The 72089-nt window shown below is 37.2% G+C and overlaps 1 protein-coding gene across 2 annotated transcripts; it reads left to right on the forward strand.

Annotated features, from left to right (window-relative positions):
- The first annotated feature begins 29202 nt into the window (after positions 1 to 29202).
- Positions 29203 to 32931, forward strand: LOC145073362 (Eukaryotic translation initiation factor eIF2A family protein). 2 transcript variants are annotated; one of them, XM_079019908.1, is made up of 12 exons: positions 29203 to 29327; positions 29588 to 29649; positions 29798 to 30152; positions 30242 to 30428; positions 30536 to 30770; positions 30862 to 30930; positions 31221 to 31322; positions 31405 to 31445; positions 31566 to 31699; positions 32163 to 32424; positions 32512 to 32540; positions 32626 to 32931. In XM_079019908.1, exons 2-12 carry the CDS (start codon positions 29610 to 29612, stop codon positions 32720 to 32722), a joined length of 1551 nt encoding a protein of 516 aa, XP_078876034.1. In that variant the 5' UTR covers positions 29203 to 29327; positions 29588 to 29609; the 3' UTR covers positions 32723 to 32931. The 2 variants fall into 2 exon arrangements, with proteins under 2 accessions (XP_078876034.1, XP_078876035.1); XM_079019909.1 differs by having other exon boundaries at positions 29208 to 29327; positions 29592 to 29649.
- The last annotated feature ends 39158 nt before the right edge of the window (positions 32932 to 72089 follow it).

Raw genomic sequence — 72089 nt, forward strand, 5'->3', positions numbered from 1 at the left:
CCATAAGAATTCGTCCACCTCTTGATTTAAGACAATCCATGGCCCAAATTGCAATTATCTTATAATTACAATTCCAGTCCCTTAAGTTTAATTAATCTCTTTTAGTCACAAAACTAATTACCAATTAATTATTGACTAATATTAATTAAACAATATGATTTCTCCTTTAATATATTATTCCCATAATATATTAATAAATCATATTTAATCATTTCTCTCCATAATTCATCCTATCAAGTTGCTTTGGTGAAGGCAACCCAAAATGACCATGCACCATCGGGTCAAGTACATACCAAAATAATTATGGACTTAGACACTAATCCAATAGGATTGACCTGCGGTTTTTTTCCAACATTTAGTTTACAGTTTGTAGATGAATTTAGACTATAATTTTCTTTATTTTGGTATTATTTTCAGTGAGTTACAATCCTTCAAAGTTGAGTTATCAAAGCTGAAATATTTCAGCTTTTAACTATTATTTTAGACTATAATTCTGAATTCTATGCATCTTTGACAAATAAATCATATGAAACGGATCTTGGTGAACTTGATTTATATGTTAGTTGTTTTATTTGGAAAATTAATTTTACAAGTTATAATATGATAACATAAAGGTAGATTAGTTATGCATGAAACGGAAACGTAATCATTTTTACAAGTTGTATTGTATCAAACCCAACAACATATTCGTTTTAACGAGTTCTATCAAACCCAAAAACTTATTTTAACGACTTATACTCTATGCAATTAAAGTTGTACCGGTCCAAATGGGTCCAAGAACCAGAAAACCCGGACCCGGACACGGACACGGACACGACTCATCCGGTCCGGTCCACGGTCCAGAATATTCTCCATAACTGGTCCGGTCCAAGAGTCGGTCCGGTCCGGTTCGGTCCAAACGCTCACCCCTATTTGTCGCCACTAAAAAACGTCATTAATGTGTTTGTCGTTGCTAAAAGAGTAAAACTGTCGTCGCTAATACGTCTTTTTTTGTTAAACAACACCAACAAGATGCAAATAAATCCATATGAAATATTGAAAATTTATATGAAACAATAATTGCACAAAAACTTATCCACACATTAAACTTAATAATACGGCATAACAAATTAAGTAATGAATATGTTATGTTGTTATATATTACAGAAAATCTAACAAAATATTAAATAAAACCTAAAACTAGTTAGACATGTCATTATCTTTGTTCCTCTCGTTGTGGTGTTTGTTTTTTCGAAGCTAAAATGTTTGTAGTTCGCGGACCACATCTGCAACCATCTGCAACAGAGAGGTGGACCAAACGTCTGGAAATTAGGGATGAACAACTAATACCAAATATAGATCCCGTATCGGTACTGTACAGAAATCGATGTTGAACCGTACTAAATTTAAATGTACGGGATGATACTCAGTACTCTAAAATCATGAAATTTGGGATTCGGTACAATCGGTACTTGTGCTAGTATTAAAAGCAGGTATCATTCCTGATACTGGTGTCAGTAATGTTAATTCGGTTTGGTACTCGGGATTGCCTTTCGATCAAATTCGATTTTCAGGAAATCGGGAACGGTATTGGTCGACATCGGTTCCGTCTCACGTTCATCTCTACTACAAACTGCAATAAGAAGCATGTTTGTTTTTTAATGTGTACAAACTTATGAATTTAACCATACAATAGTTAAAAATAATTCTAAATCTAAAATTTATTTAGTTTTAATCGTATGCAAATCGAATATAGAGATCATTGTGATGATATGATTTTTAAAGTCTTTTATATAAAATAGTTAAACATAATAATTTTTAAGACGTTTAGCGAACAACATGTTCATTTTGTTACATTTTTCAAGATGATGGTTGTTACTCCCATTAACCTCAATAAATTTGGTAATTTTAATGATTAAAATTAGAATTTATTAATATTTGGTTATAGACAATGTAACACAAAAAAATATTTATATGAAATTTACCAAATGATTTTGAACTCATGTAAAATATATTTGAATTGTTTAGTATATTGTTAATAATATTATTAAAATAATAAACACGTTATTGAAAAAATTAAAACAAATCTATATTGAATAGTATGACTTAAAGTAATGTGAGAAGTGGTCTGAACATGAGGGTCCAAAGTTGCATCGTACAACACACGTCGATTTTTAAGTCTGAAGTTTTTTTTTAAAAAGAAACATCTACGAAAGACCAAATGTTGCACGTGTTCTACGCAGCGCATCCAGAAGTGGTCAAAAATGGTTATTTAAAAAATAAACAAATAGCCCCTTAGCGGCGACATAAATCAATACCATGTTTGAAGTAACACACTACACATCGGGTCGCCAAGCATTGATTGAAGACTATCTAGCTACAAAATAAATAATATCATAAACTTATAAATAACAAACATTATACTTTAAATATTATGTATTGTTTTTTTATTTTATTTGTTAATTATAGTCGATCTAATTAAGTCAATTCAATATACATCATATCTAATAGCATAAGTAAGGCCTTAACAATTAAGTCCTTAACAATTAATTATTTATCAATTAAATACTTAATAAATTATTTAACACTTTCTAAGCATATTAATAAATTAAAGGAGCATCATGTCTTCATTAAGTATTTTTTTTCGGACATAATAAACATTTTCAAAAATGTATAACAACACCAAATACATACTAACATCATTAAGGTCTTAACAATTAAGTTCTTAACAACTAAGTACTTAACAATTAAGCCATTAACAAATCATTAATCACTTTCACATACCCTATACATACGTACACATACATTATACATATATACATTCCTGTTTACATACAAATACACATATACATACATTATAAATACATAAATTCTTCTTTGCATACAAATACACATATAACCATATACATATAGTAAGTAAAAATGAGCTTGTGGCTTGCAGATTTTGTCGCAACAAAAGGTAGTGGTCGCAAGCAGAAAGGGCGAAGATATTGTTGTGGTCGAGGTGGTGCTTACTTGATGAAAAGAAGAAGTTAATTAAGGGAGACGAAAAGAAGGAGCTAGGGGCGTTTATTCATGGAGATATATAACAACATATAAGTTATCATGCTTGCATATCCATCATTTGAGTCTCCAACAATTATTCCAATAATTACATATCTGATTTGACCTATGGACGAATATGCAAGCATACGTTTCATGCTTGTTTGAGTAATAACAATGAGATTCCCCAATATCATGCTAAGAATAGCTAGGATTTCCAGAAGAAGATGTCATTCGTTTGATGAGAAATAAAAAGGAATATCGAAAATTCGAGTGGCTGAAGTTGAAGCAGCTACTTTCCGATGATGGTGAACGGAGGTAGGTCGTGGTGGTGTCCTGAAATCCTTGTTGGTGGAGAAGAGAAAGAAAAAGGATAAAGGAGGTGTAGGTGGCACCGATAATAAGAGGAGTCGCTATAGGGATAAAGAGAGAAGTAGACATATCATGTAATGGAAAAAAGAAAGGAGAAGACGAAGTAAAGGAATAAGGCTTTTGCGGTGATGCCCAAGCATTAGCGGCGACTAATTGGTGAACATGGAGGGAATTTTTCCGAATCATTTTTTGGGGTATTAGCGGTGGCGACAACTGCTATTAACGTTCGTCCATCGTTGAAAGATTGTTACCTTGGATGGAGAGGTTTAATCAACGGTTGAGGTTCATCCATCATCGATCACAAGGATTATGGTTAAAAGCCTTTAGCGGCACAAACTATAACGGTGACCCTTACACCCTGCTCCCGAGTTCAACTTAAAGAGAGAAAATAAAGGAAATGGGTGGAAATGAAAGGAAAGTAAGAGAGTTTGATGCTCCCGAGTTTCATTAAAGGAATGAAGTGGAAAAAAATGGAATGATCACTTTCCCTCCTAACTTTTCTTCCGATTTGGAAGGATTTGAAAAAAAAAAAAAATTAACCTTCCTTCCATTTCTCTCCAACTCGGGAGCACAAAAGACAAATTTGTTTTCCTTTCTTTTCTGTTCTTTTCTTTCCTTACTTTCTTTTCTCTTCTCTACTTTTCTTTGCTTCAACTCGGAATCGGAAGGGGGGTGTTAAACGCACAGATTAAATGTCACAAATATTGTTGTTATTGTCGCTAAAAACATCTTCCGCAATTGATGAGATTTCGCCACTAGAAAATAAAGAAAGTACCAATGATTCCCTTTTTCAATAATTTATCTTTTTTGTTTCGAAGATCACGTATGTAAAACCAAGATAGTACAAGATCCAAAATATATTAAATATAAAAAATTATAAATGATGGAAAATGACATAAATCGAAAGAATATCGTTGTGTTCATGTCGGACACTATCGTTCTTCGAGTCACACGTGTATATTTTCTGCATCAAAAAATGCAGAAATGCCATCCTACACACAAATGATAACATAAATTATTTATCCATTGTCATATGTGAAAAAGAAATAAAGAATTACAAATTACGATCGAAAATTCTTCCAAATATTCAAAAAACCTCAAACGGAATCTAGATGTGAGTTTTATGTTACATGCAAAATTGCAAATCATTATATTCTTGGTAATTTAAAACATTAAATTCCAAATTCAAGTTATTTATTTTAATATTTTATTGTTTTTTCATAAAACAACGTATAATCTAAATGTTGAAATATATGATATTCGAAAATTAAGTAACTTAAGGTTATTAAGCTACCCTTAAAAATAAATTTTAAGCATTTAAACAAATTTAGGTTAATGCATTTTTAAAAAGAAACTGATAATTAATTTAAAAAAATATTTTTTAATATCGTCTTGGTTAAATATATAAGCTATGATTTATTAGTTAATTCGATATAATTCCTTTGGTACTACAATGATAATTTGGGGTGGGTATTTTGGTCTATTCATTAAATATATAAGCTATGATTTATTAGTTAATTCGTCATAATTCCTTTGGTACTACAATGATAATTTGGGGTGGGTATTTTGGTCCATTCAGGAACTGTAGGTAGGCGCTAGAGGATAATAGCTTTTATTTTATTAATCTTAAGGTTCAAGGAATGGGGGGTACACCATATGACTATCATATGGAATGATTGAGCATATAGATAATGGGTTGTTTTTATCATAATCATGATAAAATAGAAAACCCCATTATATAAAGCTTTTGGGTTTGTTCTTGTCAACTCTATAGGAAAATATAAAACAATATCTAACATATAAAAATTTAGTTTTTTCGTACTTTCAATTATTTAGTTGATAATATTAAGATATAATGTTCAAATTTAGGTTTAGAATTAAGGTTTTATTCAAGTTCAATAACATAGCATTATTGGTTCTCATTAAACAATTGTTTTTCAAAAAGTGGGTAGTTGATATATATATATATATATATATATATATATATATATATATATATATATATATATATATATATATATATATATATATATATATATAGATATAGATAGATAGATAGATAGATAGATAGATAGATAGAGAGAGAGAGAGAGAGATATGATCAATAGCGAACTCTATTGAATGAGCGAACCAACGAACCAAGATGAGTTGATGCAAAATCATACCTTAAATCAATTGCCTTTTCGATGATTTTTTTTTTTATATTCCTCTTAATTAATGGAAAGAATCAACAAAATAATTACTAAATCATTGTTCGATTACAGACACTGAAAACTTATTACTTAAAAAAAATGGCTTAAGGGCTGAAAGGACCTGATAAGATTTCTTACATGCCTTAAACTTTGTTGGAGTATGATCAGACTGTATGTCTTGAAGTATAAGATATCATTGTGAAAGTATTTTGTTAAAAGTTCAAAAAAAAAAAGACAAAATGGTAAAAGTGTCCAAAATGGTTAATGACCCTAATCTTGTATTATTAATTATTGAAATAGATTGGAATTAAAAAAAATGACCAAGGTGATGTGACCATCGAAGAAATTGAAAAAGTTTGAGAAGTGAGTCAAGTGACTGGATGAAATTATAATGAGATAACTCATGATGTGATTCCGAGGACAAACTCCTTTTAAGGGGTAGATGTGACATCCTCATTTTCACGGCCTCCTTTTATAGCCGCGAGGCCTCGGAGTACGCTGGGCGTACTTCATACCTACGTTGGGCGTAAGGGTTCGGCCGTACAACACGTGGCGCAAGGCTGCTGGGGCGACGTGGCTACTTTCGAGATGCTATATGGTCGGAGGTGTCGGACTCTAGTGTGTTGGGACGAGGTTGGGCATCGGGTGATGGGTAGCACTGTGGTAGTGCTCAAGACTACCAGATTGATCCAACAGGTGCACGGCCGGTTGAGAGTCGTGCAGAGCCGTCAGAAAAGTTATGCTGACCGACGACGTTCGGATCTCGAGTTTCAGGTGGGGGATTTGGTTTTACTGAAGGTGTCGCCCTGGAAGGGGATTATCAGGTTTCGGAAGAGGGGTAAGTTGGGGCCTCGGTTCATAGGCCCGTTCAGGATTATAGCACGAGTAGGCAAGGTGGCATATCGCTTAGAGCTGCCAAAGGAGCTTAGTCAAATTCACAACACCTTCCACGTGTCCCAACTTTGGAAGTGTGTCGCTGACGAGTCCGCAATCGTTTCCTTGGATGACATTCAGGTGGATGGGAGCCTGAATTATGTCAAGAAGTCGATCATCATCTTAGATAGGAAGACGAAGGGCCTTCGACGCAAGGAGTTGAAGCTAGTAAAGGTGCAATGGCGGCACCGGAAGGGCTCCGAATGGACTTGGGAGCCGAAGGAGGAGATGCGAGAGCATTACTCCCGAACTGTTTTTAGCAGCGGACTTCGAGGACGAAGTCTAGTTCAAATGGGGGAGAGTTGTAACACCTAAAAGCTGGTATGTTTTGAGACCCTCGAGAATTCATATTTTTGCATTTTTGGTCCCGTGAGTATGTTGGGCGTACCTATGGGTACGCTTAGCGTACTCTGCCTAAGTGATCGCGGAGGAGCCCCGCGTACGATGGACGTACGTGAAGGTACGTCGGGTGTACGCATCAGAAGGTCTAAACCCTAAACCCCAGACTTGTTCCCTATTTAAACGCCTTTTGGCATCTTGGACCAAACCCTATCTAACTCTTTAGCCCCATTTCGTCTTCCTACAGCTGAGTTAGAGTGTAAGTGAGTTTTGGAGCTTAATAATAGGGTTTTGGTGGTTATTTTGGAGTTCTTTCAAGAAGGAGAGTTGTTAAGCAAACTTCGATCAGTTGGATGCTTCAAGGATATGCTTTTGGGTCATCTTGCAAGGCTTCTGTAGGTAAAAAGCTTGTACCTTTCCTTGTAAATCTTTAGATCTAGCTAAGGTTTTCGAGTTGGTCCCTTTTGTGGGACTTTATAACTCTTTTGGCAAGATAAGCAACTCCATGAAAGGAGAATGGCAGATCTAAGGTCCCTTGGTCGTTTTGAGGTATAAAAATGGAGTCTTGATGGATGTATTGGTCACATACATGGGTTAAGGGCCTTGGAAAGGTCTTAATGAAGGTTTTGGGTGTATGGGAGGCATGCAAAGGCATAAAGTTGGCAACTTTATGCCTTAGGACGTATTAATCAACTCAGATCTGGCTTTTGGACGTAAAGAAATTGAGTATTAAGCACTTAATGGAGAAAGTGCTTAGTTTGGAAGAACGTTGGGCGTACTTAAAGACCACGTACGCTGCGCGTACCATAATGGTACGCCGAGCGTACGCACTGCAGTTTGGGTCGGATTTGTTTTGGGCCTTTGTGCTCTTAGGCTTCATTTTGGTTAATGGGTTGGTTGTATTCTGCGAATTGTGGTCCATTTCTTCTGTTATGGGCCATGAATACTTTGGGTGGGCCTTATTGGGCCAAAAGGCACATTAATAATTCTTGGACTATGACTTTGGGCCCATTAGCAAGGGAAGGATTATTGGGCCTCATGGAAGGATGTGGGTTTGGGTTTTCCTGGATTAATTTAAGGTCCTAACATTGATTAATATAAATTGTCCAGTTCGGGAGGTTACAGACTGTTAGGAGAGCAGCTTTTGTGTTCAACAGACTGAGGTGAGTCTTCTCACCATACCCATGGGTCTAAGGCACCAAGGCCGGCCCATTATGTGTTTATGGTATATGTGTTAGTCACTATGTGATTTGATATGATATGTGATCGTGTGTTTTGCATGAAGACCCCGGGGGGAGCTCGTGGCATTGGATGTAAGACCATGTGGGGTAGCCCATGGCAATCCTAGGCAAAGACCATGTGGGGTAGCCCATGACATTGGATGTAAGACCATGTGGGGTAGCCCATGGCAGTCTTAGGTAACGACCATGTCGGGTTGCCCATGACATTGGATGTAAGACCATGTGGGTTTGCCCATGACATTGGATGTAAGACCATGTGGGGTAGCCCATGGCATTCTTGCTGGTTTTATGTATGCATGGCTTATATGATATGTGTGTAGCTTTGATTAGCTACTAGGATATGTGTATGTGTGTTGTGTGGTATGCTCTGGGGAACTCACTAAGCATTTCGCTTACAGGTTGTTGATTGTTTCAAGTACATCGGAGCCCAAGAGCAAGGGCAAGGCGTGATGACGCGGCGTACACTCTATCTCTCTTTTTCACTAATCGCTTACAGGTTGTTGATTGTTTCAAGTACATCGGAGCCCAAGAGCAAGGGCAAGGCGTGATGACGCGGCGTACACTCTATCTCTCTTTTTCACTAATATGTTTGTGGTTACTCTGATGATTTAAATAATGATGTAATGGATGATGTTTTAAAACTAAATGTGGGATCTCATGGCTTTCTGCAATGTGTTTATTAATTTAAATGAAATTTTTCCTTGAAAATTTTGGGTCGTTACAAGTTGGTATCAGAGCCTTGGTTTGAGGGATTCAGGCACACTCTCGAGTGTGTCGGGACTCAAACTAAGGAATGGTAAAAATTGTTTTCAAACTAATAACATAAGAAGGGGATTTCAAAAGAAAATGAAAAGATGAGAGTGCAACGCGCGTGATCAGTCGAGCCGAGTAAGTAGTTTCCCAATATGTTAGCCGTGTTATACTGACATTTGGACCGTGTTGATTATGTGGAACTTGCTATGTGTATGCTTTTAAAATTGTATACGGTTAGGAACTTATAGCCTCATAATGATTGATTTGGCCTTATTTCCTGTTCCTTGTTTGGTTGTGGTCCCAGGGTAGAATCTTTTATTCAAAAGTCTATTTGATCCATTCTCTGTGTACAATTTGCATGCATGAAGGCAACCTGTTATGATAGACGTGATTGATACGAGTAGAGGAAATCTTAGGATAAACTGAGATTGAGGTGTGCGGTAAATATGGGATATGGCTTGGTTGTGGGACGAATTGGAGTTATCGAGTAGAGCAGTGGGGAAAGGTACAAGTAGGTGTGGAAGGTAGTATTGGGCCTGTACTACTGGAAGCACAAGACCTGTACCCGAAGCATTGTTAGATCTGACGACTCCAAGGAGGATCGGTGTGGAAGTATCCCTTATATGGAAATCCTGATCATTATAATTTATGATATTTCAATTTATCATGGTGGTGACAGAATTTGAGGCAGGAGGATCAGGATCGGGATCGGGATCCGGAGTGGGATCTGGAGACACTACTGATGTCATTGATGATAGGCTGCGCGAGCTCATTGCAGCCGAGGTTACCAGGGGCATCCTTGTCGCGACCCCAGTCATTTTTGGGACGGTCAAGGAGGGTATTATGGAGATTATAGAGGAGAGACTCATATCTTTTAGGGCTGAGTTGGCGGCGAGTCAGGTTGGGACCCGAACTCCCTCGTTACGGGAGTTTATGGCGTGTGGGGCGCCGAAGTTCTTTAGGGTCAGGGACCCCATTGTGTTGGGGTGCAAAGTTATTCATGATTGACTTTGTAAATGTTTGACTTTTGTAAAACCCACTTGCATGTGGAGTATTTGCCTTTTGACACATGTGTTAGTGAGAGTGAGAGAGAGACATGTAAACACCTCTATATAAGGTGAGTTCATACCACTTGTAGAGGTGTGCTTGAGAGATGTAAAAGTTGAGTGTGTAAGTGTGTGTTATTTATGTAGTCTAGATCTAGATCCTTTTTGTAACACCATATACAATCAATACATCTCTTGATCACCCAAATCACCATGTTCAATTGTGCAAGCTTTAATTCCGCATGCCATACCATGTTCTTTGTCACTACAATTGGTATCAGAGCGGGTCTTCAAGATCAAGGTGATTTTTGAAGAACGATTCTCAGTTTGGCAACTTTTGTCGTAATTTGAGCAATTTTGGTGAGTCTCTCTCTATGATCTCTCTTAATTTCATTGAATTCGTGCGTTGCGTTTTTGATTTGTGATCATTTGACTCATTGGATCAAATTTTCTTTGAAAAACCCATTTGTTGATCCAATAATTTTTTGTTGATCAAAGCCCGATCCAATCTCATATTCTTTTGTTCTAATTGATTTTCAAATTACAAGTGTTTGTTTGAATTGAGTTTTAAGATCAAAATTCAGATCTAATATCTTGAATCGTTACTGTTCATATGATCTGATTTTCAAGCCCAAAATCAATATTCGTATACTGTTCATGAAAAACTTTTGAGCCCATACGTTTTTTTTCTTTGTGATCTGATTCCATTACTTGAGCCCAATATTGATTAAATCTTTTGGATACTCTCACTGTGTTCATTCTTCATCTTACACATAGCAGACTTGTAATCTCATTATCGTTCCTATATTCCAATTTCATCGATCATTTTGAATATTCGATTAATGCTTGTTTTGATTAGTAAAATAGCATTCTTAATCAATTTCATGTTATATGTTCGATCTTCAAATCGATTTTGTTCTAATCATTGTCTGGAAGTCGACAACTGAGTCTTTGAGTTTGAAGAAATTGATCAAGAAATCTCAAATTCTTGTCAAGAACATGTTTAGATCAGGTCTTTGAACACTTTTTGATCTGAAATTTGGTGTTGGATACTTCGATTTTGTGTTTAGTGATCTTTGAATTTAAAAAGTCAAACTGTGAAATATTCAAATCTGATTTCCTGGAGTTGATTCGTTGAATTGGTAGATGAAATCGATAGATACAAGTTGTTTTGAGGCTGTGTGTGTCGAAATCAAGTTCAATTTGAGAGTTAATTTCAAAAATTGGTTGATTCTATGTTCTTGATGTTGAACACAGTAGATGAATGTTGTTCGATACTTGGGTTTTGGATTTGGAATTGAAAATCAAATCATTACAGCTGAGATCAATGTCTAGGAGTCTAAGTCGATTTTGGATGTTGTGGTTTGAATGATTAAAGCGAAGTCTGGGAAATTGGATGCTTGATCTAAGTCAATGTGCGAAGGGTCAAGGTTTGGATGCTTTGAGAACAAACAGTAGAGTATCTGATTTTGAAGATTGTTGATGTACGAAGGGCTCTCATATGGTTGTGAACTGGGAAGCAAGGTCTGTTAATGGATATGTGATAATCGAATGGTTGATCTGGAAATGCGAATCGATAGTCAATGTATGTTGCTGTCGATCGATGCGAAGTCAAGAAAAATGGAATTGATTAATTTCCAAAGTGGTGATTGGGCCTCGCAACTGACTCAGAATTGAAACGAAGGCATATGAATTAATTTGGGTCATTCGCATCTACAATCACGTTTAGGGGTTAGAGATCAACAAGAATGCAATTTGGTTAACTGGTTTGAAGGCCAAGAATATTCGCATACAAAGTCGTGATTTGGGTCTCAGTTGAGTTCGCATAATAAAACGATTGGGTTTGGATTTTCGCATATGAGTGAATGAAATCAACGCGAGAATTTTTGTAGCAAAGGCAGTGAATATCAAAATCGGGTTCGCATAATGTGCTTTGGTCAATTCGCATGTAAGGCCGAGAATGTTCGCACATAAGGGTGTGGATTCTCACTTCGTTATCATGGCTATACACGATTCGTTAACAAAGCCCTCCCGATAAATGCGAAGCCTGTTGCAATTTTCGTTCTCTGATTAACAAAGTGAAGAAGCATTCGTCACTGGTAACACGAATTAGGGAAGAAGCCAAATAAAGTTTCGAAATTGGTCCCTAATGTTTCCAAGATAGGGCAAAATTGATCCAATTTCGAATTTGCAACAATAATTGACGAAGAAAACATGAATGTCTCGAAAATTACCCCTGAAATTTTGAAGACTTGGCAGAATTAGTCCAGTTTCGAATATTGAGCAAAAATTGTGAAGAAGACAGAAGTTTCAAATTGAGTCCCCTGCAGTTTGTACGAATTAACATTTTCTACCCAGTTTCGCAAATGGGGGAGAATTTCGCATAGTTGGTTGTTTTTGGGCGCATCGGGTCACTGCAGAATTTTGAAATTGACAATTTCTACCCATTTTTGAGAAATTTTGTCAAAGGCAATCCGTGAACGAAGATAAAAATTGAATATTTTTTGGATTTTCCAGATTGAAGCACAAAGTTTATGCCACATGTTAAGAGGGAGTTTTGACATGAAAAATTCCAAATAGAGCACGTTCTTTTTCCTTGGAGTTTTATAATCAAATTTCGATTATAAAAAGGGGGAGAAGTTTTATATGGAAATTCGAACTTGAATTTTTCATATTACGCGGATTTGAAGACCGAAGTGATCTTGAAGTTTTGAATCCTACGAGATGATGAAATTGGAAGTTCGGAAGTGATGTATTCGAAATGGGTTTGGTTTTATTGAAGATTTTTGGGGTGTGTTTTTATGCACAACTTTTGGGTGATTATTTGGAGTTACTCATTCGTTGCTGCTCGGATTGTATGGTCTCACATCCTAGAGCCCAAATTGAAGAATCGTGGAAGAATTGAAGATTGAAGTTCGTTTCAACATGTGTTGCCTTTGAGGCTCGAACCGCGTAGTTGCTCGACTTTGGAAGAACTGAAGTGGGTCATTCATTCCTAAATTTGAGGGATAGAATGTTGGGGTGCAAAGTTATTCATGATTGACTTTGTAAATGTTTGACTTTTGTAAAACCCACTTGCATGTGGAGTATTTGCCTTTTGACACATGTGTTAGTGAGAGTGAGAGAGAGACATGTAAACACCTCTATATAAGGTGGGTTCATACCACTTGTAGAGGTGTGCTTGAGAGATGTAAAAGTTGAGTGTGTAAGTGTGTGTTATTTATGTAGTCTAGATCTAGATCCTTTTTGTAACATCATATACAATCAATACATCTCTTGATCACCCAAATCACCATGTTCAATTGTGCAGGCTTTAATTCCGCATGCCATACCATGTTCTTTGTCACTACACATTGTCATTCGACGTTGGGTAGCGGACATCGAGAACGCCCAGTGCACAAGCTCATGCCCGGATATAGAAAAGGTTAGGTTTGCTTCGTGCATGTTGAGAGACAAGGCCCGTGATTAGTGAGGGTGAGGTTACCAGCCAGGTGAGGCCAGTCGGAGTGGCTGAGATGTCATGGGCTAAGTTTGTTCAACGGTTTGATTCAGAGTTTGCACTGCCTATTGAGGTGCAACGACTAGCGAGGGAGTTTCATGACTTGCAGCAAACCACCGAGACTGTGTCAGAGATCACCGCCAAGTTTCAGGAATGAGCCTTGTTGATCCCATAGTATGCTACTGATGAGGAGATGAAGCGTACCTGATATCATTCAATGTTGATGGACGAAATTCGGGAGTTTGTGAGATTTACGGGGTGCAAGACCCTAAATGAGATGGTGGAGAAGGCCCGTGAGAGGGAAATGGAGTTGGAAACCCGCACGAAGCGGAAGATTGAGCAGGCGCAGACAGCGGGGGGTCAGGCTAAAAAGCCTAAGACGTCTGATTCTTCAGGTAGGGGCCAACCGGGCCGGGGCCGGTGTGCCAAGTGCGGGAGGTTCCATAGCGGGGCGTGTAGGACGGCTGGGATGTCAAGATATTACTCTTGTGGTCAGCAGGGACATGTGAGCAAGGATTGCCCCAAGAAGGGCCTGATATGTTTCCACTGCAACCAGACCGACCATAAAAAGGCCGATTGTCCGAGGTTGCAGGGAGGAGGAGGAACGGTGACCGTACCTGCACCTGCCATCCTGAGGATCACTGATGGCCACCCTGCTAAGGCGGATGCCCCGACAGTGAGGAGCCGCGCGTTTCAGCTGACTACCGAGGAGGCTCAGGCCGCGCCAGACGTTGTGGCTGATATGTATCTATTACTTCTCTGCTTATTGTGATTGTATGACTTATGTATATATCATGTTTGTATAGGGACCTTTTTAGTCAATGGTATGTCAGCGCATGTTTTGTTTGACTCGGGTGCTACCCGGTCGTTCGTGTCTTTTATGCTTAGCAAGAAATTTCGGACATGTCGGGGACCTTGGATTCCCCGCTCGAGGTTGAGATTGCGGATGACCGCACTGTTAGTTCTGCGAGGGTGTATCGGGACTATGTCCTGAATGTACTTGGGGAGAGGTTTCATGTCAACATAGTACCGATACCGTTGCGAGGGCTGAAGGTGATTGTCGGGATGGACTGGTTGGGGGCCAATGGGGCCATGATTGAATGCGAGCGCCAGTTGGTCAGGGTTCAAACCCCAAGTAGGGGAGAACTAGTTATTCATGGTGAGAGGGCCTCGTGGGTACCGACCCTCTGTTCGGCTGAGAGGGCTCGGAGGCTTTTACAACAGGGTTGCACAGGATTTCTGACTTATATCTCGGATACAAGGGTAGAGACCACGACGGATGTGGGCAGTGTGCCAGTTGTACAGGATTTTCGGTATGTTTTCCCCGAAGAACTACCAGGGGTGCATACAGAGAGGCAGGTGGAGTTCCTATTGACTTGGTATCGGGTTCCGCTCCAATAGCAAAGGCACCATATCGGTTGGCACCACCAGAGATGCAGGAGTTGTCTACGCAGCTTCAGGAGCTATTAGACCGAGGGTTCATTCGTCGGAGTAGTTCCCCGTGGGGAGCACAGATCCTTTTTGTGAAAAAGAATGATGGATCTCATAGGATGTGTATCGATTACAGGGAACTGAACAAGTTAACGGTGAAGAACCGTTATCCATTGCCGAGGATTGATGATTTGTTCGATCAGCTTCAGGGTGCGTCTTGGTTTTCCAAGATTGATCTTCGGTCAGGGTATCATCAGATGAGGATTCGGGATGAGGATATACCGAAGACATCTTTCAGGACTCGGTATAGGCACTATGAGTTTGTGGTGATGTCGTTCGGGCTCACCAACGCCCGAACAATGTTCATGGACCTCATGAATAGAGTGTGTAGGCCGATGTTGGATCGGTCCATATTTATCGATGATATTCTAGTATACTCTAAGACCAGGGAGCAGCACGAGTAACATTTGAGGGAGGTACTAGAGACCCTGAGGGCGGAGAAACTTTTGCGAAGTTCTCCGAGTGTGATTTCTGGCTACGGGAAGTTCAGTTTTTGGGGCATGTCATCAATCAGGAGGGTATTTCGGTTAACGCAGCCAAGGTTGAGGCTGTGATGCGGTGGGAAGTGCTGAGGAATGCATTAGAGATTTGTAGTTTCTTGGGTTTAGCGGGCTATTGTCGGAGATTTATCCAGGACTTCTCCAAGATTGTCGTGCCTCTAACCCATTTGACCAAGAAAAATGTGACTTTTCGGTGGGGTACGAATCAGCAGATGGCTTTCGAGACCCTGAGACAGAGGTTTTTCAAGGCTCCGATCCTAGTACTACCTGAGGGGTTAGAAGACTTGGTGGTGTATTACGATGCGTCGATCTCAGGATTATGTGCGGTACTGATGCAGATGGGACATGTGATAGCTTACGCCTCAAGGCAGTTGAAGCCTCATGAGGCGAATTACCCCACTCATGACCTGGAATTGGGGGCAGTGGTGTTTGCCCTCAATATTTGGAGGTACTATTTATATGGAGTACAGTTCACTATATATACCGATCACAAGAGTCTGAAGTATTTGATGGACCAACATAACCTCAACATGCGACAGAGAAGGTGGTTGGATGTGTTGAAGGATTATGACTGCGAGATTCTCTACCACCCAAGGAAGGCCAATGTGGTGGCCGATGCATTGAGCCGCAAGACGGAGGGGTCCTCGATTAGGGACACTTTTATGAGGATGACTGTGATCTCGCCCTTGTTGGATATGATCAGGGAGGCTCAGGTCGTGGGAGCAAAGAAAGAGAACTGGAAGATAGAGAAAATTCGGGGGCAGTATCCTTTGTTTGTTAAGGACAGTCGTGGACTATTGACTCAGTGTGGGCGAGTATGGGTATCGGTGGCAGGGGGAGTGAGGCAGAGGCTACTAGAGGAGGCGCACAAGTCCAAGTTCTCTATACACCCAGGGGCTACGAAAATGTATAGGGACTTGAGGCTGAGTTATTGATGACCCTGCATGAAGCGGGAGATCGCCTGGTTCGTGGAGCGGTGCTTGACCTGCAGGAAGGTCAAGGTCGAGCATCAGCGGCCCCATTGCAAGGTACTTTAGCCACTATCCATCCCCATGTGGAAGTGGGAAGAGATCACCATGGATTTCATCACAAAGTTGCCTAGGACAACGAGGGGAATGGACGCTATATGGGTGATCGTGGATAGACTGACGAAGAGTGTCCACTTCATTCCGATTTTTGAGAGTATATCCGCGGAGAAGTTGGCAGATATTTATGTACGCAAGGTGGTGGCTAGACACGAGGTGCCCATGTATGTGGTCTCCGATAGGGATGTTCGATTTACTTCCAGGTTTTGGAAGAAGTTTCACGACAAACTGGGCACTCAGCTACATTTCAGTATGGCATACCACCATCAGACTGATGGTCAGAGTGAGAGGACGATCCAGACGCTGGAGGACATGCTTCGAGCATGCTTACTGGATTTTGGAGGGAGTTGGGATTCATATCTCCCGTTAGCAGAGTTCTCGTACAACAATAGTTATCATGCTAGTATTGAACGAGCCCCAATCGAGATGCAATATGGTCGGAGGTGCCGGACTCCGGTGTGTTGGGACGAGGTTGGGCATTGGGTCATGGGGTGCACTGAGGTAGTGCTCAAGACTACTGGATTGATCCAACAGGTGCACGACCGGTTGCGAGTCGCGCAGAGCCGTCAGAAAAGTTATGCTGACTGACAGCGTTCGGATCTCGAGTTTTAGGTGGGGGATTTGGTTTTACTGAAGGTGTCGCCCTGGAAGGGATTATCATGTTTCAGAATAGGGGTAAGTTGGGGCCTCGGTTCATAGGCCCGTTCAGGATTATAGCCCGTGTAGGCAACGTGGCATATCGCTTAGAGCTGTCAGAGGAACTTAGTAAGATCCACAACACCTTCCACGTGTCCCAGCTTCGGAAGTGTGTCGCTGACGAGTCCGCATTCGTTTCCTTAGATGACATTTAGGTGGATGGGAGCCTGAATTATGTCGAGAAGCCAGTCACCATCTTAGATAGGATGACGAAGGGCCTTCGACGCCAGGAAGTGAAGCTAGTAAAGGTGCAATGGCGGCACCGGGAGGGCTCCGAATGGACTTGGGAGCCGGAGGAGGAGATGTGAGAGGACGAAGTCTAGTTCAAGGATGAAGTCTAGTTCGAGGACGAAGTCTAGTTCAAGTGGGGGAGAGTTGTAACACCTAAAAGCTGGTATGTTTTGAGACCCTCGAGTATTCATATTTTTTGCATTTTTTGTCCCTTGAGTACGTTGGGCGTACCTATGGGTACGCTTAGCGTACTCTGCCTAAGTGATCGCGTAGGAGCCCCGCGTACATTGGGCGTACGTGAGGGTACGTCGGGCGGATGCATCAGAAGGACTAAACCCTAAACCTCAGACTTGTTCCCTATTTAAACGCCTTTTGGCCTCTTGGACCAAACCCTATCTACCTCTTTAGCCCCATTTCGTCTTCCTACAACTGAGTTAGAGTGTGAGTGAGTTTTGGAGCTTAAGAAGAGGGTTTTGGTGGGTATTTTGGAGTTCTTTCAAGAAGGAGAGTTGTTAAGCAAACTTGGATCAGTTGGGTGCTTCAAGGATATGCTTTTGGGTCATCTTGCAAGGCTTCTGCAAGTAGAAAGCTTGTACCTTTCCTTGTAAATCTTTAGATCTAGCTAGGGTTTTCTAGTTGTTCCCTTTTGTGGGACTTTAGACCTCTTTTGGCAAGATAAGCAACTCCATGAAAGGAGAATGGAAGATCTGAGGTCCCTTGGTCGTTTTGAGGTATAAAAATGGAGTCTTTATGGATGTATTGGTCACATGCATGGGTTAAGGGCCTTGGAAAGGTCTTAATGAAGGTTTTGGGCGTATGGGAGGCATGCAAAGGCATAAAGTTGGCAACTTTATGTCTTAGGACGTATTAATCAACTCAGATCTGGCTTTTGGACATAAAGAAATTGAGTATTAAGCACTTACTGGAGAAAGTGCTTAGTATGGAAGAACACTGGGCGTACTCAATGTACGCTGCGTGTAGTCCTTAAAAACCTGGCACGCTACACATACCATAATGGTACGCCGAGCATACGCACTGCAGTTTGGGTCGGATTTGTTTTGGGCCTTTGTGCTCTTGGGCTTCATTTTGGTTAATGGGTTGGTTGTATTCTACGAATTGTGGTCCATTTCTTCTATTATGGGCCATGAATACTTTGGGTGGGCCTTATTGGGCCAAAAGGCCCATTAATAATTCTTGGACTAGGACTTTGGGCCTATTAGCAAGGGAAGGGTTATTGGGCCTCATGGAAGGATGTGGGTTTGGATTTTCCTGGATTAATTTAAGGTCCTAACATTGATTAGTATAAATTGTCCAGTTCGGGAGGTTGCAGACTGTTAGGAGAGCAACTTCTGTGTTTAGCAGAATGAGGTGAGTCTTCTCACCATACCTATAGGTCTAAGGCACCAAGGACGGCCCATTATGTGTTTATGGTATATGTGTTAGTCACTCTGTGATTTTGTGACAACCCGAAATTTTCTATCCTGTACAGTCAAACACTTCATTGAAAGTCAAACTCATTCATGCTATCATTTAGCACAATTTGGAGTCTGTTTGAGCATTTTGAGCCTTATACACTTAAGGGATAAGTGTCGGGGTTTATCTGTTGAATCTATAGCACAAAGAACAAGCCTGAAACACCTTGATCAAGAGTTCACGGCCACCACAATGGAGTTTACGGCTGTAAACTCCATGTGGGTCGTAAAATCCCCCTATATGATGAAGTGTTGGCCATTTTGTTCATTCCTTTCTTTCCTTTGGCTGATTTCCTCTCAACTATCATCCCGATCTTCATTCCTGATTGTCAAAACTAGTAAGTTTCTTGTCCTAATTATTTGATATCTTACTTGATCTAGTGATCTTACATGATTTCATTTTTGAAATCATTCCATTTGTGTAGATCTTCAAGTTTCACCAAGAACACCAAGAACACACACTAGTGTTCTTGGCCAAAACTGACCGTTCAAGCTCCTAGATCGTAAGTACTCTTGTTCTAACCCATTATACACTAGGTTTAACATGTTTAGGCCTTAGAAATCACAAAGAAATACAAGATCAAAGGTGTTTACGGCCAAGACATGTTCTTGGGCCGTAAACCCTTATAAGTGGGGCAAAATGCACCCTAGTCCGTTAGTCCCTTCTTTGGCATTGGGCACTAGCCTAGATCATATCCTTGATGTATTAAGGACCTTAAACATCAAGATTTGAGGGTTGAATGAGAGTTTACGGCCAAGGATCTCCCAAGTCCATAAACTCCCATTTATGGTGCAAAGTTGACCTAATCTCATTCCTTAAGCCCAGAACTTAGTCTAGAATCAACCAACATTGAAATAGGGACTTCAAACATCGAAATGGTACTTCATACCATGAGTTTACGGCTGTAAAATCATGTGGAAGTGGTCCCCAGGCCGTAAACTCAAGTTGAGGTCAATTCTTGGACCTTAAACTCACATAGCCTATTGTTTAGCCTTGGAACACTTAACCAATTAAGACATCATACCTTTAAGCCTCAAATTGAGACCCTTTAGAGAGTTTACGGCCAAGAGTAAACTCCCCTGGGCCGTAAACTCCATTAAGTATGGTCCATGGGCCATAAACTCAAATACAATGCCTTATACTCTTTTGTTGCAACCCAATGGCCTCCTAACACTTTGACCAAAGTGTTTTCCACACATTAGAGTGTTTATACTTGTCTAATTAGTGTTATAATCACTAATTGTATACATACATATGTCTTTATATGTTATTAGGATCATTGTGTGTGTTCAAGTCTTCACTTGACACCTAGCACTTGTCCGACACTTCCATACGATCCACTCACTGCAGATGAGTTAATACCCCTTAATTAACCTTTTAAATATTTTTAAATGTTTATAAATGCTTTTAGGGGGGGGGGGAATACAAGTTGAATCATGTTAGTTATTATATCAATCACATGTGATTAATAAACTAGCATACAAATGGATTTACTACACTTTTAACTGTTTTACCAAACATATTACTTCAAATGACTTTCTCAAACGTTTTTTTACATGTTAAAACTCTTTATCAAACTGTCTTACATACTGTATGTTTCCTTTCAAACTCTGTTGCAATTGTGTTTAAAACAAATGTTTTTCTTATACTTAAAACTGTCTTATCAAACAAACTATTTTCAAATCGTTTTATAAACTGACATCAAGTCATCAATTATTATTTATTAAACTTTTCAAAGGTTTTACAAAACTTCTTTTATATTTTTATATTGTCAAATGCATGCCTATATATGTATAGTTATATAAGTAATGTTTAAAGGATTTAGGACTGCTAGCTCGCTTTAATTCCTTTTCCTTGCTTGGATGTGGCTTTAGGGTATCGGTTATCTGTCTGAATGTTGTCTAAATATTAGTTATGTATTATGTATACATATGATAGCTTCATTTTATTTACTTCTTTTTATAGTTTTTTTAGCACATTCCATCTCATTTTAGTCAATCTTCATGCATATTTTTTTTTTTGTCATTTTTCTCCTTCACCGGGTACCTTCTAGTTTTTGAGCTTAATTGCAGGATTTTCCGAAGACTATTTGTTATTGGAGGCTTAGAAGGATGCGGGACTCATGGATGCATGTGATTTGCTTGCGGACTTGAAGTGGTGCGATTGGGCTAGGTGCTTGCGTAAAAGAAGAAATCAATTTGGATCTAATTTATGGGCAAAAATAATGATGAGACGGCGCAGAATCGAGCTATAATAAATTGGAGGAGTGTTGGGTCAATTTTTAGAAGGCTTTGGAATGGCAAATGGGTCTTAAAGAGTTATGATTATGGGCTGAAGTTGAAGAAATGGAGATTGGGCTTAAATGCATGTTAAATGGTCCAACTCTCACATTCAGCGTGACCCACACGGTCCGCGTGGATCCATACGCGGTCCGCGTGAATTGTGTTGAGTTGTTTCCGGGGTTTAACTTGTTGACTCTATTTGTGGAAGTTTGGTGGGTAGCTTTTGGTCTCTTTTTGAATCCGGAAATTGACCCTCTTTAGCTGGAGATTGGAGGCTCATTTGAGGGGGGAACTTGAAGAACACATTCCATTTTTTCTCTCTAAGAATTTTTGGGAAGATTTGAAGAATATTTGGAAGATTAGTGTAATTTCCTTACATCTTGCATCTAAGACAATGTTTGGTATCTCTAATCCCTCTTGTTTTTGTTTAATCTTAGCCATGCTTGGCTAGATTTTCATTTGGTTGACTTGGATGTAATTGCTTGAATGTTTTGGTTATTTTGAAGAACTCCATGAACTTGTGTTGAATATTTATGATTATATTTTCTATGAAAAATTCCTTCATGTTTATATATCTCTAGTCATGAATATTGATATATGAATGTTATCTTTGTTGGTTAAATTCTTGACTAAGTAATAGGTCTTCAATTTAACAAGCAACAATTAGTTTAAATGTTTGTTTTCATTTCATTTAGACTAAGAAAATATTTTCTCCATAGTGGTAATGAAAGCAATAGATTACTCTTTGGATTTGGTGACTCTTAAAACCTAATGCTAATTGATTTTCACAAAATTACATGCTTCATTGGTTTTGTGACTTTGATTTAGGAAATGTGCTATGAGCTTCTCTAGTAATTTTAATACAAAAGAAGAGTTGAGGCAAATTATGCTTATAAATTGCTATAGCCAAGTTAGATTTTAAACACAAGTATTGCACCTTGGTATTCTCATGATTGTTTAACCAAATGTTCAAGTGATGAAAGTCCAGAGTCAACCATCTTTCTCTTATTGATTTTACATCAAACTCTTATATTTGTTGCAATTGTCCATTTAAATCATAGTTAATTCTAGTTTGTTTGAAGTATTTCAAAACATCAAAAACCCCCATTTTCAATTTATTGTCATATTCCAAGTATTTTTTACAAAGAGATTTCTCATAGAGTTATAAATTGAACCAGTCCCCATGGATACGATCCCTTTACCACTATACACTACTTTAGTGCGTATTATTTAGGGTTATTATTTTTGTTGGCCTCGACAACCACCAACATATATAGTCATAAAAGTTCTATCAGTCAATTCAGTACCTTTGGGTAGTAAAGGTATACCTTCGGTTATACACGTACATTACTAGTAACTATAATAGGTATAGTTAGAGGATACTACTTACTATTCCAAGTACAAAGAATCACACAAGAGTCAGTTCATTCATGAGTCTATACTAATACATTAGATACTATATGAAGAGATACAATTACAGAAATACTAATACATTACATACTATATGAAGAGATACTATTACATACAATTACAAGAGATACAATTACAAGAGAGACAAATACAAAGATACAATTACATAGATACTATTACGTAGATACTATTACATATGTTACGGTACTTACCATTCCACACCCAAGGCTGTTAGCTACAGTAGGGAAAATGTACATCAACGGGTGTCTACGGTTGTACTGTTCGGCGAGTTTCCACGTCGTGAATATCCTAGTGCAAAAGGATACAATTTCAGTTATTATATTATTTTCCTTATTACCTTTACTTTGTGTCACATTCACATAATCGATGAGGTAGATTAGATATGAATAATAATAGTTGTACAAGGGAAAAACCTTCACTTATGTAGAGGTTCAAACCTTCAAAACAGTCGGGTCTTGGTAGAAGACTACATTTTATACTAATAGGAAATATAGGATTTCCTAGGGTTTTCACACTTATACAAACTTTTCTTCAAACATTTACAAGTCTTTTCTTTACAATTTTACAAATCAAAGACACATAAATACTTATGAATTCACCAGCTTTATTGCTGATACTCGCTTTCAAAATAACTTGTATTCTCAGGTCAAAAAATAGATAGGTACGAAGACCAGGTTTTGTGAAGACGGAGCAGATTTTGATTATTATTTATGTTGTTTATTACTATGAAAGAACACACTTGTAACTAAAATTATACTATTAATGCAATGGATGATGTTGTTGCTTGTTTACTACTTTGCATTGTTGTGATACTTTACATGACGTCCTCCGCCCCAGAACGTTTCCACCGTTCTTGGTTTTGGGATGTGACAGATTGGTATTAGAGCATTGTTTATAGTGAATTAAGTATATCAACCCATAAAAGATATACTAACTATAAATACAATGGGATTAAAATACTCTGACCAAGAGTATATACTTATAAATAATAAAATATTTAACTAAGTATACATACCTGCATTTATACTAAAATCAGTGTCACAATGACAAGAACAAAAGTATTACGAGTGTTGAATATCACAAGTAAACTCGGGGATGTATGGTCAGTCTTGGGAGTGGCATAGCCTAATCAACTATGCTGGTTCGAGGAGTGATTAGCACATGCCCAAGAATGGTTGTGATGTGGCAACAATTCTAAAAACTTACCAACACTACCACAATGAGAACTCTAGAACAAAACATAAGTCTAAAATACTATAGGAGTATTTTGTGTTACTATAACTACTTACTTGAGAACTAAAAAAAGATCTTCATTACTAGGTCAATAGTTGCTAAGTGGATACGTTAAGGTTATATGTAACTAGGATGCTATAGACTTAGAATCTGTGAATTTTTGCTTTACCCCTGTTCCTTGTGAATTTGGAGTTAAGGTCACTTACTCGAAGGCCTATCCTGTTTTAATTACATATAACTAGTATGCACTTTACAAATAGTGATGTAACTAATGAAGATTATCTAATAATTATCTAGTTAGTTCGTCTAATAATTATTTCCTTACCCCAATTCTCGCGTAGATAACATGGCTGGACTCCATCCCCACGACGACCCGTACCTTCCGAACGAAGGTAATGCTGGATGGTTTGGAGAAGAACCAAAGGATGATCATCCAATCCATTTGAATGATCACCATGCTGAAGACCTTTCGGATGATGAGAACTCTGAGCCCGAAGTTGAGAACCTACCCCCGGTAGCTCCCATTCCAAATCCTAACCCTCGTCCGGCTTTTCATGGCCCGATGCCTCCTTGGGTAGAATGCTTGGAAACATGGAGCGAAGATCAGAATCAACCTATGCCATTCAATGGAGACCGAAGTTTCTATAACATAAGCGAAGGAAGCTTAGCAGACAAAGCTCAACCAATCTTGGTCCGTAAAGTTTCCCGAAACGAGATTCAGGGCAGGACGGCTCTCCATCATATCGCAGAGGTTGATGCTAATGCAGGAGTGCATACCATCCGCACCAATCGCCTTGAAAATGATTGTGATAGATCTGAAAGGGACCACGAGGCCCTGCTACAAGCACTTGCTGAAACTAGAGCCAAAGTCATAGAGCTCCGAGTACGACAGAGGGTGTACGAAAGATACCTGCTTGATATGGAACGTCAACTAGCTGAACTAAGGATTCACCATAGGGGTGGTCGTCGCCAGTAGGAGATGTTTTACTTTCCTTCTTTGTTTTAAGGAATCGTTTTCCTGTCTATGTCCAATGTGACACTTTTCTATGTGACTACCTTGTACTGTAAGTACTTTTAGTTAGGCCTTTCTACTGTCAAATACTTTTCTACTCCGAACATGATGTAAGACCTAATACAAGGTCAATTTTCCCAAGCTTATTACATCATGAATATCAATAATATTTGACATTCGGCTAATTTCTGTGTCACTCTTTATTCGAATACTTTCATCATACTATCGTTGGAGTCTATCTGAAACCCACTCTAGTCAAGTTATTGGACTAGGGTAATTTAACTCTGTGATCATTCCCAATTCTCTTTCAAAGGTTGGATCATGATATTCACCAATCAATGGTACCCTGGTTTGGACGACAAACGTCTTGAGACCATTTTATGAACTTACTTCTACTCTGTACTAGGACTACATCATGGGGATGTAGGTCAAACCCTCGAGAACATACTTCTACTCTTTACATGAACGATCGAAATACATCTAGGTTCAACCATAATCGATCACGAACTCATTTTCTTTTCGTGTAACAGAATCACGTCGCCGAAGAAAAGTAATTAACCCATCAATTTTGGCAGGTCATAACTCCTTCGTTATAACTCAAATTTCGGCGTTCTTTATATGTACGGAATCCTTGTAACATATGCTACAAAATTTATTAAGACTATTCATTCTAAATAGCCTTCTATCAAAAAGTCGTTTTCGACACCTATCGTCTCTAAATTAACTAGCCCGGATCTACGGGCGTTACAGTAGATAACTGTAACATCCTAAAACTTAAGATTAGGTTCTTAAATTAATAAAGTAAATAAATTAAAATGATTTGTATAAATAAATCATTATGGGTTAATCATATCATTAGTTGATAGGAAGTTTAGAAAGTTAAAAGTGGGAAATAATAACATTTTTAAAGGTTAATGGGCCAAAGGTGTCAAATTGGAAGAGTGAGTTAACCAAAGGTTTGACTCAATTAATGGAAGGGGCTAAAAAGTTATATAATGGATGTAGGAGGACTTCTTATGTCAAAATTAACGAGTCATGGGGAGTATTGATGTGGTGATGAAGACCACCGAAGTTATCTAATAAGTGCGGGAAAGGCTAAAGATTGCACAGAGTCAGCATAAGGGTTATACAGATCAACGAAGATCGGATCTTAAATTCCTAGTAGGAGATCTAGTACTACTTAAGGTTTCACCATGGAAGGGTGTCATCAGGTTCTGGAAGAGGGGCAAGTTAGACCCTAGGTATATCGGACCTTTTTCGAGTCATTGCTCGAGTGGGCAAGGTTGCCTTAATGTTTGGATCTGTTAGAAGAGCTCGGTAGATCCACAACATCTTCCATGTTTCCCAATTAAGGAAGTGAATCATGGGTGAAAGTTGTAGATCTCGTTGAGAGGTTTTTGTGGATATAAAGAAAGTCAAAAACTGAGCTCGTATGAAGAAGACACGTAATTTTGAAAATATGAAAAAACAATGTGCGCATACCTTAGGAGCACGGTGCGCCCGACAAGACCACGCAACCCCACCCACTTTGTGCCACGTGTCAGGCCATCATTTTGACACGTCATGCTGTTCCGACCGGAGGCGTGGCGCGCCTACCCCCAATTCGTCCTATAAATAACAATCAATCTCTCCTGCTATTCCCTCACCCCTTCAGCCGATTCTCTCGAGTTCTACCCTATTTTTGCCCATTTTCCTTTATTTTTGGCTTGTGGTGAAGCTTTGCAACACCCCCTGAGTGCTCAGCTAGTTGTAACCTTCTTTTAGAGGTTCCCAGGTTAGTATTCTGCCCGCTTAGATCCCAGTTCTCATAAATAGTACTGTGTAAGTGAGCTACCCTTACTATGCCTCCGCGTAATTTATAATTATAGTTGTAAATCATTACTAGGTACCTATAATTAAGATTTATCAGTAATTCATAGTCGTTATACCGATTGATCTACTTACGGAAGAGGTGACTAGAATGGTTATGTTGGCTTGGTTGTTGGATTTTAGAAAGGCTATACGCCGAAATGGTACTGCCTCCCAACTGTCATGCTTGGTTGATCCTTATTTGATAGAACTATCGGTATTCATTGAGATTATTAATAGGCCTATCCTACTTTATCAAGATTATCATAAGAATTAATAAACTATAGTAACATATGTTAATTTTGGTTGAAGTGTTGGTCGTCAGCTAAATTGTACGATTAATTGTAAATCCTTTGAGAATTTGTCAATGTGAGTTCTTCTCACTATATTGTATACTCCAGTATGTATCCTATGTATGTTAGGATATAATTACCATATAGTAAGAACTTAGGTAATTAGACTAGGATAGTTAGTTGTCTGTTATGTGGACTGTTGTTATATGTGTATGTTATTATATATGGAGTTGAGGGCGGACCAGTCTCGTGCTGAAGGCCAATAGACTCGGGCGGACTAATTTCATGTTAAAGGCCAAGGTGTGAAACAACTATATGTTGAAGGCTGATGGGCGAACCAACTATATGTTGAAGGCCATTATGTGTATGCAACTATGCATTGTATATATGCATGAAATATTTTTCACTAAGACTCGACTTACAGTTGTTGAATAACTGTTTTGCAGGTTGTTCATCAGACCGTGGAAAGACTCACGCATGAATGTATCCGCATTGAAGCATCAATAAAGTTTTATAGACTTCCGTTAAGATACTCTTTTATATAAGAATGAATTGTAAAGTTTTGTAAGACTTATATTTTAAATAAATAAAAATGAAGAATTTTCCTTTGAAATTCACGACGTAAAAGATTTTGTTCTTTCCACTTTAGTATAGACTTGAGGTTATTGTTAGACCCTAAGTATAAAAATGACAACTATTCAACACCAAAATTAGCCCTTAATGAAAGAAAGAATGAAATGTGAAAAGAAATATCTTTTAAATTATGTTATGACTGATGAAATGTTTTGATATGTGATAAATGTTTTGGGTCACAAACCCGTGCAGCTCACGAGACATTATTGTCTTACACATCTCTTTTATGCCATGTATCCTAGGTTGTACTTAAGGAGAAAAGGCAATAAATGGAAGTTATAAGTTAAGAGATAGAGAATGTAGTGGAGCTTTTCAAGTTCCCTTTTAATTTTAATGTTACTGATGTAATTCATATTTGCTTGCTATGACTTGTATAATACTTAATGGTAACATTCAATGTTTTATTCATAAATGTTTTGTGGGACTGATTTTGTTAAATGTGGGTTAATACCCAAATTGATTTTGTTTAAATCATAACATTTAAAAGTTTGAAAGAGTTTTAAAAATTTGGGGTGATACAATTTATTTATTTTCTCTGATCAATATACATATTATAAATCATCTGAAAATGTTTTTTACAAGTAAAGAGGATCCCACATGGCCACTCAGCACAACACAATGGCACGCCGCATTGATAGAAATGGCGAAATTGAATATATTACTTGGTTTTTTGAGACTTTTTATTAAAAAAATTAGAAATTAATCGCTAAATTTCCCAAAATTGTATGACTTTTTCTGTTGATTTCCCAACAAACAAACCATAAAATTAACTAATTATTCATCAAAATTTAATGAGAAAATTACTAATCTAGCCAAATTTCTTAATGAGTTTTCAGTTTCTAGCCAAAAATTAACATTTGTCCAAAAATAGTCATCGAAACCGTAGGCTATTAAAATTGTCTACTATTTCGCCTAAATGGTTATATAATTTTTTTTTCATTTTTGCAAAACAAAACCATAGAATATTTTATGGTCTACGGTTTCATCTCACCGATCTACTATATACCAAACCGTAGGCCATAAATGGTCTACTATTTAGGCCAAATGATCTACGTTTGTTTTAAGAGGGGGGGGGGTGTATTTGACTACTATTTTTTATCTAATATATATTACAATGAGTTAAAAAAAACATAAGAAAAAATGAAAAAAAAAATCATGAAAACCATAGGTTATTAAGAAACTTTATATATTAAATCTCATCCTAAACAAAAAAAGAAAAGTCTAAGTTTCAAAGAGAAACTTAGTTGTTCATTGAAGGCTCTATTTATTGATAGAGTTTTTCTAACTTCAAACACAAAAATGACGAAAATGAAAAATTATAATTTTATATATTCAAAGCTAACGAACCTTAAAACAGTAGACGACGCACAAAACAGGAATCCGTTGCTCGAAAGAGTAGTCAATGAAAGGTTGACCGTAGTCGACAAAGAGTTGATCGTAGACGATCATAATCGTTTGGGTGGCTATTTTGAGACAATCGTTAATTATTATTAAAAATGGATAAGTCACTAAGAAAAATAGTTAGTTTAGTAATTTTCTTAAATTTAAACCCTAAAATTAACCAATTATTCATCAAATTACATGAAAGACCTTATGGAGTTGCCTATTGCACATCTAGACCTTATATTTTTGCTTAGTATCAAGCGATCAGCCGATTACCCAGCAAAGGCAAGCGAAGCTTAAACCCTACCGCTCTTTCTAAAGGTCTACTGCCATATCTCCGGTAAGATTCTCCGTTTGTACAAGAAATCAGCCTTTCAATTTGCTTTATAGATTGAAATTGATTTCACCACCTCCATAATCATTCCTGCTCAATTAGGGCTTATATTGTTTATTGTTGCTGCTGAATAGTTGCACCATTTGTAATTCCTTTTCATTCAACGCAACTGCTAGAACTCGTAATTTTATGTATCAGATAAGAAATTGTTAGTTTGCAAGTTGAATTGAAGACATCTTTTTTTCATTTTTGCTCATTATGTTCAGGTAGATTGCAGTCGAGCTCGTAATGTCAGTTGCAAACTCATCGCCGCCATTGGAGATTTTAGGTAAATTATTTCGAAGCTCCTGAACAACAATAAGTCAATCTCGGTAGCAGCTAATTGATTACTTATTTAGTAACGTTTATAAACCTGAATCATGAATTTGATTGAACTTTCAATCGGCATCATATACTCATTTCCAATTTAATTTCAGTTAGAGAACCGGAGGGTTTCGTTATATGGAATGGACCACCTTTCAGTAGTAATCAGCCCAGTATCAAGCTCGACAGAGTTCCTTGCACAAGTGCAAAATTCAGCGAAGATGGATCCAAACTCATGGTGATAAAATCCGAATCTTCAATTAGCATCTACGATTCCAAAACCTCAAAAGAGATAAGATCATTTGAATCCCCCAACATTCTAGCTGCGTCTCTATCTCCATGTGGAACTTACCTTCAGACCTTTCAGAAACTATCATCACCACAAGAAAAAAACGTCACATTGTGGAAAACAGAAACAGGAGAATCAGTTTACACTACGTCCCAGAAGAACATGACCAAAGCAACATGGTAAAAAAAGTAGTTTATCCTTCTGGTTTGATAATTTATATAAGCTGCAAACATCTTTACTTGAACTTGACTTATATCTTCTTCTTCAGGCCATCAATTAGATTTAGCTCTGATGAAACTGTTGCTTCTCGTATGGCTACAAATGAAATTCAATTCTTTGATGCTGGTGATTTTTCAAAAGGCATGGTGCATAAGATTCGAATTCCTGGAATAGCTGCAGCAGAGCTTTCTAAGCAACCTGGATCCCATGTTGCTGTATTTGTTCCAGAATCTAAGGTTTGTCATTATAATTCAATACTCACCTTGAATTCTTAGTATACATTTTTTAAGTGCTTCCATTTCCACTTAATTGTTGATACAAGGTCATTTATCTTGATCTGTAGGGAACACCTAGTAGTGTTCAGATATACGCATGTTCACAGGCTTCTCAAAGTGATCCCATTAGTAGAAGAACTTTCTTCAGGTGTTCAACAGTTCAACAACATTGGAACCATGGTTCTACAGGGCTTCTGGTTGTGGTTCAATCAGATGTTGATAAAACTAACCAGAGTTACTATGGAGAGTCAAAGTTGTATTATTTGACTTTAGATGGAACTCATAATGGGCTTGTACCCTTACGTAAGTTTATCTTTTTTTATACACTGAATGTAAGTATGTAACATTTCATTTGATAATATTTTCTTAATAATTAATTATTATAATTTTGCAGGAAAAGAAGGACCTGTACATGATGTTCAATGGTCATATTCAGGGAAAGAATTTGCAGTTGTTTATGGATGTATCCTTTTTTATTTTAAATTACATATGAATTAAATCTAAGATAATATAGGTAATAGTTTAAGGTTAATCAATGCCAAGTCAGATGCCAAATGGACGCCATGTCATCCTTTTTTTTAGTCCTATATAAATAAAGTGAATGAATTGGTAATGACAACTGTCTGGATAAAGTGCTGTATCTTTCTTTTCTAGTCTGAACGAGAGACTAAATGACTATCTTACCCTTACACTCCAACAAATAAATTTAACAGTTTTTATTATTTTTATATTTGTTTCCTTGACATGCAACAGTTATGCCTGCAATGGTGACAATTTTTGACAAAAAATGCAATCCTCTAATGGAGCTTGGAACAGGCCCTTACAATACCATTCGCTGGAACCCAAAGGGAAAGTGTATCCTTTAAAAAATTTACTTTTTGAATTTTTTTCCTAAGAAAAAAAAAGACCGTTTTGCCCTTAATCATTTCTTCTCTAGTTATATGTGTTGCAGGCTATGGTAACCTGCCAGGTGACATGGTATGTCGATATCTTCTTTCCCCCCAATTTTTTTTCTTCCAAAAGTTATAGTGTTTGTTTTGATTTACAATTGAAGGGTATTTTAGACATTTGAGTAATAATAATATTAATATTGTTCAGGCATTCTGGGACTATGTTGAGAAAAAGCAACTTGGAGCCACTAAAGCTGAATGGTCAGTAACAAGCGAATGGTCTCCTGATGGACTTTATTTCATGACTGCTACAACAGCTCCAAGAAGACAAATTGACAATGGGTATTATTATTTCTTGAGTAAATTACACGAATGGTCCCTATGGTTTTGGGTAATTTACATGTTTGGTCCCTAACTTATTTTTTTTAACTCGGAAGGTCCCTACTGTTTGTTTTTGTTTTGTGCTTGGTCCCCGTCTTACCTAAAAAGACTATTTTGCCCTTGATTTTTTAATTTATTTAAATAAACACACCCCCAACCCCACCTGCACCCCACCTTACCTTATCTACCCCATCTTATTTAAATAAATTAAAAAATCAAGGGCAAAATAGTCTTTTTAGGTAAGACAGGGACCAACAAAAACAAACAGTAGGGACCTACCGAGTTAAAAAAATAAGTTAGGGACCAAACATGCAAATTACCCAAAACCCTAGGGACCATTCGTGTAATTTACTCTTATTTCTTTATAACATTATTTTTTTTATAACTAATCAATTTGCTAATAGTTTTTTTAAAATTGTTGTAGGATTAAGATATTTCACTACAATGGATCTTTATGCTTCAAAAAGAAGTTTGAGAAATTGTATCAGATCGATTGGAAAGCAGATTCACCTGACAAATTTGGTGAAATTGAAGAACTTGTGAAATCTGTTACCTCATTAAAAGTAGACAACAAAACACAAGGATCAAAACCTGTGAAACCAATATCCACAAATCCACCTGTTTTAAAGAAACCTTCTGCATATCAACCACCTCATGCAAAGGTGGCAGCTGCTAAACAGGCACAGGTGGAATACAATACATTTTCAAATTTAAATTTATTGGGATTTTTTATTTTTTTTGACATGGGTTCTTTGGGTAAATTGTTAATGCAGCTTTTTGGGGAAAGCCCAAGCCCTTCAACGTAAGTACATGTAATAGATTTATTTTCATGTATATAATATTTTATATTTGTAACGATGTTTTTGTTGTTTGTATGATTTATGAAGGGAAATGAGCAAGAATGCATTGAAAAACAAGAAAAAGAGGGAGAAACAAAGGGAGAAGAAGGCTGCTGAAGCTGGTTCAGGTGTTGATGGTGCCTGATTATGATTAAGTTTCGAGGTTAGTTTTCTTGGGGCATTTTGGTCATTTATTGGTTTACAAATCTGTCACTTAAGGTCTTCACTATGAGGTATTTTGAAGAATATAGAGACCGAATTTTGGCATAATCTCATTACTCATACTTGTCAACATGTACCGATATATTTATATGATTATTTAAGTCTTATATGTTATTATTAGTTAGAGAAGAATTTCTCATCTTCATCTGATTCGTCAAACAAATCATCGTGGCAATACTTGACCTCAAACTGTATGTTAGCCTTATAAATATGCTCCATCAAATCCACATGAAGGGAGTGATGAATGTTGTGATTATGTACATAATTGTATTTGCCCTATACTCTTGCGTACCAACTACTCCTTTGACGTTCGGCAAAACTTCATTTTTGTCGTAGCAACATATCTCTTTTCCTTCATTTTCTATAATCATATTATGTAATATGATGCACACGTACATCATCAACCTTTTTACTTCATATGACCGTGTCTCGGCTTGTAGTACTTGGCAATGCCTCTTGTCTCTTGAGTACACCAAATGTTCGCTCCACGTCCTTCCTAGCTGACTCTTGTGTCTGCTTAAACTTTTTTCTTTTTTCGTCGTTCAGACATATGAACGATTTCACAAAAAGAGACAAATTTAAGATATATCCCACCAGTAAGATAGTACATTGTGCGACTTTCCAAGATAGATGCCGTCGAATATCGGCGACTGGTCAAGAACATTGATGTCGTTGTTTGTACTAACTCGACCAACGAATGTATCCCATATCCAAAGATCGTGTGACGAGATTGCTTCTAGAATAATTGTTGGCTCTCTATAATTGCCTCACATGTATTGGCCACGTCATGTGTTGGGGCATAATGTCGAAGACCACTGCATGCAATCGATGCTACCTAACATTCCTGGGAACCCATGCTTATTTTCATGCACCATATACAATTAGTGGACATCATTGATCGTTGGTTTGTGCAAATGTCGTTCGCTATAAACTAAAGTAATAGCTTTCGCAAACTTGTACACGGTATCCCTTGTGGTACGCTCGGACATCGTCAAATACTCGTCCCATTTATTTGCTCCCATGCCGTATGCTAACTGACAAATTGCGGCTATGTATTTTTTAATTGGAGAGAAACATTTTCTATCTCTCGCATCCCACTTCAATTGAAAATATGGAAATCGGCATTGCAAGGCACCAACAATACGTAAAAACAACTCTTTCCTCATTCAGAACCACCGTTGAAAATTTTCGTATACAACGTCATCTACAATACATTCTTCTATCAGATGACTTTGCCCGAATTTGCGATTTCTCTTCAACGAAGGTCTTCTTGTTCGAAAATGTGAACTTTGAGCTTTCAGTTTTGGAAATACGCAACTGATTTTGCCATTAGGGAACCGACAAATGTTGATTCTTCTTGCGCCATCGAATCCGACGAACTAGATGACAATAACGACATTATGAATTTGTGGTTGAATGAGTTTTTGAGAGAAAATATAGAAATTGGTGTGATATATATATATATATATATATATATATATATATATATATATATATATATATATATATATATATATATATATATTAGGCTTGGTTATAATATGGATGATAAGTATTGTGTGAAGGTAGGAATGAATGTAGACCAAGAGTTTAAAATACATATTCTAATAGAATATATATTCTGATTGACTACAAATTCTGATTGAATGAACATTTTGAAGAATAACAACTTTTTGAACCATGAGTTAAAGATTAACAACATTCATTCTGACAAACAACAATACACTTTCTTTAATGATTTACGACAAACATGAAAAATATAAATAAATTCTTAAAGAATAAAACTAAATTTCATTCATTCTCTAACCAACGTCACCTATTCTTAGGAAAAAAGATATATGTAATTCTTGAATGTACAAAAACTGATATAAAATTTAAGAATGCATTCTAGGAGATTTCTTCTTGAAGAATGTATTTGTAAGGTGGACCTTTTTATTTCGAAAGAATGTTGTTGTTTTTGTAAGGTGTACCCTTCTATTCCGAAAGAATGATGTTGCTTTTGTAAAATGAACCTTGATATTCTTAAAAAATGATGCTGCTTTTGTAAGGTGGACCAATTCTCTTTTCAAAAACCTACAACAACAATGGTGGATAAGCCAATGAGAAACTATTTAAAAATATTACAATCAAAACGCATATGAAAAAAAAGCCTGAAACAAAAACACAAATAGGTGGTGTGCAACACAGTGACACACCCATTTGGTAAATTTCTTTGTGGGGTTCAAGTTTTATTTTATAATCAAACAGCTAAACCAAACTACCTAGATCATCCCTTGATCATTGAAAATATACACAATAAAAAGAAAAACATAGAATCTCTAAGTGGAATTATAGCAATTTTTTTTTCGTTTCTAGTTTGTTAAAATGAACCATAACCAATTTTTTTCTATATATCAAGACCTAAAAAAAAGCTAAAAAAATTATAGATAATTTCTTTATAGCTTTTGACGTCATTTTTTTTTTGACATGAAGAAGATTTTTTTTTTTTTTTTTTAATTTTAATTTTTTTTTATTTAATTTTTTTTTTTATCTTTTCTTTGTTTCTGTCGAGCAAAAGTAAAACAAAGCACATTTTTTTTATCTCAACACCAAAAATAGAAGCCCAAAAGAAGAATTAAAGAATTTTTTTCTTATGGTGTTGACGTGAAGAACAAAAAAAAAAAAAATCCTTTTGGATCATACCCATGTTTGTGGCATCAAAAGATGAAATTTTAAGATCAAACGTGGAATAAAGGAGTAAATTTACTTGTACTAATCCAAAATTAATGGAGTTTTGTGAAAAGCTTATCTAATGCCGACAAAAAACTGATTTAGATCGCCGACAATAGGATGATGGTTTCAAATAGGGGTGTTGAACGGGTAATTTTTTCGGGTTTCGGGTAATTCGGATCGGGTAATTCGGGTTTTTCATGTTAGAAAAATTTCCCGTTACCCTACCCAAATTAAATTCGGGTTTGGGTAATTCGGGTATCGGGTCGGGTTTGGGTAATTCGGGTATTACCCGAAATATATAATTTTTTTTTTGAATTTCACTTGAAAATAAATTTAATGAAATAAATACGTCGTGCTTTATTAGTCTTGTTTATATAAACAAACGAGACATAAACGATGTTACTCAAGCTTTGAACATTGAAATTTTTTAGTCAATAATACATGAGATATCTAGTAATTTTTTAACAACTTAATCTAATCTAATAAGATGTTAAAAAAACAAATACCTAAAGATCTTAATTTAAAAGTTTAAAATGTTTAAGATAAATGTAGCCATAAGTTTTGTCATGTTTTGAAGTTTCGTCAAGATAATGAGTTTGTTAGTTGCAATAAAAACTATAATATAGAAAACAGTTAAGTTTTAAAGAACGTGATGATATATAAAAATTATTTTTAATGTTGTTAGTGTTGTATTGTCATAATAAATATATTTATGTTTTACAATAATGATAGTTAGTTTAAACGTGATCAAATACCTGCTACATATTACAAGCTCTACAAAACAAAATGAATTTTTAAATTATTAGGGTAATTCGGGTATACCCGAAACCCAAAAAATGTACCCTTTACCCGACCCGAAAAAAAATCGGGTAACCCGATTACCCGGAAAAATTTACCCGATACCCAATTTACCTAACCCGATTTACCCGATACCCGAAAAAATCGGGCGGATAATTCGGGTATCGGGTATTTTCGACAGGGCTAGTTTCAAATAATACGAAGCTCTGATGGGCAGTCAATGGAAACGGGAAGGAGGGATATGGCCGAAGGTTTGATAGGGTTTTAAATAGAGTAATTTGCCTAAATTAAATGGTAGATGATTTAATTAAATATTTATTAAAACTAAATAATATTGGCTCATATTAATCCCTACATCCACACAATATTTGTTTATCCATATTTGAACCTCTCTCTCTCTCTCTCTCTCTATATATATATATATATATATATATATATATATATATATATATATATATATAGTTAGGTTATTTTGTTTTCACTATCTATTGTGTGCATGTATGATTGATTCTGAACCAATCATTTTAGTTATTTTAAGAAAGTAATTAATGCATATTAAATGCTGAAGATGTATCTGGATCAATCATTTTAGTTATTTTAAGAAAGTAATTATATATATATATATATATATATATATATATATATATATATATATATATATATATATATATATATATATATATATATATATATATATATATATATAGGTTCAAATGAGAACACATATAAAAGGTGAGAACGTGAAAACAAATCTGGACTATTCAAATACTAAGATCTATGGTTACTATTAAACAGGCGATTTATGAAAAATTCTAAAACTACTGACATTTAAGTGTAACTTTTAAATGGTCAGAAGGGCATAATTGGAATTGCAACTTTACCTATTTCTTATAATTTTTCACCCTCTCACCTCTTACCTTTCTTATTCCCGTATCTATATCCTCTCTCTCTAGGGTTTTATAAGACGCAACCACCATCTTCGACCCATCATTGGTACAGAAGAGGCGTCGGCGAGACCAGATGAGGCGTCTCCTTCTTAATGACATCATCATCGATTGTATTGTGCCATCGTTTTCTACCAAACCGAATCTCGATTTCCAATGTGTCGTTTGAATCGCATACAGGTAATTCGATACATAATTTGGATGTCAAATTCGATACATAAATTGTATACAACTTATCTTCTTCCCCTATTCGAGCAAAGACTTGATTGCATATTGTTTTGGTTACAAATATTCGAGACCTACATCTAGATTCAAGAGACGACATTCTTTTGCTTGTGTATGTTTATCATGTATGGTACTTTACTCGTTTAAATTGGCTAATAAGAGAAGAAGATAAGTTGTGCACATAAGGTACTCGATGAAATGCTTGAATTTAGAAAACTAGAAGATGAATGCTTGTTCGATTCTTTCTCAATCTTTTTCTTTGATTTCTTTTTTCTAACGATATTCAATGAATGAAAATCAAAGCTAACCTTTTGCTACACCCTCAATGAGAAGGAAAACCAATAGAACCTTCAATTTTCTCTGTATTGATGCAAACAAAATTACTTTAAAATTTTCTAATTGTTTGCCCTTTGTTTTTTTTTTTTTTGACAAAACTGTAAAATTGGTCCTTATGGTTTGCGAAAAACTTTGAATAAGGTCCAAAAAGTTTTCAACTTAGATGGAAGGTCCAAAATCAAAAACTTTCTTTGATTTTGGTCCAAAAAAACTTGAAAAGACGGTTATGCCCTTTTGTTTTCTTTTTGTATTTTCTTTAATTATTCTTTTTTTTTCTTTTTCTTTTTAAAAATCAAAATAACATTAAAATACTTATAGAAAAAGGAAAAAAGAAATCAAAAGGGCATAACCGTCTTTTTAAGTTTTTTTGGACCAAAAATCCAGAAAAACTTTGATTTTAGACATTTCATGCAAGTTAAAAACTTTTTGGATCCTATCCAAAAGTTTTTGAATACCACAAAGTTTTTGAATACCACAGGGACTAAATTTGCAGTTTTGTCTTTTTTTTTTTTCTCCTTTTCTGAAATAATCATACATGAATATGACTAGAATCATACATGAATATAATTATAACCATATATACAAGCATTTGTGAATAAATGAAGAAGCATATACACGTTATTATAGCTTGTTAATTGTTTTTTTTAATATCATTGAACTCATTTTACATGTATGAATTTAAGAATAAAGTGATCACAGGTGTCTTTGTTTTTGGGTGTGATGGTAGCATCATGATTATAAATGTATTAGATATTTTTTTATTTGTTTCATTCTTTAGTGATTTAAACTGATTTTTTAACTTCACATTATCCTTTATTCATTTACGATTACACATGTATTCAATTTTTTTTACATTTGTATCGTGCTTTCATCATTTGTGATTATAATTGTTTTGAGTTTTTTTTTATCTATCCTATTGTGTGTTATTAATTAAAGTGTTTATTGTTATTTATAATTATTCATGATTAACATAACCCAATCAAATAAAATTCTAAATATTATTTATAAGTTCATTTTTATGTACGTTTCAATCATTAATGAATTTAACATAAAAGTATTTTTTTAATCTAAATAAAACATCGTTAAAATTCAAAAACCTAGAAGTTATAATTTTTTTTTCATTCATTAGTGAATGAATACGTATGAAACATATCATATGGTATACAAAAAAAATAATAAATTTTTTAAATATTTTATTAATAAAAAATATATTTTTGTTGGAAACGGTAGTAATCCTTAAATTTAAGGAAAGTGGTTTCTAATTTTATATAATTTAATGCAAAATATACAATTACTAATATTCCCTTATATATTAATTGGTCCAAAATTGTTCTTGCCTTCTCCACCTTTTAGGTGTTCTCATTTGATCATTTTCATATATAGCCGTTGGGAATAAAAAGAAAATAAACATTTTGCAACATTGTCCAATTAGATGAGGAGGTACAGGGCGGTGAGGAGAAACTGTTAGCTGTATTGTATAGCCTGATAGTTTGTGTGTATAGGCCTTTGTATTTGGGCCCTTTTGTGTTTGTTTGAGTAGCCCACTATTGTATGTATTTCCTATATATTCGTTTAATGAGAATGGGGAGGCATGGGAAATTACGTCAAATAACATGGTATCAGAGCAGGTCGACTAACCCTACCCCCTCCCTCGTTTTTGCGGCTCCACTTCTCTTCTGTCTGTCGATCAAAGCCTTGCCATTTGGATCAAGTAATTTCGTCATCACCCTATTCTATTTCTCTATTTCTTTCTTTCTCCTGTCTTCAATCTTCAATATGTCTGGGTCTAAATCAGAAAAACCCTATGGTATTACGAACATAAAATCTTATGTTCCTCTCATCTTGGACACTGATCGCATGAATTATGACTCGTGGCGAGAATTGTTTGAAAATCACTGCAAGGGTTTTGGAGTTCACAAACATCTTCTACCTCCTGCCTCCACTGCCGAGATCTCCACTATCACCTCTGAAAAGTCTACCACTACAGAACTCAAAGAAGAATGGGAAGAGATAGATGCGATTGTCAAAGGTTGGATTTATGGTACCCTTACTCAACCTCTTCTTCAATCTATTATCAAGAAGAACACCACTGCTTATGATGTCTGGTCTAGTCTTGAAAACCGTTTCCATGATAACAAAGACACACGAGCCATGGAGCTTGACATAGAAATTCGAAACTTATCGATGAGTGATTCCTCCATGGATGATTATATCAATCGAGTATCAAAACTTGCAGATATGCTCGACAATATTGGTGCTTCTGTTCCCATGCCTCCCCATTCTCATTAAACGAATATATATGAAATACATACAATAGTGGGCTACTCAAACGAACACAAAAGGGCCCAAATACAAAGGCCTATACACACAAACTATCAGGCTATACAATACAACTAACATCCCCCCCCCCCCCCCCCCCCCCCCCGCAGTTTGAACGGTAGTGGAAGGAAGAATGTTCAAGCTGGACCGAAAATCAAGAAACAAAGGTGCAAACAGACCCTTTGTAAAAATGTTGGCATACCGAGACGATGAGGGAACATGGAGAACACGAATCTGTCCAGTGGCAACCTGATCATGAACAAAGTGGATATCAATCTCGATGTGCTTGGTGCGCTGGTGTTGGACAGGGTTCCCAGTCATGTACACAACACTAACATTATCGCAATACACGATGCTAGCTTTATCAGGAGGACGATGAAGCTCATGAAGAAGATTTCGGATCCAAGTAGTTTCAGCAACTGCATTCGCCACCCCGTGATATTCAGCTTCGGCACTTGAACGAGAGACTGTGGTTTGGCATTTTGAGGACCAAGACACCAGATTATGACCCAGAAAGATACAAAATCCAGAAGTGGAACAACGTGAGGTGGGGCATCCAGCCCAATCAACATCGGAGTAGGCCACCAGTCGTTGAGAAGAGGAGGTATACAATTGAAGACCAAGAGACACCGTACCCCGAAGATACCTTAAAATGTGTTTCAGAGCATTGAAGTGAGGTTCTCGTGGATCATGCATATAAAGACAAATTTGTTGGACAACATAAGTGATGTCAAACCGTGTAAAGGTAAGATACTGAAGAGCCCCAACGAGACTACGATACAAAGTAGGATCGGAGACATGAGGGCCGGTATTATCAAGTTTGGCAGTGGCTTCGGCAGGGGTGCGAGCAGGCTTGCAGTTGAGCATGTGAGCTTTCTCAAGAATCTCGAGAGCATATTTCTGCCGAGACAGGAACATGCCTTTATTATCACGAGACACAACAATACTAAGAAAATAATTGAGATCGCCAAGGTCAATCATTGAAAATTCGCATGCTAACATAGAGATGATGCGCTGTAATAACTCAGTAGAAGAAGCTGTTAGCACAATATCGTCAACATAAAGGAGTAAGTAGGCTGTGTGAGATCCCTGTCGATATATAAATAATGATGAGTCACAGCGGCTATGCACAAAGCCAAACTGAAGAATGTATTGAGCAAATCTGTGAAACCAAGCCCTAGGTGCCTGCTTGAGACCATAGAGAGATTTCTGTAGTAAACAAACATGGTCCGGGTAACGAGAGTCACGAAAACCCGGAGGATGCTGCGTATAAACCGTCTCTTGTAGGTGTCCATGCAAAAATGTATTTTTTACATCTAACTGTCGAACCGACCAATGAGAGGAAACGGCCAAAGAAAGAACAGTGCGGATGGTGGCAGGCTTAATGACCGGGCTAAAGGTTTGGTCACAATCAATACCCGGGCGTTGAGCCTTACCATTTGCCACAAGCCGAGCCTTGTAGCGAGATAGAGTTCCATCTGCATGAAGTTTCTTTTTGAACAACCATATACAGTTAATAACATTAGCATTAGAAGGGCGCGATACAAGGGTCCACGTCCTGTTTGAAATAAGTGCTTGATATTCCTCGTTCATAGCATGGTGCCAATTGGGGTTCGTAAAAGCTTGAGAATATGATTTAAGGAGTGGAGAGGTGGAATCAACATGAAGATTCAAGCGGTCAACCTTTTTGATAATCCCATGGCGAGATCGAGTAGCCCACTATTGTATGTATTTCATATATATTCATTTAATGAGAACGGGGAGGCATGAGAAATTACATCAAATAACAGAAACCACAAGGGGCTACACTTCAGACTAAACTGCACTCAGGGAGTGGAGGAGTGATGTTCCAGGTAGGTCTGGTTTGGTTCTAACTATCGCATGAGAATTGCTCCGGTATACCGTCCGGCCTAATAAATCTTCATCTGATAGGTTGCTTTGCACCAAAATTTATAGAACTTAAGAAATACTTCCTAATAAAATATGAAAAATTACCAAAGAAAAAATGAAATTCAAACCCAGATAAAGTTTCGGTTGATCTGATTCTAAATGGTTCAAGTCTTAACATATTTAAAATATTATTAGTCTCCCAAGTAAATACTAAGGCACGTTTATTCTGGATCATTGAGATGGTGAATTAGTGTTTTTTTATTTTTTTTTATTTTTTTTATTTTTTTTATATAATTAGTATTATTCTTTTAACAACTTTATTTGGTCACTTAATGTTTAATATTAGTGAAAGGAACGAAGCATCAAATACTCTAAAGCACTTGAAAAGCCCCACCCAAGCCACTGTATCATGGGTCATTACCTACAAAAGCATTGAACATTTGAGACGCACGTATCTTAATCTACTAATCCAAAGTTTATTCTTTTTTTAGTAGAAAAGAAAATTGAATTAAATCTTCCACCATCTTATCATTTTGTTGTAAAAGAAAAGAAAAATACCAAAAAAATCTCAATTTTTTATATATTTAGTTGGCAAAAGCCTAATTTTATAAAAACCATAAGTTTTTAGAAACATTTTATTTTTAACCTATTATCCGGTCATCAATCGGTTCTTCTTCTTCTTCTTTTTATTTTTTTTTCAATTTATTTATTTATTTCTTTTGCAATAGTGTCCAAAGTCATTTACTATTGGTAATATTCATAAATAACCTTTTGGGTTGACCTTATGTCACAATTAACAATAAGAAAATAGAAAAAAATGTATTAATTTATTATGAATTAATGAATTAATTAGAAATTATTTTGGAATTAATTAAATAGTTTTAATTAAGCAAAATGCTTGAATATTAATTAATTCCTAGAGATAAATTGGAATATTATAAAAGCCTCTTGGAAGATGAAGTGAATGAAATTAGGATAAATATCCTAAGATACGACAAATTTTGATAATGATAAAGATAATATCCTAAAATAAGACAAATTTTGATAATGATAAGGATTATCCTTGAGAATCTGATCAACTTAAGTATTCTGGTTGATGCCTATAGATGAAGGCATAGGGATTAAACCCTAGATGATCTTTCCCTTCAAAATTTTGTTCTACCCTTTTATGACTCTCTCCATATTTTGAAATTTATATCCCTCCCTTAGGAGATATAGTTCCGACTTATCCATCTTTAAAGTTTTCCTTGTTTGCTTCTTGGAGTCTTTGGTCTGACTATATTAGAGAGATTCTCTTTTGGGTCCTTCATCCTTTACAGAATTTGTCAATAATTATAAGGATTATCCTTGAGAATGTGATCAACTTAAGAATTCTAGCTGATACATATAGATAAGGATTAAACCCTAGATGATCTTTCCCTTCAAACTTTCGTTCTGCCCTTTTATGACTCTCCATTTTTTGAAATTTATATCCCTCCTTGGGATATAGAAATTTTGACTTATCCCTCTTTAAGGTTTTCTTTGTTTGCTTCTTGGAGTCTTGGGTCTGACTACATTAGAGGGATTCCTTTTTTGGTCCTTCATCCTTTGCAAGATTTGTCTTACATGGTCTAAAGATCAAGAGGTTAGTGTTCTTACCTTTCTTTAGTTCGATTTCAAAGTAGGTTGCTATAATTAGTAAAACCTAGATCCTAGGGTGCATGTACACATAGGTATTTGTTTTGTTTCCGCTGCCTTCGTTGTATGTATAAACGCATAGAAATACAGTAGTGGTATCAAAGCCCAATTGGTTTTAGTTATTTTTATTGCTTAAAATCAAAAAATCATGAAACCTGCTAGACATAGCCGTGGTGCGCCCCTGCTGAATGCGATGTGTCTGGCTAAGTTTATCAAATTTTGGATTTTGTCTGTTTTTCGAAAACTTGGGGATAACCTCTTGATTAAAATATTATTATTATTATTTTTTTTTTTAAATTTGAATACTCAAATCTAGGATTAATTTGAAATATTATTTGATAAGAAATTAAATTTGAATATTATACAAAACTTGAATTTAAATTTGAATATTTATCTTCAAATATTATTTAATAAGAAAAGTAAATTAGAATATTTAAATAGAAAAAAAATATAAATTTAAAAGGTTTAAATTTAGTAGATGGTATGATTACTATATGTATAATAATCATACAACATGTGTCCTCACATGCTTAGTTAAAACATTATCATTGAATGAAGACTAGGCGCACCCACTATTAGGGGTGTTTGTTTCCATGAATCGGTTTGATCTGATCCAATAAAGTAATTGCAAAATGATTTCAATTTTCAAAACATGAATCCAAATAGTTCAAACTAAATTCAAATACGATCCGAACCAACCAAATTACAATCCTGTTTTCAAAAGGTGGAACATTTAAGAAAATATGTAACATGAATATTAATCAACTCTAAACATAAATAAATTGTTTGGTTGAGAATTAAAATTTATGAACAGGTATTCAAGAAATATATTATAATTTAATATTTTACGGATAAATCTCCTTTGAGAAGAAAACATTAAGGTATTTTATTGGATAGTACATTCTAATATATTTAAAAATACAATTTAGTAAACTAATAAATAATTAAAAGATGGATACCGAAAACAAATATATAAAAATAATAAATAATAAACTCTTATTTTGTTTTTTTAGACTATTCGGTTCTAATTTATAAACTATAACCAATCCGAAATCCAAAATAATAATTCAGTTTCGCTGAAAACTCATCAAAAAATCCAAATATCCGAACCAAATAGTCAAACCAAATTGTCCAATTGGATAATTCTGTTTTATCCAAATGGTGAACAACCATACCCACTATAATACTATAAGCGAGGTTTAAGGAGGTCTGTTTGATTCCGAATGAGTTCGGTTTTCAAAAACATCATTGCTTACCACCCTTACCGCCTTTTTGTATTTTGAGAGTGGAGTTATTGAAAGGGTTTGATCGAATTTTGTTTCAAGATAAAAGTATTAATCAAGTAATAAAACAAAATTCTAGTTTTATTGTAACACCATGTTTCGAGTTGTTTCATAATTCGGGACTGTGACCCGACGGTGAATTATCATAAGGCATCAGGCCTTAGGGAAGGAGAGGTTTAGATCCATTTGGATGCGGTTAATGTAGATTATGTGATCTAAGAGTTTGGTTTGTGCTTTGGAGGCCAAGGTTATAATGGGAAAAGTGGTGTCTCATACTTCTTTTATGAATTAAGGATTTTAGTTCGATGTTTCTTAAGTTAAAAGTAATAAGAGAGGGTTGTAGAGCTCCTCAATACCTTTCCACAGATATAAAGATCGTCGAAATCGGAGTTGAAACGAAGAAGTTATGACCGTTTGATGTTGTGACAGACTTTGGGTTAAGCCGCGTACGCTGGGCGTACGGGGAAGTACGCTCAGCGTACTAGGGTATCCCTGAGTACGTTGGGTGTACCAGGAGTAAGGTGGGCGTACACAATTAGTGTCCAAACCCTATTTTTGTGGTTTGAGCCCTATTTAAGCTCCTTAACTTCCTCAAACCCATTCCATTCCTAGCCTCCACCTCTCCAACACCATCCCTTGAAAACCCTAACCCTAGTTTGAGCCTTTTGAGTAAAAGAAGGTGTGCATTAGTGCTTTGGAGTGTTCTTAGTGCATCTTGGAGAAGAAGGAGCTCCTTGAAGAAGTTTTGGTTGCATTGGAGCTTGTAGATCTAGACTTTGTTCACCTTGAGTGTTATGAGATTTTGGTCACTTTAGTGCATACATTTTAGATCTTGAAAGTTTGTGACCTTGTTATAGATAAAGTTGGAAACTTTATCCATCTAAACATCATATTGATTCAGATCTAAAGGCTCGAGACTTGTACTTAATGGATTAAGTTGGAAAAGATGCACTTTTGGTCCCTTTTAAGATTAAAAAAATCTAGATCTTGGTCGTTTGGACCATTCTAATGGATAATGTTGGAAACTTTATCCATTATGGAGTTATATGGAAGCATAAAAATGTGATATTGGTCCTTTTATTCCTTCAATGCACGAGTTAGTGGTATTTTGATGAAGTTAGAAATTTAGGGCTCTGGTTTGGACACCATTAAGCCATGTAAAGTCATAAAGTCAGGAACTTTATGACTTAGGACATCCCATAAGAATCAAATCTGGAAGTTACGCATGTTGTCTTAAGGCATTAAGAGGTTTGGAGTTGATTTTTGGGCTTCAGTGTGGTACGCTTGGCGTACCAAGATGGTACGTGGGGCATACGCACCTAAATGGCTTTTGGGCCATTTTTGGGCCTTAAGTCATTTTGGATTTGGGCCTTGCTTTGTTGGGCTAAGTATAGGAAGGGTAAAATAGTCTTTTACCCATTATTATGAGGAGATATGAATTGAACCTTGGATTATAGGAAATTTTCCTAATTATTAATTAAGGATAATTTGGATGTGTTCGGTGTGAGGAACCCGGTAGTAGCAGCGCATGTGTGTTCGGTTATCTCGGATTGAGGTGAGTCTCCTCCCAGTGTTTGATGGGTCGAAGGCACTGATATCGGCGCATGTATTACTGTTATTTGTATGCTAGCTTTCCGTGTGACTCTTACATGTGTTGTATGTGTTTGTATATATATTGGGCGGGGATTGATAAGTGTGTTGGGTGGGGCCTATCGCATGTTACTAGCAGATCTGTTCCGGTCGGGGCCCCATGGTTATCGGGCAAGGTCCATGTGGTATTTTGGGGAGCTCACTAAGCTTTGTGCTTACGATTTTATGGTTATGGTTTCAGGTACTTCTAGTTCGAAAAGGAAGGGTCCGGCTTGATTGCAACGCATCCACTCATGTTTATGCAACTTTATGATTTTAGGATTGTACTCTGATATACTTTTGAATGATTGAAAATGATAAATGGTGTTTATGGTTGATTTAAAAATGAAAATTTTACCTTATGATTTTTGGGATGTTACAAGTTGGAATGAGAGCCTTGGTTTGAGGGATTCGAACACACTCTCGGGTGTGACTGAACTCAAACCAAGGAGTTGGTAATCTTTTAAAAGAAAATAAATTTCTAAAAAGAATTTTATAAAGAAAAAAAGGGGTGTGGTGCGTGCAATCAGCCGAACTCAAGTAACTGATTCCTAGAATACCTATACATGTTGATATGTTATATGATATGAATGTTTGCATGCTAGGATAACGCTAGGGATACTTTCAGGAATTGCATGATAGATCGACTTGATTTGTGATGCCTTGTAGCCTAGGAAACATTGGGCGCAATGATGGATTGGGAATATGTATTGGTATCAGTAATTGCTAAGTGTATGCTTTAAAAATTATATATGTTTTTATAATTATTAATAAAAAGAAACTCAGAAAAAATGATAACTTGGAAATTATTTGATTCTATAAATGCTGACTATTTTCTACAATGATCTTATAACATCATGAGTGATTTAACATTTTTTTTGACAAAATTGCACAAATGGTCCATGTGGTAAGCTGGAAATTGCCACTTTGGTCAAAAAAAAAATATTTGGATTAGCACCAGAGGTCCGAATATTTCATTTTTTTGCAAGTTTGGTCCGTTTCATAATTGGAAGTGTGTGAAATGACATTTTTACCCTCTTTATTTGGTTTTCCCTTTTTTTATTAGTTTTGTATTTTTCTGATTAATAATTAAACAAAAAAATAATAATAAATATAACCCTAGATCACCCATACTCCTTCCCCCAATTCCTTTCTCTTTACTGCCGGAAAAATATGAACACCGCCTTTGTTTTTCTAGCGTCGAATTCTCTCACACTCACACGACTCACCCAATATCACCCCCGACACACAAATCGACGACTACGAATTCAGCTACACCAATAACCCAACCTAGGGGTGTAAACGAGCCGAGCCGAGCCCGAGCCTAACCAAGCTCGAGCTCGGCTTGTGAACAATTTAGTGAGCTCGCGAGCCTAAACAAGCTTAAACGAGCCTATATATATATATATATATACACACACACACACACTCTCTCTCTCTCTCACACACACACACACATATATATATATATATATATATATATATAGGCTCATTTAGGCTCATTTAGGCTCGCGAGCCCACTAGCTGAAGCTCGGCTCGAGCTCGTTTAATAAATGAGCCTCATATTTGGGCTCGAGCTCGGCTCGGGCTCGTTTAATTCGATCTCGAGTCGAGCTTTTAACGAGTCGATCCCGAGTAGTTCGGCTCACTTACACCCCTAACCCAACCTAACTTCTCAAATCGCCACCGTTCTCTCCCTCTCAATCAGATCGCCACCGTTCTCTCCACCACCTTAGTCTTTCTCTTTATCCAACGAGCCACCAGTGATTAGGGTTCTCAATAGATCCTTTAGCGTCGTAAACTATCTTGTATGGATTAGGTTTTCGAAACCCTAGCTAAGAATGATAACGAACATCGATTTTTGATGCCACCGCCAAGTTACAACCGCCGTCATGGAGGTTTTAGAACTGAACAACTCTAAAACCCTAAACTATTGTCTTCTTCGAGGTTTCAGGCAGGTGGTGTCCCAATTTGTTCATCTGACGTCATAGTGTCATTAGGGTTTGCGGTGACGAAGTTTGAAAAAAACCCTAGCTTCTTCTTTTAAGATCTGAAGACTGACAGCTCCGTCAAAAGGTTTTCAGCACCGTCGAAGAGCTCAGAAAAGGTGTTCATTGCTAGAGCTAAAGATTTGTTCGTTGTCGAAGCTCAAACCACTTTTCTTTATCTTTCTATATTCGGAATCGAACTTTCCAAATAGATAGATAAAGAGGTTCCGGTTTGTTAGAGTTTGAACGATTTTCAGTAAATATTTTTTATGCTTTTACAAATTGGGTTGTTCTGGTGGCTTACAAATCTAGTAATATATTGTTGTTAAAAATCTGACTGTTGTTGTGGGTTTATAGATATGGTTGTTCTTGAGTTTGAGTTTGCAGATCAGAAAATTGTAAACTAGTTGTTCTTGAGTTATAGTTTGCAGATCATAAAAAATGGAATGTTTTGTTCTTCATATATGGAAAAATTATATTTGAATTCATCAAAAATTAGTGGTAGTTCTTGAGACTGGTGGTCGAGGGTGTGACATCCCAAAAGTTCCCGTTAGTTTTAACGTCGAACTTAATTACGTCAAAAATTAGCCAAATTTGTCCCAAAAATATTTTTGACCGGAATTAAACCCGTTGGAATATTTTATATAATATTCGTCAAGCAAAAATAAACTCGTAAATTATCTTTCCATTTTATTGGAAAAAGTTTATATTTTTTATTTACGACCATTTAATCGGGTGCGACCAAAAGCCCCGTTTAACGTCAGTATCGGGTAGATTTCCACTGAGCCACAAGCTCAACCCCTATATAAGGGGGAGTGGACTCCATTCACACTCTTTCCACTCTCTCTCTACACTCTCTCTCTACAACTTGTTTTCGAGCCAAAAACGCCCATTCCGAGCCCCAAATTAGTAAGTAATCTATCCTAACTTGTTGTGTAGCTTAGTTATCATACAAATTCGTGTTAAAGACATCAAATAGGGGCAAATCTATGTGTTTACGGCCCAAGAACATTCTTGGACCGTGAACACCCTTAAGTGGGGTTTTTAAGCCCCAAAACCCCTCTAAACTACCCCTAGGTCTTAGATATGACCTGTGGACTTACACCTTCGAGCTTAGAACACTAAAACCTTGCATTTTGGAGAGTAAACATGAGTTTACGGCCCAAGAACACTCTTGGACCGTAAACCCCTCTTCAAGGGCCGTGAACACCTTTTAAGGTGTTAGAAATGCCCTCAAACACCTCCTATGGCCTTGGAAAATGTCTAGAAGCAACCCCATTGTAGTAAAGGCATTAAACATCAATTAAACCAAGGAAATAGGAGTTTACGGCCGTAAACCCCCATAGAATTAGTCCATGGGCCGTAAACTCCCAAAAAGTGCCCAGATAATGCCCTAACTTCTTCATTTGACTTGGAAAAATGCATAGAACTTTATTCTCTACCATTTAAAACCTTAAGACACAAAGGAATGTGCATATAGGAGATTACGGCCGTAAAATCCTTGTTTAGGGCCGTAAACTCCTCAAATGGTCCATTTAGAGCCTTAAACCCATTCATATGCTCTATATTTGGACATAGCCTAATTCTATGAGTGAGATAAGACCATTTAGCATCCTAGAACACCCCCACCATGAGTTTACGGCCGTAAACTCATGGGGAGTTGGTCTTAGGGCCGTGAACTCTATAAAGAGTTTACTCTTGAAGAGTAAACTCCCTATCTAGGCCATACATACCCATAGATGTTACCCGGGACACCCCTAACACTTAATCAAAGTGTTTTCCGCACTTTAGGATGCGTATACGTGTTTAATTAGTATTATATTTACTAATTGTATGTAAACATATGTCATCATATGTTAATAGGTCATTAAGCCTGTTCAAGTCTTTACTTGACACCGAGCACCCAACCGGCACCTTCGTGCGATCCACTCACAACAGGTGAGTTCATACCCCTGAATTAACCTTTTAAATGTGTTTACATGCTTTTATGGGGGGGGGGGATACAAGTTAAACATGCCAGTTATCATATCAATCACATGTGATTGATAACCTGCATGCACAAGGATTTATTACACTGTCAACTGTTCTACCGAGTATGATACTGTAAATGGTTTTCCAAAACGTCTTTACTTGTCCAATACTTTTCTCAAATTGTCTATCGCGCTGTATGTTTTACTTCAGATTCAGCTACACCAGTATTTTAAACAAAGGATTTCTTTACTTATAATGTTTTATCAAAGTTTCATTAAAACTTGTTTATGAAAGGTTTTCAAAGGATTTCTAAAGGTTTTCAAACTCATTTTACAAAAGATTACCAAGTCGTGATTTTCTTAAGTATAAAGGTTTTCTAAAGTTTTCATCAAAGTTTTCTTCCATGTTTTTATACTCCTACTTTGTTAGATATTACTGTTTCGTTAAACTTCTACTTAGTTAATGCTCCCACTTAGTTAAATGCTACTACTTGTTAACGCTTTTACTTCGTGATACGCTTTTACTTTGTGATACGCTTCTACTTCACGATACGCTTCTACTTGTTAACGCTTCTACTTCACGATACGCTTCTACTTGTTAACGCTTCTACTTCACGATACATTACTACTTGTTAACAATTTTACTAATTGATATGCTTTTACTTCGTGATACACTTCTACTTCACGATACGCTTCTACTTGTTAACGCTTCTACTTCACGATACGCTTCTACTTGTTAACGCTTCTACTTTGTGAAACACTTCTACTTCGTTAAACACTTCAAGTTCGTTAAATGTTTCTACTTAGTTAAATGTATGCCTGTACTCGTATAGTTATATAAATAATGTTTAAAGGACTTAGGAAGGCTAGTTCGCCCTATTTCCTTTTCCTCGTTGGGATGTGGTCTGGTGGGATCGGACATTCGCCCGAAGGTCGGTTGATCATTAATTATATATTATGTATACATGTATAGACATATAGGTTTACATAGATCGGTTCAATTATGATTCTCTACTGCTAGTCCAACAATTACATCAGAATTCACTGTTCGAGATACATCTTCAAGACACGGATCTCCCCGTCGTCGAGTTGGTAACCAGAGTCTCTTGTAGGGAGAGCGGACATTGTGTGTATAGATCTATACAGGATTGACACCCCCGCACCCTGACTGCTAGCTACAGTCCACGACCTACCAAGCCAAGGGGTGACAAATGTCATACTTACACCGACGCTTGTAGGGCGTCAAGTACTCTAGTGTCGATTTGTATGGTTACGAGTATCTCCATGTTTACCTTATAATTCATGGCCTTAAGGTAACGATGTTTAACACTGTATGCTGGAAACACATTCTTGGAATTACACTGTTTTAGACCTTGCTAGCTGTATCTTTCATTTGATACTGTCTGGGGTCTGTATTCACTGTTTTAGACCTTGCTAGCTGTATCTTTCATTTGATATTGTCTGGGGTCTGTGTCTCTTTGTTTTAGACCTTGCTAGCCGTATCGTACATTTGATACTGTCTGGGGTCTGTGTCTCCTTTTGTTAGACTGAGCCAGGCGTGTCGTTCATTCGATACTCTCCTGGAGTCTATGATTTCTTTGCCTTAGTCAACAATATATTCTGCTGAGGCATATGTTATTTTCCCTTGTATTTTACCAGGGATAATCTCCTGCTTTTTTTAAAAATCAAATACCGTATTTTGGTAATGATAGTATTTCAGGGAAAATTACTCTTTAAAAATATAACACTGTCGGGTCTTGGTAGAAGACTACTTTTAATTAGAAAATATAGAATTTTTTGGAAAGGACTCTAATACACCGTTGATTCTAAACTACTACTTTTTATAAAGTTATTTGAATAAAATGACACTAAATACTTATGAACTCACCAACATTTATAAAAATGGTGATACTCGCTTTCAAATAACTTGTATTCTCAGGTCAGCAATAGATAGGTACATCCCAAGAGCTTTTGGTGAAGACAGTTTAGTACCAAGCTGCACCTATATTATTACTTATATTACTTTAATGTCTCTATGAAATGTAAACCATGTAAAACTATTACTATTAATGCAATGGTTGTTGTACTTTGATTACTATACTACATATGTTGTGATACTTGACATGACGTCATCCACCCCATAACGTTTCCGCCGTTCCGGTTTTGGGGTGTGACAGATTGGTATCAGAGCATTGTTTATAGTGAGCTAAGTATATCAATTCATAAAAGATATACAACCTATAAATACATAGGGATAAAAAAACTCTGACCAAGAATTATACTTTAAAATATAACCATATTTTACTAAAGTATAAGAACAGCCAGAATTGAAACACTTGAACACAAGTATCACAAGAAGAATAAGAATAAAAGTCTTCGGATGTTGAGCATTACCATCAAACCTGGGCAGTTATGTAATCGTAAGCTGGAATAAATGTAACCTGATCAACTACATTTATTTGAGATGCGATGAACGTGTGCTTGGGAGTGATAGTGGTGTTGCAACGAGTCTGAAACTTACCAACTAGGAATGCTAGAGCCAAACATGAAGTTTAAAATACTATGGGGGTATTTTGGAATACTAAAAGAGTCACACATATTCAAAAGTTAAGAAGCAAACAAGAAATTAAAATACCATAGGGGTATTTTAGGATCCATAGATAACCTTGTGTGAAGAACTAAAAAGATCCTTATTGATATACCTACAATTACAGAGGGTATACTCCCAACGTTATATATAATAAGGATCCCATAGGCTAAGAATGTGTGGTTTCGCTCTACTTCCTTTTCCTCGTTGGGATGTGGATATAGAGTAGTATCACATATTCGAAGGCCTATCGGATCTAAGCTATATATGATTTGTATACCCTATGTAATCGTAGCAGGACTCGATATGGATCACCCAGTGAAATGTTAATAATCTCTTAGGATTCTTTAGACATTTCCATTCTCGCACGAACCCTGTAGAAAACCCTATCCACTTCAGTACTTGGCAGAAGAGTTGATTCAGACCCCGAAGAGGTTCATTGAGAAGATTTCTAGTTTGGAAATAAATGAACTAGGTCGAGACTATTGAAGTCACCAAGTGCCTATATCTTTTTAGGGACATCGGTGAGAAATTCGCTTGAACTTCCGAGATTTCCCGTCATCCATCATGACGTGATGACACCTAGAGTCGGAATCGGAAGTAAGACAGAGTAGAAATTCAATATGTCTATGAGGGAAAGAACCCTAGGTAACTACCCGAAGGAAATCAACGCCGGTCCCAGTCAAAGATACGAGGTAGACAGAGGGAACCAGTACATGGAACCCGAGAAGTGTCTTTTCCTCGTATTCGTCACACTAATACACCTATAAAATAATACAATTTAGTGAGTTAGTGATTACACTACTCACGCTATGTGTTAGGTAAATCGCCTTTTTCCCGTTGCAAGTAATACGATTTGAGCGGATCCCCACACCTCCATTGAGGATGTTTAGCCATAAGTCTTCATGAGCCTTTCTTCCCGCGGTCTTCGTTCCGAACTGTTCTCAAATCTTTCTAGGCCGGAGAGTGAAACCTTTCCCAGTATAAAGGTAACTTAGTAGGAATGATTCCCATCTTATGGATTTCCGATACTCATACTCCTACCTTGAATACCCGGACTACATCATAGGGATGTAGGTCGACACTTAGACAACCAAAATCCGAAGCACGAGAAAAATTTATGCCTAATATAGTAAGGATAGATACGTCTAGGGTTAACCATCGTCTCTCATCAGCTTGTGTTCCTTTTCTGTGTAGGGAAAAACCATGCCTCCGAGGAAGCGTAACCCATCCGCGGAGAGAAACCGACTCTCCAATTCGATGAAGCTACGTTCCAAGCTACAGTCTCGGCAGCCGTAGCAGCTGTCATGGCTCAACTGAATGCTAACAACGCCAATGTTAGCAAGAGCCCTATCGGGAATTCCGATCCTAGTAGTGGACGACAACAACCAACCTCTGTGTACCCAGCCACCCAAGAACCTCAACCAAATCCACTGAAGAGAAAAATCAAGATCGAGGAGGGAAGTACCTCGGCTCAAGGACCTTCCAAAGGGCAACGAGCCAAGACAGTCAATACCCCTGCCAACCCTTCCATCCGGACACCTACAAGACCCTACCTAGGAAACCTTCCCCACTGCAGCAAATGTAGCTACCATCATCATGGTATATGCCGGGAACTCCATTGTGCTAGGTGCAACATGAAGGGGCATACCGCTTGCGTCTGCAGAACCCCGGTTGAGTTTATTACATCAACCACCAATGTGGCGACCCGTACAGTTTGCCACCTATGTGGTGAGATTGGACACTTTAAGAAGGACTGTCCAACTGAAAGAAAAGAAAAGGACACAGGAGGAGTCTAACTCTAATGCTTGGGGAAAAGCATCAAGGAGCCTGGTAGATTTTGGTACGTCTCTCAATCCCAGATAACTAACCGAAAACATTAAAATGCTAATTCTAAATGTAATTACTTCCCCGTTAAGGTGAAAGTCGCATCACTGTTATAAAATTTAAAATTTCATCAGGTAAAACTATAATGGCTAGATATATATGTTATGGCCATGTATAATTGAGATGGATAGACCTAGAGTGAGTGAAGGCCGCCTCATTTCCTGTTCTTCGTTTGGTTGTGGATTTAGGGCGGAGTCGCTCAATCAACAGTCCTTCCCACCTTAATTATACATGACTAGTATATGTTAGGCGATTATAGAAATGCCTCGTGAGAATCCATTCATGAAAAGGTACTTTACTCAGAAACACTCAGGACCCTCTATAGTTCCGCGTCGACACTACCGGTCCAAGTATCCACGGTAGTGATACACGGGACGAAACCCGAGACGCCTAGAACTTGTGTGCCCGTTCAGCACATGACCCTATCGACTCTCATTCTATATCATGTCGAAGTATGCCAACTTCGACGCCTCTATCAGTCATGGTTCGACTTCGTGCGACCATGTGTAACTCCCTAGTGCTGTGTAAAAGAACTTTCACCGTAGCCATTTCGGCAAATAAAGGTTCTTCCGAACCTAAACATAATAAAAATAATAAAGACTAATGCGATCCGTCAGTCGTCACTCTTATTTCAAACCATCCGAAGTACCCAGGAGGAGGGTACCACGCACTGTTAACCAACCCTTCTTAGACAGATAGAAACCGAAGCGAAAGACACTGCAGGTATTCCAGAAGACGATAAACACCCAAAGCATACTCCGTAGATCCCCTAGAAAGACCCTTCGCACCTCACAATCAGGTTTGTGAATCCAGAGGATAGAACCCATGGGACTAGCCACTATAACTAAGTATATGCATAAGGGTGGTATATAATCGAGATCAAAAAGATTTAAGATGTGTGCTTCCTCTCTACTCCCTGCTCCTCGTTGGGTTGTGGGTCTGGGGTGGGGTCGCACAACTGAACATCCTGCCGACCTCAATTATATACGGCTTGCATACACCAAGTATTAGTGGTTAAGCCAAGTATGAGCTCTACCACGAACCTCATAGTAAAACCCTTCATCCTATCCCATGGAATGGGAGCTAGAGTCAAGAGAACCACTGCGGGTTGAACTACTATAACGACCACAATTCCGAAATTTGTTGTCATCCCGGTTAAGCCAACATAGTAGCTAACACCCTCGGTTGGTAAAGAAATCTGAGTCGTAAGAGTCAAGGACATTGACTACGACATCCATTCACGCTTAATTCATCGAATTGAGCATCTCAACGAATATCCCGGAACCCTAGAAGCTACGATAAGTTAAACTCTGAGAAGAGTGGATGAGGAGATTAAAGTTCCGAGTGATGGAACCCTATACTCACTAGATTTGACCTAGATCGAGAAAACTCAGTACCATCGGAAGAGTAGTTGCAGAAGATGCTCGCACTACTCAGGCATTTTCGTCCACCCCGTTACCGACGAGAAGTGCCTAGGACACTCCACCCTCTTACGTGGAAGGAGTCACCATCGCCCTGTAGACGATAGACTACATTCTCCAAAATGAACACTAGAATACCAAGAACTACAGGATAACCTCCGCAGCCAAGAATACTTGAATAAAGTGCGAGAGTAGGTTGCGTTAAGCCTTATAACCCAGATCCCGAAGAGATTATAGACTTGACATCAGTCTAGGTGTTAGTCGATGGGCTATACAAGAGCACACGCTCTCCGCAACTAAAATAAACCAACGCATTAGAGATTAGAACATGTCTTAGAGATTCATTGGACTACTAGGCGTTCCACGAATACTATCTCGCACAGAAATAGTAGAACCACCTCCCGAGATAGTCCAACACTCGTCTGGTGAAACCCTATCTCCCCGACCCTGAGGGTTTCTGTTAGAAATATCTCAAGATTCATTAGTGCAGGTTCATTTTGCACAAGATTGAGATAGCCACTCTACAGCAAACAGATGCCCGTAGGCATGCAATCCATCCGATGATCTAGAAAACCTATGAAAGCCAATTGACAGGAAACATGAATCCAAGGACATCCCGAGCTTTCTAAGAACCATCCTGAAGGACTACACTATCAGTATGAGAGAGAGCGTTTGGAACTTCGAAATGGTGGTCACGCCAGTGATGATCTCTCCATGGAAGTACACTATGTTCTAAGTACTGAAAAGCTCTACCCTCCCGAGACCTTAGGACCATCCGAGATTCTTTACAAAGATTGGTCCAACCCTCTTCAGACCACTACTACTTTCGGAAACTCCATAAGTTTCACCCCGAATCGATCCACTTCTTAGACTTCATAAGCGTATGCCTGACGTCACTCTTTGTATCCCACTCGTCTTGATAGAAATCATTGGGAACCCTAACTTTGTAGACGATCCGGTAGGAATCGCTAACTGCACAAGACAGAATCCGCACCCCGTAAGTGAAGGTTTGTTAGAACGCCAAACATAGGCCAGAGTTCACTTGGGAGTGCGAGGACCAACCGAATAGAAAGTGCCCACATACCTCTACCTGATTGTTTATGCCACTTCCTTGCCTAAACCTGAATTTCAGGACGAAATTCCCTCTAACGGGGGGATGATGTGACATCCCAAAAGTTCCTATTAGTTTTAACGTCGAACTTAATTATGTCAAAAATTAGCCAAATTTATCCCAAAAATATTTTTGACCGGAATTAAACCCGTTGGAATATTTTATATAATATTCGTCAAGCAAAAATAAACTCGTAAATTATCTTTCCATTTTATTGGAAAAAGTTTATATTTTTTATTTACGACCATTTAATCGGGTGCGACCAAAAGCCCCGTTTAACGTCAGTATCGGGTAGATTTCCACTGAGCCACAAGCTCAACCCCTATATAAGGGGGAGTGGACTCCATTCACACTCTTTCCACTCTCTCTCTACACTCTCTCTCTACAACTTGTTTTCGAGCCAAAAACGCCCATTCCGAGCCCCAAATTAGTAAGTAATCTATCCTAACTTGTTGTGTAGCTTAGTTATCATACAAATTCGTGTTAAAGACATCAAATAAGGGGCAAATCTATGTGTTTACGGCCCAAGAACATTCTTGGACCGTGAACACCCTTAAGTGGGGTTTTTAAGCCCCAAAACCCCTCTAAACTACTCCTAGGTCTTAGATATGACTTGTGGACTTACACCTTCGAGCTTAGAACACTAAAACCTTGCATTTTGGAGAGTAAACATGAGTTTACGGCCCAAGAACACTCTTGGACCGTAAACCCCTCTTCAAGGGCCGTGAACACCTTTTAAGGTGTTAGAAATGCCCTCAAACACCTCCTATGGCCTTGGAAAATGTCTAGAAGCAACCCCATTGTAGTAAAGGCATTAAACATCAATTAAACCAAGGAAATAGGAGTTTACGGCCGTAAACCCCCATAGAATTGGTCCATGGGCCGTAAAGTCCCAAAAAGTGCCTAGATAATGCCATAACTTCTTCATTTGACTTGGAAAAATGCATAGAACTTTATTCTCTACCATTTAAAACCTTAAGACACAAAGGAATGTGCATATAGGAGATTACGGCCGTAAAATCCTTGTTTAGGGCCGTAAACTCCTCAAATGGTCCATTTAGAGCCTTAAACCCATTCATATGCTTTATATTTGGACATAGCCTAATTCTATGAGTGAGATAAGACCATTTAGCATCCTAGAACACCCCCACCATGAGTTTACAGCCGTAAACTCATGGGGAGTTGGTCTTAGGGCCGTGAACTCTATAAAGAGTTTACTCTTGAAGAGTAAACTCCCTATCTAGGCCATACATACCCATAGATGTTACCCGGGACACCCCTAACACTTAATCAAAGTGTTTTCCGCACTTTAGGATGCGTATACGTGTTTAATTAGTATTATATTTACTAATTGTATGTAAACATATGTCATCATATGTTAATAGGTCATTAAGCCTGTTCAAGTCTTTACTTGACACCGAGCACCCAACCGGCACCTTCGTGCGATCCACTCACAACAGGTGAGTTCATACCCCTGAATTAACCTTTTAAATGTGTTTACATGCTTTTATGGGGGGGGGGGGATACAAGTTAAACATGCCAGTTATCATATCAATCACATGTGATTGATAACCTGCATGCACAAGGATTTATTACACTGTCAACTGTTCTACCGAGTATGATACTGTAAATGGTTTTCCAAAACGTCTTTACTTGTCCAATACTTTTCTCAAATTGTCTATCGCGCTGTATGTTTTACTTCAGATTCAACTACACAAGTATTTTAAACAAAGGATTTCTTTACTTATAATGTTTTATCAAAGTTTCATTAAAACTTGTTTATGAAAGGTTTTCAAAGGATTTCTAATGGTTTTCAAACTCATTTTACAAAAGATTACCAAGTCGTGATTTTCTTAAGTATAAAGGTTTTCCAAAGTTTTCATCAAAGTTTTCTTCCATGTTTTTATACTCCTACTTTGTTAGATATTACTGTTTCGTTATACTTCTACTTAGTTAATGCTCCCACTTAGTTAAATGCTACTACTTGTTAACGCTTTTACTTTGTGATACGCTTCTACTTGTTAACGCTTCTACTTCACGATACACTTCTACTTCACAATACGCTACTACTTGTTAACAATTTTACTTCGTGATACGCTTTTACTTTGTGATACACTTTTACTTTGTGATACACTTTTACTTTGTGATACGCTTCTACTTCACGATACGCTTCTACTTGTTAACGCTTCTACTTCACGATACGCTTCTACTTCGTGAAACACTTCTACTTCGTTAAACACTTCAAGTTCGTTAAATGTTTCTACTTAGTTAAATGTATGCCTGTACTCGTATAGTTATATAAATAATGTTTAAAGGACTTAGGAAGGCTAGTTCGCCCTATTTCCTTTTCCTCATTGGGATGTGGTCTGGTGGGATCGGACATCCGACCGAAGGTCGTTTGATCATTAATTATATATTATGTATACATGTATAGACATATAGGTTTACATAGATCGGTTCAATTATGATTCTCTACTGCTAGTCCAACAATTACATCAGAATTCACTGTTCGAGATACATCTTCAAGACACGGATCTCCCTGTCGTCGAGTTGGTAACCAGAGTCTCTTGTAGGGAGAGCGGACATTGTGTGTATAGATCTATACAGGATTGACACCCCCGCACCCTGACTGCTAGCTACAGTCCACAGCCTACCAAGCCAAGGGGTGACAAATGTCATACTTACACCGACACTTGCAGGGCGTCAAGTACTCTAGTGTCGATTTGTATGGTTACGAGTATCTCCATGTTTACCTTATAATTCATGGCCTTAAGGTAACGATGTTTAACACTGTATGCTGGAAACACATTCTTGGAATTACACTGTTTTAGACCTTGCTAGCTGTATCTTTCATTTGATATTGTCTAGGGTCTGTATTCACTGTTTTAGACCTTGCTAGCTGTATCTTTCATTTGATATTGTCTGGGGTCTGTGTCTCTTTGTTTTAGACCTTGCTAGCCGTATCGTACATTTGATACTGTCTGGGGTCTGTGTCTCCTTTTGTTAGACTGAGCCAGGCGTGTCGTTCATTCGATACTCTCCTGGAGTCTATGATTTCTTTGCCTTAGTCAGCAATATATTCTGCTGAGGCATATGTTATTTTCCCTTGTATTTTACCAGGGATAATCTCCTGCTTTTTTTAAAAATCAAATACCGTATTTTGGTAATGATAGTATTTCAGGGAAAATTACTCTTTAAAAATATAACACTGTCGGGTCTTGGTAGAAGACTACTTTTAATTAGAAAATATAGGATTTTTTGGAAAGGACTCTAATACACCGTTGATTCTAAACTACTACTTTTTATAAAGTTATTTGAATAAAATGACACTAAATACTTATGAACTCACCAGCATTTATAAAAATGGTGATACTCGCTTTCAAATAACTTGTATTCTCAGGTCAGCAATAGATAGGTACATCCAGGTGCTTTTGGTGAAGACAGTTTAGTACCAAGCTGCACCTATATTATTACTTATATTACTTTAATGTCTCTATGAAATGTAAACCATGTAAAACTATTACTATTAATGCAATGGTTGTTGTACTTTGATTACTATACTACATATGTTGTGATACTTGACATGACGTCATCCACCCCATAATGTTTCCGCCGTTCCGGTTTTGGGGTGTGACAGAGGGCGGTACCGGTTGCGTTATAATATTTTGGCGGGTGGTGGATGCAAAGTTTGGTGGCCGACAGGTGGTGGTGGTGGTGATAGATAATGGAAGTGTTGTTCTTATAGTGTTTTCAATTTTTGAGAGAGAGAGAGAGAGAGGGTAGGTGAGTTTTTTTTGGAGTTTTGTAATAAAAAATTGAAAAAATAAAATTGAAGGGCAAAATTAGTATTTTAAAAAAAAATCAAAATATTTTGGACCAAACTTACAAGAAAATAAAAACTTTGCACCTCTATAGCTAGTCCAAAAATTTTTGGACGACAAAATTGCAAAAATGGTCCCTGTGGTTGGCAAAATTCTGTAGTTTTGGTCCAAAACGAAACATTGGTGCACCACTAGTCCAATTTTAGATATCTTGTGTGGTTTTGGTCCCTATGGTTAATATTTTTGTGTGTTTTTAGTCCAGACCCAACCTGAAATGACGAATATGCCCTTATGATCCATTTTTTTTATATTTTTTGTATTTAGTTTGATGTTTTATTATTAATAAACATTGCCTCTCTCTCTAGGATTAACCCAATATGAAACAGTTCTTGGATTTGGCAACCCAAGATCGTCATCCCAGTTTCCGGTCATTTACACTCCCATCAAACCCTTACCCAACACCACCCTCTCCTCCCTTACTCCTTCTCCGCCGCTGTAATTTTCGGCCATCTTGCCAGTTTAGATTATTCTGTTGCTAAAGCTGAAGTTGAGAAGGTAGCCATATGTAGCCGCCATACCAGAGGCCAGGCAGTTGCTTCTTCTTCCATGACTGCTCCGGGGCTGCGACGGAGCAAGTGTGTTGCTGCTGGTTAAATTAGGGCTACGACGGAGCAACTCTGTTGGATCTGTTCAACGTCAATGATACGAAGAAAAGACGAGGTGGTGTTGCGAGGATCCAATCGAGGAATTTAGGGTTCTCGTGCTTTGTAGAGCCGGTGTTGGATACGAAGCAAGATGAAGAAGATGACGGAGAAGAAGAACATGATGACAATGACGATGAAATTAGGGTTTCTGATGAGGTGTTCGTGCGGAATGAATTTAATGATGATGAAATTGAAGAAGAAAGGGATCTGAAGACGATGAAGGAGTTCATTGATATAAAATTGGCCCTTTATGTTTCTTTAAGTGTTTGTATCTTATATCAACAATCGGAGGTTTAACGTATGTTGATGTTGTTCTACATAAAAAAAAGTTTTGTTTTTCTTGGTGAGCAACGTGGAATTGGGTTCTAATGGTGACGGGACGATGAAGGTGAACGTCAAAGGTGATGATGGTGCTAGTGTTGATGGGTTTTTGGCGAGGAACAAAGGAAAGGAATCGTGAAAGAGAGTTTGGAACCAGTTGATGGGTATTTATCTGGAGAGAGAGAGAGAGAGAGAGAGAGAGAGAGAGAGAGAGAGAGAGAGAGAGAGAGAGAGAGAGAGAGAGTGAGAGAGAGAGAGAGAGAGAGAGAGACCTTTTCTCAATTTTAATTAATGAAAAACATTTGATTAAATATAAAAACAAAATAAAAAAACAAATATAAGAGTATAATAGTCTTTTTATGTTGATAGGGACCAAATCCAATAGAAAAATCCAATTTTGAACCAGTGGTGCAGCAACATTTCATTTTGGACCAAAAGCACATTTGTCAACCACTTGGATCATTTTTGCAATTTTGTCTTTTTGGACTAAAATGATAATTTTCAACATACCATAAGGACCATCTGTACAGTTTTATCTATTTTTTTTTATTTATTTTTTATTTTTTTATTTTTTTTTATTTTTATGTTATAAGATCATTATCAATACCCATTAGTCTTAATTAAAACTTGCAACAAAAACAAAAAACTTCGGATCTCTTTTAGTCCAAACTTTTTTGGACAAAAAATAATAATTTTCAAAATACCACATAAACCATTTTTAAAGTTTTATCCTTTTTTTTGTTAGAAGATAATGTTCATACCCATTAGTCTTGTTTAAAAGTTCAAACAATTATAAATTGGTTATTTTAAGAATTAATAAATATAATTATTATTTTGTAACCAAAATGTTAGTCAAATGAAAAAAAGACAAACGACAAGACTCATCATCGGGAAAATGAAGATGCAAAAGTTATGTTAGGTTTTGGTGGAGGGAAGGGGCCTAAAGGTTTGATAGATGGAGGTAAAGCCAACGATGTAGAGAATATTTGGTTATAAATAATTTGCATCATGATTCCTCATGATAATCTAAAAAAGTAGCAGAATAAACTTTGAAGGCGATAAGTTTCATTACATTTTAATTCCAAAAATAAAAAGTAAAATTTCTTTGAATTCCAAAGATAAAAAGCAATCGAAAAGGAAAGAAAGTTGATTGGATCAGTGACTCTAGAAATCCAAAGAGCTGGGAATGAATTCATGTATATGGTCCATAGCCTTTCAAATTGAATCTCACAATCTAAAAAGTTCAAAATTTTTTGCCATGGAGTTTTATCTTTGTCAAGCTTTTAAACGATTATAATAAGAGATTTTTTTTCCTTCTTTCAAACTCTTATATGGATAGAATATTTATTCTAACTTCTATATGGATAAAATATCGATTAAGATGTCTGCTTTTATATATATATATATATATATATATATATATATATATATATATATATATATATATATATATATATATATAAAGATTTTTTTTTTTTAAATTTTAAATGAATTGTATAAATATAAATAAGTAACTACTCCACCATCGTTCTAAGAATTGATGTTAAACTAAATTTTTATATGTGATTTTGAAGAAATATGTAATTTATTTATGTTATATCATAGTCTATGAAAAAAAAAGTAAATAATTATGTATATTATATGTTTCATATTAAAAAAAACATATTGTTAGATGTGACCGGAGAATTGAAAACCTAAAATAAGAGTTAGAGCATTTGACAATTCAATGAAGCAACTTAAAATGATGACACTTTTTGATATGATGATATTCTTGGACATGATACACCCTTAGATATGCTGACACTCCTCAAATATGATGACTCTCTTTGAAATGGAGTATCCGACAGAAGAATCGGAAGAAGTGTCATGCACAGGATTTACTACCTGGTGATAAGGTGTGACACTCAATGACACCTGATGCGACATCATGACACTTAATACGTCATCATGACACTTGATGCGCCAATAGTAACACATGATGCACTATCATCTGCATGGATGGCGTCAATGCAATGTCTTTCATGGTTGAAGGTTCTAGAAGCAACTGCATGACAAATTATGATTGGTTGACACATTTCATAGGTTTATGTACTAATGAGCTAGACCCATTAGGGTTTTAGGTCTGGTCCATAGTAAATAAGGATGTTTGCTAACAATATTACAATTAATTTAACAAATCAACACAAACAACATCACAAATAGTTCATGACTTATTATGCACTCTAAAATACATTAACACATTGAAACAAAATTTGTTTTTCTAAGACAACTTTTATGACCAAAATTATATGAAAACTTTTGGTCACATAAACTAACAAATATAACAATTATAAAATTATCACCTAAAATATGTATGAACTTATTTTTAACAAAAACAAGTTATCTATATTTTCCAAAAACCAGAATTTTCAAATAATCTAAAAATCTAACCAAGCTTGCAAAGATGGTTCTGATACAAATTATTGGGTTTTATTTAAAAATTAGTTTCAAAAACTCAAGAATAGCATCGTAAACATTTTAAGTTTGAACAACATAAACAATGTATACTAAATGATCATCTTGCAAACCAAAAAAAAAGATAACAACCATTAAATGAAAAATATAACAACCTTTGTTGATGTCGAGTCCTCAAGGGGAGATTTGGAAGTTGTCGAAGATGGCAAGAGACCTAAACTAGAGCTCTTCTATATGTATCCACCTAGCAAGTGATAGTCACCAATGATGATAGTGTTCTCTTTTATTTATGTTTCTTAAGACTTTAAGAACTAAGATCAACTTAGTCTTAAGGAGAAGTACTTATGAGATACTAACTTCCTTACTAGTTTTTCAAAAGAAAGCAAGAAGAGAGTGAGATAGAGAGAGAGAGAGAGAGAGGTTTCGGCTTCGAGAGAAAAGATAACAAAAAGATCTACACTTGAAGTCCTTTCTTCTCTTTATATACTTACACACATGTACCAAGAGCCATATTTTCATTTAATGCGTTAATATCGCACACTAGGAAGCATGGGAGTGAAGAGGTTGGACAACAATCAACATCACAACCCCATGGGGGGGCTCTCGACCGATAGTGAGGAGAAAAGGGAGGTAGAGTGATTTTCACTCTACTTCATTTCCTTCCGTGTACATGTGATATTTATATAAACTTCAATAGATCAAAAATAAATATACACAATATATAAATCATACCTTATGAGTCATTAATTGATTACTCTATTAGAAAATATTATTTTCATGAGATATTAATATTCCAGTTAAATACAAGAGTTGGTAATAGTTATTAGTAATCAAATTCTAATAAATAACTAACAAGTGTCTACTTGCTTAAGGTGTGACCCTATAGGATCATACGTTATTAGAAAATATCATTTCATAATGATTCTTGAGCATATAGATCTTTCATAAACCACTTGTCTAACAACTACTGATGTTGCATGGATAGCTCTTGCATCTCAGGGGGTGCAAGTCTATATAGTGCCTTGGCTATCAGAGTTGCACTTAGAACAAGGTCTATCTTGAACTCGACCTAACACTCGAGAGGAATACCCGAAAAATCCTTGGGGTACACATAGGAAAAATCCTTAACCACATGTACCTCAACTATAATCTTTTTCTTCACCTCCCGCGTATCAACCACATATGCCATAAATCCCGCACACCAGTGCTGTAAATACGACCTAGCCCTCACAACCAATTATAAAGTCAAGCTGTTCCTAGTACCCTCGCCCCGAATAGTCAGTTCTCCCACACCTGGGTTCGAACTATCATCTGCTTTCGTCCACAATCAATCAAATCCTTGAACCGGATCAACCAATATATACCAACCACCATGCTGATATCAACCATATAAATAAGGATTAGGTATATTGGAAAACTCCCCTAAAGATCTCCAATGTACAATCCCTATAGACTCTCGATACTGAAATCATCCTATCGTCAGCTACCAAAATGACTATAGGGTGATACAATGCTCCCTGAGCAACATCAAAACCCTATCTAAAAGTAATTTACATGAACAAAAGATAAAACTATGATAGGTACATACTTAGCCGAAAACATACCTAACAACATGAATAACAATAAGAACATAACGAAAGAATTACATAATCATAAAATGAATAGATACCAATGACCATATCGGGTTTCGCTCTCACCTCCTCGACAATAAGTTGATAAGCCCTGCCCTTGGTCATAGGGGCCTCCGCCCTCCCCCGGTGTCCATCGGTATAACTCAAAGTCATTGATGTTGGGGTCTTGCACCTTCCTTCCTGCTAAACTGGGACAATCAGCCTAAATGTGGCCCATCTAATTGTAATGAAAGTATACCCTCACATCCTTCTTATAGTCTTAACGGTAGTGACCATCCCGTCTACACTTGAAACACATAGACATAGACACGTACATGCACCCTCGAGCTTTTTCCCACTTTCCACAAAGACCATGGCCCTGTGTCCCTCGAAATGGTCATCGGTAACTATGAACTTCGTAGATACTGTCAATGGTGTCTGGACCTATACCCGCTTCCTCTTCCTCTACAGGGTCTCTAACTTCAATTCTGGAACTCATGCCATAGTCAATCTCACAAAGTGTCCAATACTTGGAAGCAATCACAAACTCTCTGATCTTCATCTTCAACATATCAGAGTCATGAGACATCTTCATTTTCTCCTCCATATCATACTTAGGGAAAAACAATCCCCTCTTCATGAACTCGTCGATGATCTCCATCACTGACTTAATAGTCTGCTTGAGTGCCAGATTGTCTTGAGTCTCTCGGTCAATCTCCACCGGGTGCTCATACCTCTCCCTAAACCGAGTTGTAAACTCCTCCCAAGTAAGGTCTCGTAGTCCATACTCGAGTGCCAAATACTCTTGAGTCACCAGCCCCACAAATCCTTCATCGTATGGCGTAACAAGTTTACAACAAACCTAACATTTGCCTCCTTGGGGAAAAAACTTATGCAGAAGGCAACATTCACATGTGATATCCATCACATGATGACAATTAAATCCTTCTTCCCTTTGAACAAAGAAGACTGACATGTGAAAAAGTCATGAACGGTGACGCCCTTAGCCCTCTACTGTCAATCCTCTCTAAATGTTTGAGCGACTACATACCTCTCATTGAACATAAGTATCAAATCCTTATTGATCTTCACAAATATATCCAGTATCACATCAAGTATGGTCTGTGAGACCTCAATAACAATCATATCACACAAGTCTGGATCACTCAGACGTGATCTAGAGCCGCTCTTACCCCTCTTGTAGTCATTGTATTATAGACACAAACTGGAAAAATTTATAACATATAATGTAACAACTCAAAATTTTCAAACAAATTTTTCATTTTTAAAACATGATTATTTCCATTAGAAACAAGACATAATCAGTTCAATTATTCGGTCAATACAATTATTCAAACTCCCAATATCATAAAACAATCTTCAGTGTGTATCGATCATGCCGACGCCTTCCCACGGTCCTCACTAGTACCTGAAATACATGCACAACAACTGTAAGCATAAATGCTTAGTGAGTTCCCCAATATACAACTTACGCACATACGCCTTTCCAGGCCCGACCTTCTGGTCCATGTGTCTCAGGGGACTTCCGTCCCTGCTGGGTAAACCTTCCGGCCTTACCCACGCCGACCTTCCGGTCCATCACACATCATATCGCCTTCCGGCCCATAATATAATCGCCTTCCGGCCCATAACATACATAGCACATATAACATATAACATACCACATATAGCATACATATCACATATCATAACCGACCTTCCGGTCACACAGTCAAACCCTTCCGGGTACAGTATAGTGAGAAGACTCACCTCGTAAATGCTGAAAACTAGCAACTCCTGAAATCACTCGTGCACAAACCAACGAGCTACAACCCTCCTATAACATTACATAACTCATTAGCACTCATATCATCTAAGTGTGACTATCCCTAAGAAGTCAGACTTAGGTCAACTCTGGTCAACGGTCAACGGTCAACTCGACTGGACTCGGCGAGTACCATGGCGACTCGGCGAGTCTAGTCGTCCTCACCAATTCCTGAATATTCCCTTTCTACTCGTCGAGTATCCCTCTTGACTCGACGAGGTCCTCGTGGAAGAATCGCGGGGCCACCCCGACTCCACTCGCCGAGTCTGATGAACAACTCGGCGAGTCCCAGTAAATCTTCAAGCTACTCGCCGAGTCTGAAGAACAACTCGGCGAGTCCATGCCATGCAGACGAGTAACTGCTTCCTGAGATAAGTCTCGTCCCGAAGTACACATGCATGGGACCTTCTGGACCTCTAAAGGTCCTAATACAAGACTATAGTCGTGGGGTAACAAGGCATTACTTCATCAATTCACTAAATGGGTTCTATAAACCCTAATTTCATGAATACATCAATATAGCAGAGCATACACGAATTCTTACCTGGATGATGTATTCTCTGTATTCCCAATCCTCAGAATGTGACCCCCCTGCTGCTCTTTTAGCCAATCCTTCCTCCTCCTTGCACACCCACTCTTCTATAACCAACAATGGCCTAAGATCCTTGCTCCTGCTGCACTAATCGATTTAGGGTTCTTCTCAGAAGGTCAAAACGAACAATGACGGCCAATGGACCCCTTTTATACGTCCCAAACCTGAACGGTTAGGGTTTCCGCTAAACAGCGTCGACTCGCCGAGTCTATATCTGGACTCGTCGAGTCCAGTCGCGGACCCGCGACCAAGTCTGCGATCCTACTCGGCGAGTCTAGGCTCCAACTCGCCGAGTCCCCTCTTAAATCACCCCAAAAACATAATTTTAATAATACCTGAGATTCCGGGCTGTTACATATAAATAGTGTTATCCCCACACTATTTCCCTAAATATCATCTCCTCAAAACCCTTGTGATCCTCCCGATCCAAGTACATATCCCATGCTTGGTAGTACGAGTCCATACTACCTTCCACACTTCTTCACAATTGTCCCAAGAATTGCCCCAAAGCTTCTAAGTTTCCCCTTATATACACTACCTAATGTTCTATCACACAAATATATGTCTACATGTACATACTAATAATCTTCCTAGACCCTCTAGGATTTTACAACCCTACCATGCCAAATGAAATTTTTGTTAATATCGACAAATTGCCTTATGAATGCAAAGTTGTACATAGTTAAGAACGAGATAAACATTCGGATAATTGACCCTACCCTAAGGCAATAACCAAACAAGGAACATAAAATAAGTCCAAATCAAGAATTTTAAGATTATATGATTCTAACTGCTTACAATCCTAAATCATTCACTTAATAACTCATCAGTATTAACATAGAATTATATAACACATAATGATCAACACAAAAGGAAACAAGGAATCTCTCCTAAGCAACTAATGTATCATGCAAACCCTGAGCATATCCTTAGCCTATATTCTAACATGCTTATCAATCAACCACATAATTAACATACAAAACAAATATGGGTATACTGAAAAACACATTCCTTCCCAAGCTTCGGCTGAGTGTATGCATCACACCTTTCCATCTTTTTTAAAATCTTTTCTAAAAAGGTTTTATAAAGTTTTTGCTCAAACCTTAGTTAGAGTTTGGATACCCACCTGTATTCATCAAAATACCTCAAACCGAGTCTCTGATACCAACTTGTGACGTCCCAAATTTTCAATCATTTTTTTGAAGTTTAATTAATCAACCAAAAAACCATTTTCATAAAAAGAAACATAAATATCCATTGGATTCAAAAATCTTAAAACTAAACATAGAGTTCAGAAGAAGCCTGAAAAAAACATAGATGTGTGTACAATCACACCCATCCTTCCTTTTTTCACCAGAAAACCTGAAAAAACATTTTAATTTAACAAGTAGGCACAAAGCTTAGTGAGTACCCCAGTATACCACATATTCCACCACACATACAATGCATACACTTACAAATGTTATAGTCTAACTATAGTCTTACATCGACATACAAATGCTATAGTCCAACTACAATCTTCCATTAACATATGGATGTTATAGTCTTACATCAACATACAAATGTTATAGTCTAACTATAGTATTTCATCAACATACAAATGTTATAGTCTAATTATAGACAACAACTTACAAATACTATAGACCACCTATAATCCTAAATAGTCACAAACCAGACCTTGCTTTGAACCGCGACCAAGGGTTGGTCGCGTTACATCTCCTAGGCAAGTCCAACAATAACCCTATATCCAAAACAAGCCAAGAAGGCTAAGTTTTTATTGCATGATTCAAAGAGAGCATATGCATGCACTTTCTTCACTACTCTGAGTCCTGTAAACCATCCAAAACATCCCACCAACCTGGAGTTTTCCAAACTCCAAGGTGATGTGACCTTGCTCTGAACCACTTGCTATGAGAGAGATTCGACGTTCTTTATGCCTGAGAGGTCACACAAGAAAGAAACTCGTCAGCCGTTTTCCGGGAGGGGGTCCCGGAAAGACGCTCCGACGGTCAAGTTAGTATGCTGAGGGTTATAGTAAGGATGAAAGATTGAGGAGTGGAATGACTTGCCTTACCGGGACCAAGGTGAGGTCCTTTTTGATGGGTTTTACACAAATAAACATCCTATATGCTCATGCAAACCCTAATACTTGGATCTAGGCTTCTCTATTGTACATGCAATGAATCCAAGACTTGCAAACCCTAGATCTAATAGCATGAATTCGAAATATAACATAACATATCAGATCTAGATGATTACCTTTGTTGATTGCTTGATTCCTTCTTGATTCTTCTTGTATTGGAGCTTAGAGTCACAAGTGTAACTCCTCTAATGACTAACAAACACCAACTAGCAAGAAGGCAATTATGAGAGAGAGGAGGGAATGCTAAAATCGGCCTAGGGTTTCTCTTGAGATTAAGTGTAGCTGATTTTCATAGCCCAAAGGTCATATTTATACTGTAGGCTGCTTGGGTTTCTACCAAAACCCTAATGGACAGCTTAATCACCAAGCAGCCCATGGAACCTTCTGGAATAGGGCCTTGGACGAAAATATGATGATTCCTCATCATAATTTCGGTCCCCCTTAGTCCATTAGGTTTCCCAGCCCAAAACTCAACTATCACACATTTGACAGTTTATGCTCCTTTATTTAATTAATCTCTTTTAGTCACCAAATTAATTCCTAATTAATTTATGACTAACATTAATCAAATAATATGATTTCTCTTAAAATATATTATTCTTATAATATATCAATAAATCATAATATCTTCTCTCTCTCTCTCTCTCTCTCTCTCTCTTTCTCCATAAATTACCCTGTCAAGTTGCTATGGTGAAGGCAACCTAAAAGGACCATGCACAACTGGGTCAAGTACTTACCAAATATAGTTACAGGCTTAGACACTAATCCAACAGTCTCCCACTTGGATAAGTCTAGTAACTATAATGTAAGCATATTCTGATTAGCAATCGTAGCTCTCAAAGATGCTGTCGAACTCTGATCTTATCAGTAACCTGTCCTTTAGATAAGGGATCGTATAGTCCTCTGTTCTAGATATCGCGCGGACAATCACATGGAACATAGTCATACTTATTGTCCAACAATATGTTTCTCGATCACAGATTCATTTGACATAGAACTTAATTTAACACATCAATTTAGTCCTGACCGGGCTCAACATATAA

This window comes from Lactuca serriola, chromosome 9 (genome assembly GCF_051521515.1).
Source record: "Lactuca serriola cultivar US96UC23 chromosome 9, Lser_US96UC23_V15, whole genome shotgun sequence".
NCBI lineage: Eukaryota > Viridiplantae > Streptophyta > Magnoliopsida > Asterales > Asteraceae > Lactuca > Lactuca serriola.

Coding starts and splice junctions, on each gene's coding strand:
- LOC145073362 (XM_079019908.1), top strand. CDS start 29,610: ATGTCAGTTGCAAACTCATCGCCGCCATTGGAGATTTTAG. Junction 30,429..30,535: donor TATTTGTTCCAGAATCTAAG/GTTTGTCATTAT, acceptor CTTGATCTGTAG/GGAACACCTAGTAGTGTTCA. Junction 30,771..30,861: donor TAATGGGCTTGTACCCTTAC/GTAAGTTTATCT, acceptor ATAATTTTGCAG/GAAAAGAAGGACCTGTACAT.